General features: G+C 39.8%; 1 protein-coding gene, 1 long non-coding RNA gene and 1 pseudogene across 2 annotated transcripts; all 3 read right to left on the bottom strand.

The window, feature by feature from the left end:
- Positions 1–26,115: 26,115 nt before the first annotated feature.
- Positions 26,116–30,716, bottom strand: LOC104117066 (uncharacterized; annotated as a pseudogene).
- A 1,436-nt stretch (positions 30,717–32,152) lies between these two features.
- Positions 32,153–52,351, bottom strand: LOC138895162 (uncharacterized). Its single transcript, XR_011409382.1, has 2 exons — positions 52,184–52,351; positions 32,153–32,251 (listed from the first exon to the last, which is right to left on the bottom strand). It is a non-coding gene; the product is annotated as an uncharacterized lncRNA (long non-coding RNA).
- A 17,714-nt stretch (positions 52,352–70,065) lies between these two features.
- On the bottom strand, positions 70,066–71,059 carry LOC138896044 (uncharacterized). Its single transcript, XM_070180819.1, has 3 exons — positions 70,745–71,059; positions 70,366–70,691; positions 70,066–70,243 (listed from the first exon to the last, which is right to left on the bottom strand). Exons 1-3 carry the CDS (start codon positions 71,057–71,059, stop codon positions 70,066–70,068), a joined length of 819 nt encoding a protein of 272 aa, XP_070036920.1.
- Between the last annotated feature and the right edge of the window lie 1,030 nt (positions 71,060–72,089).

Raw genomic sequence — 72,089 nt, 5'->3', positions numbered from 1 at the left:
ATCAAATGTATATATATCGGTATCAAGGATGTTAAACTTACGGGGTGTAACAATATCTTCCCCGTCAAATAATACTTCTTCATCAAGGAAATACGTAGTAAGAGATTCGTAATCCCCATTCACTAGATTCTCGGCCAGGTGGTCGGCTAAATCTTACTCTTTGATAGCCTTCTGAGTTATGTACACAATGTCAAATTCACTGTGGAGAATTTGCCATTTAGCTAGCTTTCCGGTAGGCATTGGCTTCTGAAAGATGTACTTGAGCGGGCCGAGCTGAGATATCATATGCAAAGTGTATGCCGACATGTAGTGCCTTAGCTTCTGAGCAATCCAAGTCAGAGCACAACAAGTGCGCTCTATCAGGGTATACTTGGCCTCACATGGTGTGAACTTCTTGCATAAGTAGTAGATGGCCTGCTCCTTTCTCCCAGTTTCATCATGTTGGCCAACAGATAGCCAAAGGCATTGTCCAAGACTGACAAATAGAGCACCAATATTTTCCCTGGTTTGGGGGGAACCAACACTGGCGGGTTTGTAAGATACTCTTTGATTTCGTCGAAGGCTTTCTCACACTCCTTCGTCCATTTCGTGGCAACAACCTTCTTTAGCAGCTTGAAAATAGGTTCACAGATTACCGCAGAATGGGCTATGAAACGACTGATGTAATTCAATCTTCCTAGGAAACTCATGAAATCTTTCTTGCTCTTTGGTGGTGGTAATTCCTAGATGGCCTTGATTTTTGATGAATCTAGTTCTATCCCCTTCCTGCTTACGATGAAACCTAATAGTTTCCTAGCGGGGATTCCGAACGCACACTTTGCTGGGTTCAAATTCAAACTATACCTTCGCATGCGTTCAAACAAATTTCCTCAAGTCGTCCAAGTGCTTTGAACTCTTTCGAGACTCTATGATGACATTATCCACATACACTTCAATCTCCTATAATAGGTGGCACCGACGTTCTTGAGACCGAACGGCATAACTCTATAATAGTAGACTCCCCAAGGTGTGGTGAAAGTTGTCTTCTCTGCGTCTTCCTCGTGCATTAAGATTTGGTGGTATCCAACGAAGCAATCCACAAACGGCTGCAATTCATGATTCGCGCAATTATTGATAAGGATGTGGATATTTGGCAGAGGGAAATCATCTTTTGGACTAGCTTTGTTGAGATCTCGGTAGTCCATACATATTCTGATCTTTCTGTCCTTCTTGGGAACTGGGACGATTTTTGCCAACCAGCTTGGATAGTTGGTGACCCTTACTAAGTTTGCTTCTATATATTTGGTCACTTATTCCTTTATCCTCAGACTTAAATCAAGTTTTAACTTCCTAGGCTTTTGCTTGACCAGTGATCTGGTAGGGTCAGTGGGTATTCGATGCGAGACAATGTTGGTGCTTACTCCTGGCATGTCATCATAGGACCATGAGAACACGTCGACGTACTCTCGGAGGGGCTCAATCATCTTTTCCTTCTGCTCAGCTCCTAGGTGAATGTTGATTCTGGTTTTTTTACATCTTCTTCATTTCCAAGATTGACTATTTCTGTTTCTTCGAGATTGGGCTTCTTCTGACTCTCCAGTTGTTCGATCTCCTACGGGAGATTGTCTGGCATAATACTCTTGTCATATTCCTCATTATCCTGGTCGTTGCGCTCAGTTGTTTTGTTACATGTCATAATCATGAAACACGGGTTTTTATCGGTTTGATTACTGAAAAGAAAACATAAGTATAAATAAAGCGGTAAACCAAAGCTGTGATATTTAAGAAAATGATTCTTTTATTTCATCAAACGGGGAACGTCTTAAGCATTCACAAGAGACAAATGACAAAAAGGTACTGACATGGTACATGCCTCAATTGACCGTTCTCTTTCAAAAAAAAAACTTTTACAGTTCTATACTACCAAGACTCTCGGCGAACTAAAGATGGACTGGTTGTCCAATTCTGCAGCTCTTTCCCTGGTTCGGCATCCTTGATAGTCGGTGTCTTGATGTTATTTCCTTCACAATATTCTTCAATCATATTCATGAACAGCTTTCCCATCCCGTCGATGATATCATATTCGGGTGTTGAACTCTGTCCCGGACTTGCAACATGCTTTGGCACAAAAACTTTTTCCTCGGAACTAACGGTGCGAGTTTTCCCTTCCGGAGGCTGATATCCTATGCCGACCCTTCCTTTCTGCCCATTGTGTTCAATTGGCTCTGTGATTCCATCTGACTTGCCTCCCAACCCTATTCCTGGCCTGTATCCATATTTCATCATCTCCCTCATAGCCATCTTGAATCTATACGGTGACTGCATTCCCAAATTTTGTTTAGTCTCCTCCATCTCAGTAGTCTGCATGATTTCCACAGCGTAGAAGGCAATCCGTCCAGCCATTCAATGAATGGGACGGCATATTCCAGATAGGCAGAGTGACCCCACTCTCCGTGAACCACGATCTCTTGGCATCCCCACTCGAATTTTATGCATTGGTGCAAAGTAGACGGCACGACCTTTGTCATATGTATCCATGGCCTGCCCAGCAGCAAATTGTAGGAATAGGAGATATCCATCACTTGGAATAACACCGGAAAATCGACCGGCTCGATTTGGAAAGCTAGATAAATTTCCCCATTAAAATCCTTTTGTGAACCATCAAAGGCTCTCACCCTTACGTGGCTTTCCTTGACCTCCCTCAAATGAATTTTCAACTCCCGCAGTGTGGAGAGCGGACTAATGTTGACTCCTGATCCTCCATCAACCAGCACCCGGGATACCACTTTGTCCCCGCATTTGAGAGTGATGTGAAGAGACTTGTTGTGACTTGCTCCTTCCACATGAAGTTCGTCTTTTCTGAAAGTAATCATGTTTGGTTCGACCATTTTTCCAATTGTCGCGGCCAACGCCTCACTAGTGGCGTTACTTGGTATACTTACCCCACTTAGTACTTTCGACAGAGCGTCTTTATGAGTGTCAGAGCTCATTAATAGATCCATGATAGATATCTATGTTGGAGTTTTCTTCAACTGCTCTTCCACATAATACTCTTTGCTTGACATTCTTTTCCAGAATTAAATTAGTTATGCTTATTAACTAGCAATAAATGTGGTAAAATATTTTCTAATCAATAATACCTATTTTTCAAAAATATAATAGATAATAATAATTAATATTGTTGATTTAATAACAGTTTGTTATTTAATATTATTAAATAAATGACACTTATTATTTTGGACTATTAAAATAACATTTATATTTTAATAAAAAAGTTTTATAATTAATTCAATTAATTAGTCATTAATTTATAACTATACTACCTTTATTACTTTAATTAGCCAAATTTAGTTTCATAATTCAATAAATAAAATATTATAGCAATTAATAATTAATTATAGTAATTAATAATACATTTGATAATGATGTTTTATTGTATTTTATTATGATTAATTAAGAATGATTAAATTGATTTAAAAAGGGGTTAAAAGCTCTAAAGGCTACAATTGCAATTAACCAATTAAACTCAATGTGACTATGTGTTAAAGGCCATTTAATTTGTTTTAGCCAAAAACACACATGCCCAAACACTTTGACCTGGTCCAGACACACATCCTCTATCCTATGTTGGCGATCGTGTCACCCCATATGAGCCAATTAACAAATGCCACATCACCCATCTTTTATACTCACAAAAGAAGCACAAATGAATCTGGACCGTTGATCCAACGTATCGACAACCCATAATTAATCTTTGTTTTTCTTTTATTTCGAAGCCCTTGCGAGATCTCATTCCAACCGTTGGATCACTAAGATCCAATGACCGTCCTTTTTTCTCATAATAAAACTTTTATTACTTTTATACTCTGAAATATCAGGGTCGTTGATAAAACGAGCTAACAGCCCAGATTCATTCATGCATCTTAAACCAACCAAACACCCCAAAACCCTCATTCATTCCCAACCCTACACGGCCGCCTCTCTCTCCCAAATCTCTGTCTTTTTTCTCATCCCAACTGACCCCGTCAGCCACAAATCCTAGCACAAATTTATGCAAGGTCACAAATTCAAACTCCAAATCATTCAATTTTTTCCCTACATCCGCGAATCGTGCAGATACTTCTGTTTTCATCACTAAAATTCAAAAGCCCTAATTTGAACCCTAGACTTAAATTGTGCTATTGAGAACCGTTTGTTATCCCACCGCTCTTTTAATTCTATGGCATGCATTACCATGTATTTGACTTCAATATCATTATTCTTTGTCCAGAGGTGAAACGCAGTGACGTATGGACATTGGGCTTTTTTTATGGGTCTTCGCGTTCAACGACCATCTCTTCATGCCCAGGTAAATCCATGTTACTTTTCCCCTCCGTTCTTCACCAATTTCACCTCTATTGCTATAATCATCTATGCCATCATGAATTTCTATTATCGATTTGAAATCTAACCAGAACCTTAAGGTTTTATCGGCACTATAAAAGGGACATTCAGTGTCCTCACCAAATAGACATCTAATACGATCAGAAACACAAAAGGAAAGAACGAAAAGGATTAAAATTTGAGGTTTTCTCGCTTGTCCAGTAATGCTCTTTGATTTTATCCATTTTCTTTCTCTTTCATTATCCAGCGTGAGTTCAACTACTGTTGGTCTTGAGTTTGGATCCATAAACGGTTGTTGGATGTTCCCTACTTGGTTTGCTTCTCCATAGAAGGTCAGTACATACTGACCCCCCCCTCCCCCCCTTTACATTGGAATAATCGTTTGGTTCTGTATTTTCCTATTTTATTCTCTAATTGTTTGTGCTAGATATTAAAATTGTGTTTATCATGACTTGTCTTTCTATGATGTTCTCACTGTTAAGTTAGGGATTTCTTCATCTAGTTATGTTGTATTGTTATCAAGCCATGCTGTCAAATTCTATTCTTATCATCTGATTAATAAAAATGCTTCTATGCCGAGTAATGTTCTTATGGCCAGGCCTCTATGATTAGTTAAGGTAATCTCTATGTTGAGTTTGTGTATAGATATCCTCTGTTAGTAAAGTAACAATCATATATTCTTTATCATGTTAGCTGAACGAGTTGAATCATGTTCTTGAACATTTCTTTGTGTTTCTGTACCTCCATATTAACTTGATCCTTCTACTTGTGATATTGTACTGTTCCTACAAATGTTTTCCCTGAAGCCTATGTTTTTGACATGATAACTACCTGATAATTTTGTAGTTAATAACTTGCGCATTCTGCATATTCAATGGTCCATATATGGCTATTATTCTTAGACCCTGTTAAAGCTTCATTGATCTAGATCCTATATTGATGATGTTATATGTATTCTTTTCTGCTAACCAAGTAGTTGAGATAAAATTAGGTTGCTAAAAATTTTCTTGAGAACATTGTTAATACTTGCCAACACTAAGCCATTTGATACTTGTAATATTCTGCTGTTTTGATTAAGTTCTTACCTTTCATGCTATCTTGTTAGACTCTAAAAAGAAGCATGCTCATGTCATTATAGTAGAATGATCTCTATGTGCCCTCTGTGATAACTTGAAACCATGCAATGAACCTTGTTAATGTATTAGGAAAATTGCATTCATGACTGAACATAGTTTGATTAGGATAAAACTCTATAGTGAGTACTGACACTTTCCATCTGGTGACTGTTTGAGCTCTGTGAGACTTCTGTTGTTATGTTATAAACCTTTTACATCTGAGTCCACACCTGCCATTATTAATTTGGTTAAGTTCACAGAAAAACACATAATTTTAGTTTAAAGATTGTATGCTTGCAATTATGTGTCACAATTCTGACCTTACTGTGGTGATACACTGTTTTGAGTTTATGAATATTGTTTGTCAAAAGGCTTGTCTCTGATGCTTAGAATGATCTCTTCTTATGACTCCAACTATTAGGCTTAGCCATGACTTCTCACAATCCTGATTCCTATATGTTTTTCATGTTAACCTGTATACAAACCATGTATTGAGATTTGTTGAGATACTATACTAGTTTACATGCTCAACTGTTAGCCCAATATGTCATGTCTGTCTTGATAAGTTAAAGTGAATGTCACTCACCAGTTAGGCTTGGTCTTAACTATACTGAAGCCTTATCTTTTAAGTGCTCGTGCACTGTTCTTTTACCCTTAACCTATATAAAAGAACTTTGAGCATCAAACCTCTAGTGTCACTCACCAGTTAGGACCGGTTACCGGTTTCAAAATACCGGTTTTATCGGTTCCGTGCATGGCCGGTGAAAATTTGAACGGAACGGTTCCGGGCCTAAGGGGCCGGACCGGACCATTTTTTTTTTGTATTTTAATTTTTGTATAACTATCATAATTTATATTACGATAAATTAAAAATATAAAATATAAAAATAATCTTATAAAAAGAGTGTTAGAATAAATTTTAATGGCTTTAAAAGCCTTATATTTCAATATTTCATTAAGAATTTAAGATAATACATTAAAGACGGAAAAGAATTTAACTTATAATTTGCAAATTCTTTTTTTAATTCAAACTTGCAAATTAAAGTTTACATTTTACAATAACTAAATTAAAGAAAAAATAGTAAATTCAAATTTGAATTATTAAATATTAATCAAGAATTTCAAAGGTTTTGCATTGCCTTAGTAAGTTCTTCATAATCAATATAAACTTCTTGGCCATCTTCTGTAATGTTAAATTCAGATGGATTACCATGTGTTAATATATCTCCATGTTCCTCGTCTTCTGGTCTATCAACATCTTCTCGCCCCTGATTTCTTCGTTCCGATCTAATCCAATCTCTGAAACAAATAAATACTTCCAAAGTATTGCTTCCCAATGAATGGCGGGTGTGATCTAGTTGTTGTCTGGATTGACTAAATGCACTCTCTGATACAACAGTTGAAATTGGCACATTTAGCACGTCCCGAGCCATAGCGGAAAGAACAGAAAATTGCTTTTCATTCTCATGCCACAATCCCAACGGTGAAAATTCCTTTGTGCGAAGCTCTGTTTGCTTTTGCAAGTAGAATTAAAGTTCATCAATGTTCCTCCTACTGGTTTGAGTGAAAGTAAATGTAGACCAAATATTATAACCATCAAGGCCTTCATCTTCATCCATAGTAGCAGATGCAGTGCAAGTAGTACAATGCATAGTGGGATTAACATTACCTGCATTAATAGCAGCATCATCAATTATATTTGCATAATAATTATATAATTATTATAAATAATTATTTAGCTTGTTCATACAACAATATATATCTAGGGTTTCAGTTGGTCCAATCTTCATATAAGCATATAAAGCATTGATTAATTTGTGACAATTAGACATCTTAATAGAATGATTTAAAACAACACCAATTAAGTAAATAGGAGGAATTGGAAAGAAATATTTTTTAAATTTGCTTGCATTTTTTCAACAGCATCCTTATATTTTTTTTTCTTCTTAAATTCAGAGAGTAGAAATGAAATTTCAGCTATATGTACTAAAACCATAGTAACAGTAGAGTAATATGCTCCAGAAAACTCAACAGTAGCTGTATAAAATTTATGTAAAAATATAACAACATCATTAATGGCCTCCCAAGTATTAGTTGTTAACATACGGTTTGGATCGGTACAATGCGCATTAGCAACTTCAGTTATCGGCAATCTATATTTGTAGCAACATTTTTAAAAATAAGTATGTATAATTCCTAGTAACAATTTCATCTAGCATGAATCTAGGGTTAAGGTTATGTTTGGTACACTTAGTCTTAAATTCCCTAATTCTAGATTGTCTATTATTTTCTTGAATAACACCAACTTCTCTTCTAACATGAGTAATCTCAGACGAAAATAAATCAAGGCCACTTTTAACAATTAAATTATAAACATGACATGCACACCTAACATGAAAAATTTCGTCAAGTGGTGGTTTCAAATGTAGTCTTAATATTGAAATAGCGGCATTATTAAGCATTATCAAAAGATATACACAATAATTTTTTATTAATATTGTAAAATGCAACAACTTCGCAAATAGTAGTACTTATAAAAATACCAGTATGACTTTGATCTTCATCATATTTAAAAGCGATATTACATTTTTGCATACAATAATTATTATCTATCCAATGACATATAATTGTCAAATAATCATTTTCATTAACAGCATGGCCAATATCATAAGTTAAAGAAACTCTACAAGGAAGGTGGTCAAACAAATAACGTATGTATGTCTGATATTGTCCATGAAGTCTAAAGATATCAGATCTACAAGTACTTCTAGGTATATTTTTAAATAAAGTATTATAAATCCTTTAAATATACATAATAAAATATGAGAAGAAGCAAAAGAAAAAGGTAGACAACCCAAAGCAATTATTTTTGCTAACTCCTCACAAACCTTCATTTTATCATATTTCATAAGTCCCCCACTACTAGGGTTTAGAGTTCCTTGATTTTTATCTAAATCAGAGCCCCATTCTATAGGATGAGTAATTATCATATGTCTACTAAGTGTCCCAGTCCCCCCTCCCTCCCCTCCCCCCCAAAAAAAACTTCCTCCACTCTTATGTTTAAAATCATATTTACAAATTTTGCATCTAACTCTATAAGAATTCTCTATTTCCTCAAACTATTTCCAAACTTTACTTCTCCTAGTCCGATTACTAGTCGGGGCCACAAGTGGTCTACTAGTAGTGTCACGACCACCACCCCTGCTACAAACTCCAACACTACTAGGTGTAAGTGGTGTCTCATCTTCAATTTCTAATTCATTATCTTCTATACTGAAATCTTTCTATAATTGTTCATAAGCTATATTATTATCTGGTGATGTTTCAGAAATATGTGTAAAGTCATTTTAATTACTACTAGAAGTTGAAATAGTACCTCCTTTTCTATTTTCCCGATTACCCCGATTAGCAACCTTATTACAAACTCTTTTTGCAGCATTAAACATATTGTAAAAATGTAACTACTAATAAAAATTAAATGTGCAAATAAAATATTAAATAAGAGAAAGAGTTGGAAGGAGCGCACCGAATTTCGCAATAAATTAAATACTTGATGATTTTTGAAGTCTTGAAATTGAATTTCGCAACTCCGATGTTACCACGAAGAAACGTCAATTGTTCAAAGTTCAAACTTCAAATAATACCATAAATAAAATTTCAAAAAAAATGAGAGCCAAATAGTTGATTGCAATTTAGGTGAAGAATGAGAGAATGACAATTGAGAATTTGGATTAGAGAATTGAGAGATGAGTGGAGAAATGAATGGGGGAGAGGTATATTTATAGTTTTTAAAAGGGCTAAATTAGTAAGTATGAAAAGTGTTATTTTTGAAAAACAATGCCAAAAAGGGCTATTCTTGCAAAATAGTTGTTGGGCAACGGTCAAAATGGCATGGTCAAAATGGCAGCTGACCGTTGCCAACTATATTAAAAAAAAAGTTGATTTATAGTCATTGAACCGGGCCGGACCGGTCAGGTTAACTGGTTCGAATTTGACTTGACAGTACCGGTTTTGACCGGTCTGGTTAACCGGTACCTCTATCCTACCCGGCACAATCCGTTCCTCATCCCAACCCAGCCCTGCCCGGCTCCCTACCTACTGGTCCGGTCCGGACTATAATCGGTCTGGGCCGGTCCGGAACCAGGTCAACTTGGCCCGTTTGACACCTATACTTGAACTCCTCTCTGCATAGTACTATCCTGTTAACATTTCTAAACCTAGAGACATGAGTAATGAAGCATGCCTAGTACTTGCATATTTGTGATCTTGTGTGATTATGTCCCAATAGTGACTTAGGCCTACTGTAGTGTCCTCTTCTCATACCCTATGCTTGATATAGATTCTCTTATGTCAATACTGTGCACTTAGCTATTTTTGTGCTTTGATAATGAATTACATTATCCCCATTTGTTCAGATCTAGTGAATTTTTGTGTGTTTGAACCTTTAAAAGATTTACCGTGACCTCTACATCTGCTATTTTTTTAGGAAGACTAGGAGTAGGTGGTTAATGGAATTTGGGTGTGAAACTTGGTTTGTGGATGAGGTACCTTTCCTTGACACAAGCACTGCTCAGGGTCCGTGAGACCCTCGTGAACTCTGAAGTGTCAGGGGTTCACAAGGGTATTTTATCCATAAATAAGGATTTACCTGAAGCCTTTAATCATTAACTCCTATTAATATTCATAGGATTAACACAAAGGAAATCTGTTTCATCATATTCTTTATCTTTTTATTATTATTTTGTCATAATTTCTATCTTATATCTACATTATACATACACTAATGATCCTTTTTATTTTTGTGTGCCTATTTCGACTTGGTCCTACTAAGTTCCATTGGGAATTCAGGCCCAAAGTCCAGTCTAGCCCGCTCCTCTTCCGTGGATAGAAGCCTGCCGCATAGTACAAATCGCCAAGAGTTCATCCTCTCGCCCTCATTTATTTTTTTAACTTTGTTCGATGTTGTTTGTTATCTTGTATACATGAATGACTAACTTCATTACTGGATATCTTTGATATTTTGATCTTCTTTAGGGAAGTAGGCAAACTAAGACCCATAGGTAAAAGAATCAAAAACAAGAAATTCTGCACTTTAAACCTTTTAACATTTGGTCACTTATTAATTTCAAATTTATTTTTATTAACAAAATGAAAAACTTTATCTTGTTATCACTAACAACTCTCAATAAGTTTTGACTTGGACATATTTAAAAGCAAAACAAAATCTCTTTGATAAAACAGAACTGCAAAAACCGATTGCGAAAGCTGCTTTTCAAAGAATAAAATCAGACATAGCTGATGAACTAATGGACTTCAACAAGTTTCGAAATATAAGCTTCTTGCTGAAATTAATTTTCGAATAAGGTATAATTATTCCAACTTAAGGTGTATTTTTAAATAGCCTCCTTACTTTATTAAGCTCTACATAAATAATTATCTTTCTAAAATACACACTCAACTTTCATTCAAACAAAGAATTCTTTACAAGGTTTTTAAAGCATATCTAGTTTTTCAACTTATAAGCATACACATTTAAAAAGCATTTTCCCATATTATAAAATCCCAAAATTCATGACTCCTTTTAGAAATACATTTATTTATCTTTAATAATATAGTGAACTTTTATAGACTTTAAGCAATAGCTAAGCAGAATATGGACCCTTCTTTCCTCAAACCCTAGCATAATCCTAAAGAGCTACCTCAGGTAGATTCTTATAACGACCCGACCGGTCATTTTGTGTAATTGCGTCCCGTTACCCCTTTTATGCTTCACACATATGTGTTTATAGTTTTATGACTTGCAAGATTGATTAGTTTCATTTCGGGAAGCTTTCGGAATGATTCATACCTTTTGATTCTTGACTTAGAAGCCAAAGTTAGAAATATTGACCAAAACTATGACTTTTGTGAAAACGACCCCAGAACGTCGTTTTGATGGCTTTTATAGCTTTGTATCATAATTTTGGACATGGGAGTATGCCCGAAATTGATTCTAGAGGTTCGTAGGTTGATTTATGTTGTTTCGCAAACATTTGACAATTTGAAGTTGAAACGTTTGACTGACTTTTAGCTATCAAGCTCGGAATTTGATTTTGGGACTTGGAATAGGCCTGTTGTGCTATTTAAAACTTGCAATTTGGTATCCATTTTGAGTTATTTGGTTTCGTGGTTATGCATCATAGTTCTCATTATTGAGTTATTGGTATTAAAGTTGTGAATGATGTATTATAATGAGGCAAAGTTGTTAATTTTTGAGATATCTTTCTTGTTGAGGATTTTACATTCATTGTTATTGTTGATATTCTTGTATACGTTGTGGTGGAGCGATGGGCTATTGTTGTGAAAATATTATTATTGTCGATTGTTGGCAAATTGTGACATATGGGCACTTGTGGTGCGAGTCGTTATTGTGATGTGATATTGACGCATATGTGGCGGTATAAGTCTAGGGGTTAATGTGCATGCGGCGGCATAAGGTAAGACTTGTATGCTTGTTGTTTGTAAGGAAATTACGAGAAGCCATGCGGCATCATAAAGTGGGCTAAAGTGCGTTTAGCTATTTCGGGAAAGCCTTTTTTCAAAAACTATTTAAATGTAAGGCTCACGCGGCAGTATAAGGAAAGATTGTGATTGAGATTGTGAATTGTGAACATGAGGCGTTGTTGTAACGACCCGACCGGTTGTTTCGAGCATTTACACTTTGCTCGGTAGTTTGGGGGCATGAGTAGTTCCGTTTGATGTATTATGACTTATGTGAATCCTCGGTTTTGGTTTTCAGGTTATTCAGAATCAATTTGGAAGAATGAATTTCATGGTTTAAGCTTTAAGTTGGAAGAGTTGACCAAGTTTGACTTTTGTGAATTTGACCCTGAAATAGAGTTTTGATGGTTTCGTTAGGTCCGGATGATGATTTTGGACTCGGGCGTATGCCCGGATTTACATTTGGATGTCCGTAGAAGAATTTGACAGTAATTGGCGAAAGTTAGAAAATTGAAGGCTTGAAAAGTTCATAAGTTTGACCGAGAGTTGACTTTGAGGATATCAGATTCGGATTGTGGTTTCGGGAATTTGAATAGTTTCATTATGTCATTTGCGACTTGTGTGCAAAAATTGAGTTCATTCTGAGTTGATTTGATATGTTTCGGCGCCAGTTTTGAAAGTTAAAAAGTTCAAAGTTCATTAAGTTTGATTTGAGGTGCGATTCGCCATTTCAATGTTGTTAGGCATGATTTGAGGCCTTGAGTATGTCCATATTATGTTATGGGACTTGTTGGTATGTTCGGTCGTGGTCCCAAGGGGCTCGGGTGCGTTTCGCACGAGGTTAGGATTTGTTTGGATCATTTTTGACTAAAGTTGTTGGTGGCAGATCTGGTGTGATCGCACCTGGGGTTGCGCAGGTGCGATGGTCGCAAAAGTGACAGAGGAGTCGCATAACCGAGGTGCGAGCTGGTGAGAAAGACCGCAGAAGCGGAAGTAAGGGCGCATCTGTGCGTCCGCAGAAGCGTGAGACTAGCCGCAGAAGCGGGAGTTGTTTGTCGCACATGCTTGTGCGCAGAAGCGGGGAAAGCTCCATAGGTGCGGAAGTCTGGTCTTCAGAGGGCTTCGCAGAAGCGAGAATTTTCCGCAGAAGCGGAGGTCGCAGATGCGACAATGTGACCGCATATGCGGAAATGCTTGGCAGAAGCTATATATCGAGGTTTTGATTTTTTTGGTCATAATTTGAGATATGGGACTCAGATTAAGGCGATTTTGGAGGCAAATTGCATCACAAGGAATGAGGTAAGTGTTCTACACTCCGTTTTAATTATATTTCGTGATTTCATCTTCATTTTTGGTAATTGGATTATGGGCTTTAAAGAGAAAATTGGGGATTTTAGCCTAAAGTTTAATAGAGTGAGTTTTTGAGTTTTGAATGTCGACTCGGAGTCGTATTTGAGTAAAACTAGTATGGTTAGACTCTTAATTGAAAGGGTTGTCGGATTTTGTGTGTTTCATCGGGTTTCGAGGCGCGGGCCTGGGTTGGGCTTTTGGGTCAATTTTGGGTTTTTGATTATGATTCGACCTTATTATTTGGAATTGTTTCCTTGGCCTTATTTGATGTATTTGAGTTTCTTTTAGCTAGTTTCGAGCCATCGGAAAGTCGGTAGGAGTGGTATGGCATTTTGGAGTATCGCAGGGCTTGCTCGGTATTGGAATTGGCTTGTGAATTATAACTCTGTTATTTCTGTGGTGCTGTGTAGTCACTTGAACTTATCTGTAATCAGGAAATTTGTACGTACTAGAGTTATTGAGCTGTGATCCATTTAGAAACCATGTCTAGGCTACATGTTTATTCTGTTGGGACCCACTGAGGTCATTATTGTTGTTGAGGTATTTGCTTACATTGCAATTTCATACTCAGTCATGTTCATTCATTTCATATCATATCCCAGTCCCTTTTACTATATATTGACACATCATATCATCATTTTGGGCTAGTTTCATGGCATTGTGGGCCCGAGAGACTAGAGAGATACTATAGCACGTGAGTTATCTGTGCGGATCCAGATATTGATACTCTAGCACATGAGTTATCTGTGCAACACATGAGTTGTCCGTGCGGATCCATATATTGATACTATAGCACGTGAGTTATCCGTGCAGCACGTGAGTTGTCCGTGCTGATTATAGAGCTTGGACTGAAGGAACCCCTCCGGAGTCTGCACACACCCCCAATGAGCGCATGTACCTATTAAGTGCGAGTGCGAGTGTGAGTGCCGAGTGATTGGGAAGACTGAGTGGATTGATACTCTGAGAGTATGCATATGGTTGTTCACTATGTTGTACTGCATTGGCATGCACACTTGACATACAAGCATAGAGATGCATTTTTCCTCATGTTGTACGGTATCACGTCATTCATGACTTCTCATACACATCGACATGTAGGCATAGAGATGTACTTTTCCTCATGACATTTGATAATGAAACTTTTACCTATTGAAAAGTTTCGGAAGGAAAATCACAATTTTACAAACTTACTCATATTTTGGTGCTTTCGGTAAAAGATTTAGGTTTCCACTGATATACTTGAAAAGCATGCCTATTTGTTTGGAATTGTGGACGAGCCGCACATTAGATATCTGAGTTATTTCTTGTACCACTTTTTTATTATATTGTTATAAGTCGTTGTTGGCTATTGGTGTTGGGCTTTGACTGGTGTACCCACTCGTCACTACTTTCAACCTAAGGTTAGGTTTGTTACTTATTGAGTATATGTGGTCGGTTGTACTCATATTACACTTTTGCACCTTGCGTGTAGATTTTTGACTTTGATGTTGCTGCGTACGACGGGATATGGATCTGAAGATGTATCTATGTTCCAGCCATTGCTGCCTCTTATTCATGGTAGCTTGAGAATTTTTAATCTGTTCTAGTATATTTCAAACTGATGACGTAGTTTTATTTCACACCAGTTTTGTAATTTCTAATCTTAGAAGCTCATGATTTGTACTACCAGTCCTTGGGAAGTTCTTGTATAAAAGAGGTTGTAATTTTATTTCTTTTCATAATAAATCTCATCTGAATTGGTTAGTTGTACATTGGCTTACCTGACGGGTTGAGTTAGGTGCTATCACGACTAGGTGGATTTTGGGTCGTGACAGTTGGTATCTGAGCTCTAGGTTCATAGGTTCTACAAGTCATGAGCAAGTGTCTAGTAGAGTCTTGCGGATCAGTATGATGACGTCCATACCTATTCGAGAGGCTACATGGCATTTAGGATAAATTTTCCTATCTTTCTTTCCTTATCGTGCGGAATTGATTCAACTTAAAACATAATTCTTTGAATTTCTTCCACGCATTCATGTGCGCATGTGAGCGCTCGGTATCAGATGTGCATTGTTGGCTTGTGATTCCATGGATGAGGTGTGAGATTTGATTTCTGTGTGCTGATGAGGGGCCAGTCTGGAGGACTTGAGGACGGGGTTTGACCGTAGCTTGAGCACGGGGACTTCGGTTGTGTGAACACGTTCTTTTGGACTTATATGTCCGAAAGTGTCCCTATTAGTGGAAATTGTGGCTCGATGAGTGGCTGGATGGTTATACGATAAGTATGATGTGATTACGGGATATGTTTCGATGGTTTGATTGTGACGAGAAGAGTTTGCCTGGGATGTAAAAAGGACTATGTGGGTGCTAGATTGTTGTCTTGATGTGACGCATAGCCTCAAGTTATGAGTTTGTTGAAAGATTTTTTTGTGTTGATTAATTGTGGAGCGAAGTAGATTTTCAAGTCTTCTTGTGAGTTCATACTCAGGAAGATTAAGCGATTGCGTAGTAGTTGTGGCTGTGAAAGGGTATAAAGAGATGTCAGTTTGAGGCTAAGCAGGTGGGTTATCTCCTGCGAAGTAATCTACGGAGATGTGAGCCTTATAATATTGTGTGGGGAGTTTCTTTTCTACTAGCGGGGTATATGTGTTGAGATTTGAATTTTGAATTTGGTTTAGAAAGTTGACCTGATCGTCACGTGGATGAATGCGAGATTTGCATATGATTGGAGGTACTAGATGGTTGTGTTACATGAGGTTATGAAGGATTGAGTTGAACCTCAGTGCGGGGCTATGGCGGTAATAGAGTATGGGTATTATGAGTTAACGAGTGTTTTGGTTTATGGCTTTAAGTCAAGTGGAGGAGTCTTCTATCGACGATTTGATTGCGTTGTTACGCGTTGTATTGATTTTGGTCTGAAGCATACTCGAGGATCGGATATGACTTGTAGAAGTTGAGATTGAGGATGACTCGAGTAAAGGAATTTCTGGATACGGGTTATGTTACACCTTATGGGGATATGGAAATCATGGAATGATTGAGTTGTTATTCGCAAAAGATGCAGCGCACGTGGAGTAGGAAATTGCTCGGTTGCTTGAAGGTGTGGATTACTTATTTGGGTGTTGTTATACTAATGGGGCACAGGCCGTTCAGCCCGTTGATCGATGCAATTGAGATTTGAGCGGAGTGGATTACTCTCGAAAAGGGTCGAAGGGATTCAAGATTTATATGTAGCAATTGAGGATTTGCGGATTGGTATATGGCTAGAAACTGAGATTTACATTGGATGGTGTCGGAACTCGCGGTATTTCTATATCATTATGGATTCTACATTCCACTATTAGGAAGGTGAATGAAACGACTTTGGATTCACAAGAGATATTTACAGAGTGGGTGTCTTGGTTGTGGTACTTTTGGGGTGCTTGAGAGGTAATACAACGACTTATGGGCCTTAGCGTGAGGTTTTATGCTAGGATCTCTTGTGGTGAGTGTTGGGTGAGCATCGTGGTATTCTAACAAGGAGGAGTGTCAGCTTGAGAGCAATTTAGGAAGGACTCAGTTCTGATGACTGGGTTATGGGCATATGGATATCAAAGTGTTCTCAATGGTTTCTACCACGGTTCGAGGTGTAAATTCCTGTTGGCGCAGGGAGCGTGTTGCGTGTTGTGAGTTTCTCCTGGATGAGATCAATGGAAGTTTCCTGGCTAATTGAGTATGAATTTCTGCTGGACTCAGAGTTGATTATGAGATTCTCGTACTTTTCATATGATGGCATGATAACGATGGTGTGTTGTGTAGGATCGAGATTTGTATGTGCAATGGCGCGATTCAGGTTTGAAAGGGAGGTCATGAATTCTTAGGCAGCATGGACGGTTTCCCAGGTTTAGATGAATGCTATAACTATTTGGTATTGCCCGAGGAGAGTGTACATTTCAGAAGGTGCATTGTGTTTTGACGTACAGATGCTTCATTGATATTGCGGTACTCGCCTGGTTGATCGGCTGCTGATATTCAGATTTTGTTATATGGCACGGAAGAATTTTAGAAACATTCCTCGTGGGATGGTCGTGTATGAGAGATGTGTTAGACATTCAGGCGGTGAAGTTGGGATAATATATGGTGATTCGTGGGTTCAACGGATTTGTAGACCAGTAGTTTTTAGAAGCGGATTGATTCGTGGTTGTGGACTATGAAAACGTGGCCAAAGCTAGACATATGATAGTATATGTTGTGGTTAGGTTATTGTGGACTTTCGGAGAATTATTTATCTATTTGTGGATGACCAGAGTTGATTTGGGGCCCATTGGTAGGCCCAACGAAGATGTGTATTCTACACCGGGTTGGATTAGTTGACTCTATACTGCTATTGTTGGGGGATATGTCATTTGGTTAGAGTGGAGCTTATTCGTGCCCTAATATGATCTATGTGTTACTCCTCTACGCTACGGGGGTTGTGATTTTTTGGTTATAAGCACACATGGCGCGATTTTGTTTGGGCCTTATAGCAGAATTTTAGCGAGATGAGTATTTAGGTGTGGCATGAGTGATTGCGCATTGGTTATGTTCTTTCGAGTTTGTGTGGCATTGTGTCATTTGCTTCTCCGTGTGTATGGTCATGCACCTTGGGTATTTGATGTCGAATTGCGTGTAGTTGTTGATTTTGAGAATGGTGGCTTGAGGTATTCCATATGGACCCGTGTCTGGATGGAGTCACGCATTGTAGCTGAGTTATGTCAGGATATGATCCTTTGTGTTAGATTCATGTGTCTTTGTTTTACTATGTAAGATGGGTTTGTAACATTGCGGTTGTAGTGGTACTTGTTGAACTTGCGGGATAATTCTCTTGTTTGAGTAATTTTCCATGATTGAGTACATTTGGGTTGTTTTTTATTGGTGCATGGATTGCGTGGGTTGTGATTTTAGGTTGTATTGATGTGGCATGTCACTAGAGTGGTTGCGTGGTGAGATGAGGTCATCGGACCTAGTATGAGTGCTATCGAATTTGTTTGTGGTATATTTGGAAGGATAATGTCGTTGATCGGCTTAGAATTTGCTATAGTTCATGTCGAATGAGAGGGAGCTCCATGACTTGTTGATCTGATAAATGATTTTTAATTTCTGCGTGTTTCTTTCATCATTGGCAGTGTACGAAGGTTTTAGAACGAGGTTTTGTTTGATATGATGTTCATTTCCGTTATTGGGTGTGTTTTAAGCAGTTGTTGTGGTCAAAAGTTATTGTTGTGAGCATCTGAGTTACGTGGTACATCATGTGATTACATCTTGGGTTATGGTTATGGCTCGATACAACTTATTCACACTTATACAGTGTGTAGGTGCGAGATTCAGATCTAATAAGAAATTTCGGATGTTGGAGAGTGGATTTTGTGGTTTAAGGGCTAAGGTTGAAGTAATGAACTTCAGTATAATGTGTTGTCGGGCCTATATGGAATAGGGTGATGTGGGATCACGCCCTGGTATGTGCATGGTAGGGTTACACGACGGGTTGATGGCTTGGGAACAACTCTTGGCACGTTCGAGGACGAACGTATGTTTAAGTGGGGGAGGATGTAACGACCCGACTGGTCGTTTCGAGCTTTTACACATCACTCGGTAGTTTGAGGAAATGAGTAGCTCCGTATGATGTATTATGACTTATGTGAATCGTCGGTTTTGATTTTCAGGTTATTCAGAATTGATTTGGAAGAATGAATTTTATTGTTTAAGCTTTAAGTTGGAAGAGTTGACCAAGTTTGACTTTTGTGAATTTGACCCCGGAACGGTGTTTTGATGGTTCCGTTAGGTCCGGATGGTGATTTTGGACTCGGGCGTATGCCCGGATTTACATTTGGATGTCCATAGAAGAATTTGGCACTAATTGGCGAAAGTTAGAAATTTGAAGGCTTGGAAAGTTCATAAGTTTGACTGAGAGCTGAGTTTGAGGATATCGGATTCGGATTCTAGTTCCGGGAAATTGAATAACTTCGTTATGTCATTTGGGACTTGTGTGCAAAATTTGAGTTCATTCCGGGTTGATTTGATATGTTTCGTTGCGAGTTTTTGAAGTTGAAAAGTTCAAAGTTCATTAAGTTCGATTTGAGGTGCGTTTCGTCGTTTCGATATGTTATGTGTGATTTGGGGCCTCGGGTAGGTCCGTATTATGTTATGGGACTTGTTGGTATGTTCGGACGTGGTCCCGAGGGGCTCGGGTGAGTTTCGGACGATGTTTGGATTTGTTTGGATCATTTTTGGCTAAAGTTGGTGGTGGCAGATCTAGTGTGATCGCACCTGCAGCTGGGTTGCGCAGGTGCGATGGTCGCAGAAGCGACAGAGGAGTCACGGAAGTGAGGTGTGAGCTGGGGAAGAAGACCGCAGAAGTGGAAGTAAGGGCGCATCTGCGCGTTCGCAGAAGCGTGAGACTCGCCGCAGAAGCGGGAGTTATTTGTCACACTTGCGTGTGCGCAGAAGCGGGGAAAGCTCCGCAGGTGTGGAAGTCTAGTCTTCGGAGGGCTTCGTAGAAGCGAGAATTTTCCGCAGAAGCGGAGGTCGCCGATGCGACAATGTGACCGCATATGCGGAAATGCTGGGCAGAAGCTATATATCGAGGTTTTGGTACTTTTGTTCATATTTTGGGATGTGGGACTCGGATTGAGGTGATTTTGGAGGCAAATTTCAACACAAGGATTGGGGTAAGTGTTCTACACACGGTGTTAATTATATTTTGTGATTTCATCTTCATTTGTGGTAATTGGATTATGGGCTTTAAAGATAAAATTGGGGATTTTAGCATAAAGTTTCATAGAGTGAATTTTTGAGTTTTGAATGTCGACTCGGAGTCGTATTTGAGTGAAACTAGTATGGTTGAACTCATAATTAAATCGGTTGTCGGATTTTGTGAGTTACATCGGGTTTCAAGGCGCGGGCCCGGGTTGGGCCTTTGGGTCGATTTAGGATTTTTGATTAAGATTCGACCTTTATCATTTGAAATTATTTCCTTGGGCTTTATTTGATGTATTTGAGTTGCTTTTGTCTAGTTTCGAGCCATCCAGAGGTCGGTACGCGCGTGATGGCATTTTGGAGCATCGATGGGCTTGCTCGGAATTGAAATTGTCTTGTTCGAGGTAAGTAACACTTATAAACTTAGTGCTGAGGGTATGAAACCCCGAATTTCGTGTTTTGTGTTTGCTGTTGAGGTGCCACACATGCTAGGTGATGGGCGTGTGGATGTGCACCATGTGAATTATAACTCCGTTATTTATGTGGTGTTGTGTAGTTACTTGAACTTATTTGTAATCACGAAATCTCTACGTACTAGAGTTATTGAGCTGTGATCCATTTAGAAACTATGTCTAGGCTACATGTTTATTCTGTTGGGACCCACTGAGGTCATTATTGCTGTTGAGTAATTTGCTTGCATTGCAATTTCATACTGAGCCATGTTCATTCATTTCTTATCATATCTCAGTCTTTGTTGCTATATATTGACACATCATATCATCATTTTGGGCTAGTTTCATGGATTGTGGGCCCGAGAGACCAGAGAGATTGATGACTGAGTGAAGCCGAGGGCCTGATTGTAAGATATTTATACTATAGCATGTGAGTTGTCTGTGCAACACGTGAGTTGTCCGTGTGGATCCAGATATTGATACTATAGCACGTGAGTTGTCTGTGTAGCAAGTGAGTTGTCCGTGCGGATTATAGTGCTTGGGCTGAAGGAGCCCCTCCGGAGTCTACACACACCCCCAGTTATTGAGTGCGAGTGCGAGTGCCGAGTGATTGGGAGGACTGGCTGGATTGATACTCTGAGAGTATGCATATGGTTGTTCACTATGTTGTAATGCATTGGCATGCACACTTGACATACAAGCATAGAGACGCATTTTTTCTCATGTTGTTCGGTATCACCTCATTCATGACTTCTCATACACATTGACATGTAGGCATAGAGATGTACTTTTCCTCATTCCATTTGATAATGAAACTTTTACCTGTTGAAAAGTTTCGGAAGGAAAATCACAATTTTACAAACTTACTCATATTTTGGTGCTTTCGGTAAAAGATTTGGGTTTTCACTGATATACCTGAAAATCATGCCTATTTTTTTGGAATTGTGGACGATCTGAACATTATATTTCTGAGTTATTTCATGTACCACTTTTTATTATATTGTTATGAGCTGTTGTTGGCTATTGGTGTCGGGCTTTGACTTATGTACCCGCTCGTCACTACTTTCAACCTAAGGTTATGTTTGTTACTTATTGAGTATATGGGGTCGGTTGTACTAATACTACACGTATGCACCTTGCATGCATATTTTTGACGTTGATGTTGCTGCGTACGACGGGAGCTCGATCTGAAGATATAACTGCGTTCCAGCTGTTGCTGCCTCTTGTTCATGGTAGCTTGAGAATTTTTAATCTGTTCATGTATATTTCAAACAGATGACGTATTTATATTTCACACCAGTTTTGTAAATTCAAATCATAGAAGCTCATGATTTGTACTACAAGTCATTGGGAAGTTCTTGTATAAAAGCGGTTGTAATTTCATTTCTATTCATAATAAATCTCATTCGAATTTGTTAGTTGTAAATTGGCTTACCTGACGGGTTGAGTTAGGTGCCATCACGACTAGGTGGATTATGGGTCGTGACAGGTGCATCGTTGTAATTTTGTTTTTTATCTCATGTTGCAAAGCGTTATTTGGTTGGAACACTTCTTATTGTTTTGTTCTTTCTTGTTTCATCAGTTATTGTCCATATATGAACATTGTGGTTCTTTTCAATTGCTTCCCTTATGTTATCTCTATGCCTACAATCCTTTCATTAATCTATGTTATTAACTTGTTTCATATTACTTATTGCTCCGCTTTTCCGTTACTTCTTCTTATTATATTTTTATTCTGTTTATTATATCCTAGTAGTTGTCTTGACCTCGCATCATCACTACTCTACCGAGGTTAGGCTTGATACTTACTGGGTACTGTTGTGGTGTACTCATACTAGGCTTCTGCACATCATTTTGTGTAGATCCAGACACTTCTGCTCGTGCTGAACGTTAGTGATCGACTATTAGCTGCTTTCCGAAGACTTCAAGGTATACTTGCTCGGCGTCCGCAACCCTCGAAGTCACCTTCCCTTAACTTTACTTCCTTTTATATTTTCATTCAGATAGTGATATAGTAGATATTCTAGTATTAGACTTGCTGTAGTATTTCTGTTAATTATTTCTTTCAAGCTATTATCAAATATTAAGTTTACCTAGTCGTAGAGACTAGGTGCCATCACGACATCCTACAGAGAGAAATTGGGGTTGTGACAAGTTGGTACCAGAGCTCTAGGTTCATAGGTGTTACAAGTCATAAGCAGGTTTAGTAGTGTCTTGCGGATCGGTACGGAGACGTCTGTACTTATCTTTGAGAAGCTACAAAACTATTAGGAAAACGTCACTTCTTTGATTCCTTATCGTGTGAATTGGTTGACTTCAAATACTGAATCTTTGACTTTCTATTTTCTCACAGATGGTGAGGACATGCACAACTGGATCCGACGATCAGACACCCGCACCCCCTGCTAGAGCATCGAGAGGCCGGGGTCGGGGCAGAGGCCGAGCTGCGATGGATGAGCCACCAGTATCTCTAGTTGTGGGGCAGGCACCCGAGACGCCTGTTGCCACCCCTGCACTTCAGGAGACCCTCACACAGTTCTTGAGAATGTTTGGTACTCTAGCTCAAGTGGGGTTGATTGCACTTTCACCAGTCACATATTAGGCAGGGGGAGGAGCTCAAACTCTCGTGGCTCGTACTCTAGAGCAGCGGGTCCATGTTGACCAGGTCCCAGAGGTTATACCAGTATAGCCTGTTGTTCCAGTTCAGCATTCGATTAGGGCAACAACATCTAAGGAGGAGCAGCTTATACTAGAGTGGTTCGAGAAGTATCACCCTCCTACTTTTAGTGGTTTGGCTTCAAAGGATGCACATGATTTTCTAGAGGAGTGTCACAATATTCTCTTCACCATGGGTATTGTGGAGACGAGCGGGGTTGCTTTCACTACTTTCCAGCTATCAGGAGCAGCATATTAGTGGTGGCGGGTGTACGAGGAGGGTAGCCCATCTTATGCATCTTCACTTATATGGGCTCGGTATTCAGAGTTGTTCTTGAGAGAGTTTGTTCCCCAAACCCTTAGGGATGCATGGCGGGCGAAGTATGAGCCGCTGTGCCATCATAGCAGCCACGCCCACTGAGATCTTGCTTTGAGTGTGGTGATACCCACCACATAGTTAGAGACTGCCCCAGACTTATGAGGGGTGCACCTCCACAGACTACTCGGGCTCCACAGATTCAGTCAGGTCCACGGACTTCTCACGCCATGATTGCTTCCCTAGTTGCCGCTCCACCCGCACACACATCTAGGGGTGAGGGATGGGCGGGTAGAGGTCGCCCTTAAGGGGGAGGCTAGACTAGATTCTCTGTTTTTCCTGGTAGGACGGAGGCAGTCTCTTCGGACGCAGTCATTACAGGTATGGTTCTGGTTTTCCATAGAGATGCATCACTCTTATTTAATTCGGGACCCACTTATTCATATGTGTCATCTTACTTTTCTCTGTATTTTTATATATCTCATGATTCTTTGAGCTCTCATGTTTCTGTTTCCACGCTTGTGGGAGATTCTATTATTGTGGATCGTGTGTATCAGTCGTGTTTAGTTTTTATTGGTGGTTTTGAGACCAGAGTTGATCTATTGTTACTTAGTATGGTAGACTTTGATGATATCTTGAGTATGGAGTGGTTGTCGCCCTATCATCATATTCTAGATTGTAACGGCAAGACTGTGGCTTTGGCTATGCCAGGTTTGCCATAGTTAGAGTGGAGGGGTGCATTGGATTATGTTCCTAGCAGAGTTGTGTCATTTCTAAAAGTTTAGCGGATGGTTGAGAAGGTGTGTGATGTTTATCTAACCTTTGTGAGAGATGTCAGTGTTGATACTCCTACCATTGAGTCAATTCCGGTAGTGAGAGACTTCGCAAATGTATTTCCAGCGGATCTTCCGGGCATGCCGCCCGATAGGGATATCGATTTTAGTATTGAATTATTGTCGGGTACTCAGCCCATTTCTATTCCACTATACCGTATGGCCCCGGCAGAGTTAAAGGAGTTAAAGGAGCAGTTGCAAAAGTTGCTTGATAAGGTTTTCATTCGGCCCAGTGTGTCGCCATGGGGTGCTCTGGTCTTGTTTGTGAAGAAGAATGATGGTTCTATGCACATGTGTATTGATATTCGACAGTTGAAGAAGGTTACAGTGAAGAACAGGTATCCATTGCCACGTATTTATGACTTATTTGATCAGCTACAGGGTGCTAGAGTGTTCTCAAAGATTGATTTGCGGTCAGGATATCATCACCCAAAGATTCGAGATCCGGCTATTCTAAATACTTTCTTTAGGACTAGGTATGGTCAATACGAGTTCCTTGTGATGTCATTTGGGCTGACCAATGCCCCAGCAGCATTTATGTACCTGATGAATAGTGTATTTCAACCATATCTTGATTCATCCGTCATTATATTTATTGACGACATCTTGGTGTACTCCCGCAGCTGGGAAGATCATGAGTAGCAACTGAGGATCGTGCTTCAGACCTTGAGAGAAAAGAAGTTGTATGCAAAATTCTCAAAGTGTGAATTCTAGCCTGATTCGTTAACGTTTTTGGGTCATGTGGTATCGGGTGAGGGGATCAAGGTAGACCCGATGAGGATTGAAGCAGTTTAGAGTTGTCCCAGACCGTCCTCAGCTACTAAGATTCGGAGTTTCCTTGGTTTGGCCAGGTATTATCGCCATTTCGTAGAGGGTTTCTCATCTATTGCTGCACCTATGACTAGATTGACCCAGAAGGGTGCTCCTTTCAGATGGCCTGAGGAGTGCGAGGCGAGCTTTCAAAAGCCCAAGACTGTTTTGACTACAACTCTAGTGTTGGTGTTGCCTACAGAATCAAGGTCTTATACTGTGTACTGTGATGTGTCACATGTTGGTCTTGGCGTGATGTTGATGCAAGATGGTAGGGTGATTGCCTACGTGCCACGACAGTTGAAGACCCATGAGAAGAATTATCCACTCCACGAATTGGAATTGGCAGCTACTACGCATGCCTTGAAGATTTGGTGGCACTATTTGTACGGTGTTCCCTTTGAGGCCTTTACCGACCACCGGAGTTTACAGCATATGTTCAAACAGAAAGATCTTAACTTGTATTAGCGGAGATGGTTAGAGTTGCTTAAAGACTATGTTATCATCATTCTATATCATCTAGAGAAGGCCAATATGGTAGTCGATTACTACAAAAAAACAACATTTAATGACGGACAAAATGCGTCGCTAAAGAGCCTTTTTCCGTCGCTAAGCCGAATTAGCGACGGAATTGCGACTGATTTCCCTCTTTTGCTGATTTGCTCGTTACTAAGCTCTTAGCGACGGAAAAATGAAATTCGTCGCAAAATTAGTGACGTTCTAGCGACAAATACTATCCGTTGCTTGATTTAGCGACAAAATTTCCATCGCCATATTAGCAAATTGTGTCGCTAAATTCATAATGCATTTCGTCGTTGGTATACTTTTGCGATGGAAAGTCGGTCGCTAATCCGTCGCCAAATATTTTGAGTCATTTCATTTTGCTTTTGGAGACAAAAATCATCAATTCCAATCTGTCGCTATATTATTTTATATATTTATTTCTGTTACGAAAAATATCTATCGCAATATTTTTCCCTTTTAGATCTTTTTTATTTATTATTTTAAATTTTCTCTACTCATGCATTTTGAATGTAAATTATTAGATATCCTTAATAATGGCTAAAGTTCATATAAATAAACATACTTCAAGGTCCAAAATGATATCAAAATGCATATAGCTATTACAATTAAGTTCTAATTATCCCTAACACCAACAATCAAGTTCAAACAAAAATGCTACCAAATACGAGGTTTAGGGGTTGAGGTCATCATCTAAAATCGATGAACCCCATGAACATTAGCAGTAGTAGGAGTATGAACTATTGGTACCACATCTGATGGGTGGTCAGTAGAAGTAGGCTGATGTGAGGGTGAAGAAATCATTTCACGCACCCGCTCAGTCAATACCGGAAGCATGTGATCAGTTAGCACAAGAACTATGCGCCCTGTTAGTTCAGGAATCAAATGCATCACTAACTCATCCAGATTCCCTATTGATGCTGATTGAGAACTCGAAGGTGGTATTGATGATGAAGATCTGATCCAGAAGAGCCACGAAGATTCGGCCCATAATAGCATTTTGCTTGAGATCCTAGACTATATACTCCTCTTCTTTTCCCCTCCCGCGGTTTCATAATATGCTTTAATTTGATCAATATCAGACTGAGTTTGTGTTTGTTCCCGTAATATTTCCTGATATCTTTCCTGTAAAAGAGGTGTAACAAGTAGTGAAATTAAAACAGTCAAGAATGTTGAGCATTTAATTAACCAACAGAGAGGATGCAACTTTTCATACTTGCTGCTATATGCAAGGACAAAACTATGGGAGGACAAAAGTCCCAACAAAATATTATATGATACTATAATTATAATCTAATCTTTATCTACAACATCCTAATAATGGAAAATTAAGCTAGAACCTTCCAAGTTCATGTTTTTTTTCCTATTTGCAGGCTTATTCCGATTATCCACAGTCTCGTCCTTGGTATAGATATCTTCTTCTGCCATGGCATAACAAAGAAGAAAAACAATGCTTTCTTGATTTGGTTTTTGTCACTCCAATAATTATCAGAAACAAGTCGTTAAAATCAATTTAGAGGGAGCCAAAATATTGAGCTAATGGCTCCACCCTTTGTTTTTCTTAGATAAAATATCTCAGAACTCTAAACCACTATATTCTAAAGTTCATTCACATAACCAAAGATACGTTATTGTTGGCAGCATTAGATGCAATTTGGTTTTGGATGTACCAAATTCATTAGCTATACCAACAAACAATGCAAAAGCCACTTACAGAACACTAATTTTGGAATCCACCTCAAGGAAGAAGTACCATTTCAAATTGGATAGTAGTTGCCAGAAAAGATAAAAAAAATATTGAAATTTTCATTTTAAATGCCACAAAGTAAACACGTTGATAGAGAGAAACTTCACCATCTCTTTTTACATTGTAGTAAATAAGATTATAAAATATTGGACTTACATGCACGATTCGAGCTATCTCATCAAGAAAAGATTTTCCATCATGCCCATGTGTATGGACATACAAATGTATCTCACTTGGTGTTGGGTCTCGACCCTTTTCAACAGCCTATACAAAATATAATGTATTTTTCTTCTTTAGAGATGTTTCTATGCAGTAACAAAAGTTAAAAATTTTTGATAGCTAATAAATGATGGAGAAACAACAATTTAAACTCTAAAATAAGTAACAGTCGCAGCAGTAAGAAGTAGTAGTAATTAGTTTTCTTCCTTTGCATCTAAATAACATTGGCAACAGTTATAGTCTATACTCTAAAATAACAGTCAAGTAAGATTAATAATTCATTCTTCCCTTCAAAGAGTGATTTTCTTTGGAAATGACATTGAAGATTTTTCGAACATGGGGATGACTATTGTATTAGCAACACCAGAATGAAGCTTAATAAAATTCTACCTAAGGAACATGAGAAAGAAGCACAAAGGGACCTCAAACTATTTGATAGAAAGACATCAACTGTAAATAAACTCAGGTTATTATTAAGTTGGTACTCTAAAGCAGTTTGTTCAGGAATACATTAACAGTAGTAGTAATTTAGAATATATAATAGCAATCAGTTATTAGAATAAGCAGAAAGATAGCTAGTGATAAGGTAGTATGGGCGAAGTGATAGATCTACAAATTCTTCTTAGTTTTTTCCACACAGATTTACAAGTGAAAGCTCCTATATTCTCTGGTATCCAATAAGGAATATCGTCTTTCACTTCGTTAATCCAAGTCAAAATGTACTTGTAAGATGGAACCATGTAATGTACCACATACCAGTGATTAGTTGTACTTGCATACTATCGGTTATTAGATAGCACATAAATGATATACTTACAAGTCTCTTGTGATACTCCCCAATGGAGATAGAGCCGCCTGTGTGAGTCCCAGTGGAGACTCCACTCCTACCGCCATAATGATTCTTTGCATTTATTTCTGACTTTTCAACACACTCGGGATTTTTCCAAAGTTGATCCCAACTTTCCCACACTTCTTCTGGAACACCTCTTGGCCTAACCTTTTTAGTTTTCATTTTCCAAATGAAATCTTTGTACCTTATTGATGCCTTACTCTCCCATTGGCTCCTCACTGCACAATCAATGGAAGAGTCCCAATAGAATTTCTTCTAAAATAATTCATAAAGTAATAACATTAATATCTTATTTATAACAGTTAATACACTTTCTAAATTCATTATACCATGAGAAGTTATACCTTGAATTCTCCCCAATAATTTTTTTTTATCTCGTGAGAGACAGTTTTCCAATTGATTCCATTGGGATCAAGTTCTTGCTTGAAAGTATTAAATATATTCTTGGAGCAGAATCTACTAAGTTCTAACCCCAAAAAATTTGAAGACAATAGTTGAAGGCCTAAATCAAAAATACTATATAAAAAATTAATAGTAAAAACATGGACTAACCCTGTAGGAGCAAGAGTAACAAGTGTCCGCTGCCCACGACTACTGGTGCACTCATCTTCGCCGATTGTGTCGCTTTGAGTAGATATGTCATCACCTATTGGGTTACTCTGATCAGGTGTATTAGGAGATGATTCATAATGGATGGTTGGGGTACTACCATGACCTGAAATTTGAACGGGTGTCGTATTGCTAGGAGCTAATATTTGTACTTGGTTTATGTGATCTCGCCCACCTGAAGAACTCGTACCACCTTGTTGAGGACTAATTATGGGAACGGGAACAAAAGGCATATTTGCACGAATAGAAGAATTACCCCTACCCCTAACCGAGGACTTGCCTCCACGAGCTATCCTATCTCTGCCTCTCCCTCGAGTCATATCTACAAATAAAATACATGTAAGCAAATTAGAGTCATAAATTGGTATAAGTCAAGAATTAAATTCCTGCAAATAGAAAATATTGGTATCATGGCTAATTTTCCAAGATCTTAAACCAGTATAAAACAACGATTATTTTTTACTACTGGCTGTGAAACAAATCTCGCACATATTAAACTTTGCACCTTTAATTGTTGATTAAAATTTTAAATCTTTAACCACCTTGAATTACAAATTCGAGCTTTTTCCTTGATGTCAAACAATACTAGTACCGAAGTTGACAAAAAGGGTATAACACTTTCCACAAATGATGTATCAAAGAAGAAAGATTAGCTTATGCTAGATGGCACATCGAGTTCAGCCAAGAGAACCCAACCAAAGCAAAGTAGTAAATCGTTCTCACGCAGGAAGACCAGAAAAATTTACAGTAATCTTACAGTGTGATGTGGACATCAGATCTTGCCACACACTAGCATAGTATTTACCCTCTTTATGTGGAAGAAGAAACATAAAGTTGTGTACCACTAAAGATTTTCAAACATTTTGTTAATCAATGCTGCTAACTTGAAAGGAAATAGGGTAAATATATTTTTAAGCACATAAAAAATAAGATAAATTTGCTTGGTCCCTGCAAGAAATGGAACAACCAATTAGACATGAAAGGTCCAATGGAATGAGCACCATAACAATGCTGTAAATGAACATGAAGGTAGGTGTAGAGAAACATCAGCTGAGCATCACATTCTTCAACAATAGACTGACTGGCTACTCACCTGGAACTGGTCGCACAGAGAGATCTCTAGATAAATATAGAGAAACATACACAGAGAGAGAGGGAGAGATAGAAGTAGAGAGAGTTTACCTAAACTTTATTTAACTACTCGTACAAGCGGCGGCGATGTTAATTAAGAAGAAACTGAGCTTCACATATCATCACAAGCGGTGAAAGCATCCTATGAAACAAAAAACATAAATTAAATTTCTAATACAAAATTTATATAAAGCTGTGTGAAGAAATTTTTTGTACATCTGGACAAAAAATTAAGAAGACAAGCAAGAGAAGATTAATTAGGCCACCAAAAGAATCTGTTAGTTTCATATATTAACAAAATATCTCTTAGGAAAACATACTTGATAATATATACAAATTAGTGGCTTATCTATTTTGGTACCCAAAATTAGTACTAAGCATAAGAAAGAGAAGAAGAAACAAAGCCATCTACAAACCTTTGATTCACGTTGGCTACTAATTTTTCCTCTTGTTCTTGAAATACCTTACCCAGTTTATCCCCCAACTGATTTTGCTCTCTTGTGTGTGTTCTTTAGTTTTAGAAGAGACCAAGTATTTTAGCACATCTGTGCCCTAGGAAAAAACATAAGTGGTCATCAGCGACAGATTAGCTACAGATACAGATATAACTTTATTTTTCTATATTTTTTAAAAAACTAGCGACGGAAGTTTCTGTATCAAGGAGTTTTAAAATATTTTGATAAATAAATTAAGTCAAGAGATGGATTTTCCATTGCGAAATACGTCGCTGTGATTAAACAAATTTTGTCACTCACCTTTTGTCGCTAAATCCATAGGTAAATTGAGGGCGCCAATATTTAACACCAATAATTACCGACAAATTTTTGCTTTCGTCGCAATATTAGATACTAACTATTTTTTGGTTGTTTTTACAACGAAACTATTATTCTGTAGCCAAATCGTCGTTAATCAGCGACGAAACAAACATTGTCGCTAAAATCCATCGCTAATCACTATTTTTTTTGTAGTGGATGCCTTGAGCCGAAAGACGAAGAGTTTGGGTAGTTTAGTATATCTATCAGCAATAGAGAGGCTACTATCTTTGGATATTCAGGCCTTGGCCAACCAGTTTATTAGATTGGATGTTTTAGAGCCCAGTCGAGTTCTTGCTTGCGTGGATTCTCAATCTTCCCTATATGATCGTATAAGAGAGCGTCAACATGACGACCCCCATTTGCTTTACCTTAAGGACACAATACAATATGGTGTGTTGCAGATCCAGGGCCGGTTATGTGTGCCCAATGTGGATGGATTGAGTGCGCGGTAATCCATTCATCCAGCTGCCGCTAAGATGTATCAAGATTTGAGGCAGCACTATTAGTGGAGTAAAATAAAGAAAGACATAGTGGAGTACGTAGCTCGGTGCTTAAACTATCAGCAGCTGAAGTATGAACATCAGAGGATGGGCGGTTTGCTTCAGAGACTTGAGATTCCCGAGTGGAAATGGGAGCTTGTTACCATGGACTTCGTTGTTGGACTCCTACAGACTGAGAGGAAATTTGATGCGGTATGGGTGATTGTGGTCAGGTTGACTACCTATTCTTTAGAGCAGCTGGCTCAGATCTATATCCGCAAGATTGTTTGACTTGATGGTGGGCCGGTATCCATAGGGGTGGACATAATACCGGTCGAACCAAAAAAATCGGCCGAACCGTGAATTTCGTTGAGATCAGATTTCTAGAATGAAGTGAAGTGATAGGAAGAGAAGACTGCTGGCGGGAAATCCCTATTCATGCAATTTTTGAATATTAAAAACCAAAATTTAATATTCTACACGTGCCAAGTAGAAGAGATATGAAAAGGGAATGTAAGGACAGTGCTTTATATATATATATATATATATATATATATATATATATATATATATATATAATCTCATGAATGGACACTTTGGCATAAAAGATTAATATATTATGAAAGAGATACCTAAATACAAACGATAATTGATCAGAACCAGAATGTAATTGCAAAGGCTATTTATGCTATTATATAATATATACAAAAGCTATCTGGGTCAAGACAAGAATTTATATTAAAATAACAAAAGAAAGAAAACCCTCAACGGGCCCCCCAAAAAAGAAGAAAAAAATGCGACAAAAACTAAGACCTGTTATAAAATAAAAACTGTAAAGTAAAAATAAGTATAGAGAGAAACTGATATATTATTCAAACTTCAAACTTATGTACATAATGAACTGAAAACTCCTCTATTTATAGAAGAATGGAAGCAGCTGCGAGGCTTTTCAGGAAGCACCTGCAAGGCTTTTCTTTAGCTGCTTGTAAGCTGCCTGCATGAGCTGCTTGTAACCTGCCTGTATAATAAGAAGCTGCTGCAAATCATTTCATTGAGCTGCTTGCAACATGCCTGCATCAACTACTTGTAGATAAACTTCAACAGAGTACTAAATGGATAATCTTCTTCAGGAAGATTATCTATAGCGGGGTAATAAATAGACATCCACAATATAATTATTTTCATAACACTCCTCCTTAGATGTTCATTAAAAGGTATTGTGCCTCGTTAAAACCTTACTAGAAAAAATCCCATGGAAAAAATCCTAGTGAAGGAAAAAGAGTACACATATTTAGTAATACGCATTTCTAGATGCCTCATTAAAGACCTTACAAGGAAAACCCTATGGGAAAAAGCTTAGTAAGGAAAAAAGAGTACAACGCGTATATCATCCCCCGTGATGAAAACCTTATTTCAAATATTTGAGTCTCCGCATTCCAATCTTGTATACCATCTTCTCAAAAGTTGAAGTTAGTAAAGATTTAATGAACAAATCTATTGGATTGTCACTTGAACGGATTTGTTGCACATCGATGTCACTATTTTTCTGAAGATCATGTGTGTAGAATAATTTTGGTGAAATATGCTTCGTTCTATCTCCTTTTATAAATCCCCCATTTAATTGGGCTATGCATACAACATTGTCTTCGTATAAAATTATGGATCTTTTTTCACACTCCAAACCACATTTTTCTTGAATAAAATGAATCACCGATCTCAACCATACGCATTCCTTACTTGCTTCATGAATAGCTATTATCTCAGCATGATTTGAAGAAGTAGCAATAATTGACTGCTTTGTGGAGTGCCATGATATGACAGTACCTCCACATGTAAACACGTACCCGGTTTGAGATCGAGCTTTATGGGGATCAGATAAATAACCTGCATCTGCATAACCAACAAGATCTGCACTACCTTTGTTAGCATAAAACAAACCCATATCAACAGTTCCCTTTAAATATCGCAAAATATGCTTAATCCCATTCCAATGTCTCCGAGTAGGAGAAGAGCTATATCTTGCTAGTAAATTAACAGAAAATGGTATGTCATGCCTTGTAGAATTAGCAAGATACATAAGTGCACCAATTGCACTGAGATAGGGTGCTTCAGGACCAAAAAGTTTCTCATCCTCTTCTAGAGGTCGGAACGGGTCCTTATTCACTTCAAGTGATCGAACAACCATTGGAGTACTCAATAGGTGCTCTTTGTCCATGTAAAAACGTTTTAAGACCCTTTCTGTATAGGCAGATTGATGCATAAAGATCTCATCTGCTAAATGTTCAATTTGCAGTCCAAGACAAAGTTTTGTCTTTCCAAGATCTTTCATCTCAAATTCTTTCTTAAAATATTCAATTGCCTTTTGGAGGTCTTCTGAAGTTCCAACAAGATTTATGTCATCAACATAAACAACAAGTATAATAAATTTTGATGTCGTTTTCTTTATAAAAATACATGGACTAATAACATTATTTATGTAACCCTCTTTCACCAAATATTCACTAAGGCGATTATACCACATGTGCCTAAATTGCTTTAAATCGTACAAAGATATTTGTAATCTGATTGAATACATTTCCCGAGATTTCAAATATGCTTCATGCATTTTAAATCCTTCAGGGATTTTCATGTAAATCTCATTATCAAGTGACCCGTACAGATAAGCTATAACCACATCCATCATATATATTTCAAGCCTTTCACGTAAGGCTAAACTGATGAGATATCGAAATGTTATGGCATCCATAATGGGTGAATATGTTTCTTCATAATCAACTCCAGGTCGTTGTGAGAATCCTTGTGCGACAAGGCGAGCCTTGTATCTTTCAACTTTATTTTGTTCATTCCTTTTTCGCACAAAAACCTATTTATGACCAACTGGTTTTATACCAGCAGGTGTTTGGACTACTGGTCCAAAGACCTCTCTTTTAGCAAGTGCGTTCAATTCTGATTGTATTGCCCCTTGCCTTTTTGGCCAATCAGATCTTTGTTGATATTCTTCGACAGATCGGGGTTCAAAATTCTCACTATCTTGCATAATGTTAAGTGCAACATTATAAGAAAAAATTATATCCTCCCCCTGATTGAATTGCCTCTTGCCCTTTTGGCCAATCAGATCTCAGAACTAATCAGATCTTGGGTCTCTTTAGGAGATCCCTTTATTTTATCATTTTGATCATTTGTCGATTTTCTTTTTTGAGGATTTCGATCCTTAGACAAAGGCCTACCATGCTTCAGGCGTACTTTAGGTTCACTAGTTCTTATACTAGTAGATGGTCCTGCTGGGACATCAATTCGTATAGGCACATTCTCTGTAGGGATATGTGACATAGTTATCATTTTCAAATCAGTAAACGCATCTGGCATTTGATTTGCTATATTTTGTAAATGGATGATCTTCTGGACCTCCTGGTTACATATAGGGGTACGTGGATCAAAATGAGATAATGATGAAACTTTTCACACGATTTCTCTTTTGATTTCCTTTTTCTCTCTCCCTAATTATGGAAAATTTGTTTCATTAAATCGACAATCTGCAAATCGAGCAGTAAATAAATCTCCCGTCAATAGTTTAAGATAGCGAATAATAGAAGGTGATTCAAACCCAACATATATTCCTAACCTTCTGTGCGGGCCCATCTTACTTCGATGTGGTGGTGCTACTGGCACATATACAACACATCCAAAAATTCGTAGATGGGCAATATTTGGTTCATGATTAAAAACTAATTGTGACGGAGAATATTTATTATAATGTGTCGGTCTGGGACGGATAAGTGATGCTGCATTCAAGATAGCATGGCCCCAAACAGTAGTGGGCAATTTTATTTTCATAAGTATTGATCTTGCTATCAATTGCAGGCATTTAATCAATGACTCTGCAAGGCCGTTTTGAGTATGAACATAAGCTACATGATGTTCAACTTTTATCCCAACTGATAGACAATAATCATCAAAAGCTTGAGATGAGAATTCTCCAGCATTATCAAGGCGACTAGCCTTTATAGGATAATATGGGAATTATGTCCTTAATCGAATTATTTGGGCTAATAGCTTTGCAAACGCCAGTTGCGAGATGATAGTAGGCACACATGAGACCATATTGAAGATGGATCTATTAGGACCATAGAATATCTAAACAACCCACTTGGTGGGTGAATAGGTCCACATATATCCCCTTGTATATGTTCTAAAAAGGCAAGGGATGCAATGCCAATCTTTATTGGTGATTGTCTAGTGATCATTTTGCCTTGATAATAAGCATCACAAGAAAATTCATTATTGGTAAGAATCTTCAGGTTCTTTAATGGATGCCCAATCGAATTTTCAATAATTCGTCCCATCATTATTGATCCAAGATGGCACAAACAACCATGCCAAAGCACATAAATATTTGAATCAGTAAACTTCTGGTTTATGATAGAGTGTGCTTCAACTGTACTAATCTTTGAATAGTATAAGCCAGAAGATAAAGTTGGTAACTTTTCTACAATGCACTTCTGGCCCGAAACATTCTTTGTAATACAAAGATATTCCATATTCATTTCATCTATCATCTCAACATGATACCCATTTCGGCGGATATCTATAAACTCAACAAGTTTTTTCGGGACTTGGAGGAGAATAATGCATTGTCTATTATAAGTTTTGTTCCCTTAGACAGAAATATAGTAGCTTTTATGGAGCCTTCAATCAAACTTATATTACCAGAAATTGTAGAAATATTTTCTTTTTCCTTATGCAAATAAGAAAAGCATTTCTGATCTTTGAATACGACATGAGTTGTTCTACTATCAATTACACAAATATATTCATGATTGGTCTTTGATCCAAACATAATTTGAGGATTATCCATATTCTTCATAATGACATAAACAAAATTGTCACGATCCAAAATCTCACCTGTCGTGATGGCGCCTATCTCAATACAAGGCAAGCCGACAATCTCAATAAACTTCCATATCTTTTATGTTTAAAAACAAAGTGATTAAATTCAGCGGAAGAAAATTCACAAATACATATATAAACACTCCCAAAACCCGGTGTCACTAAGTACATGAGCATCTAAATGAATACAAAGTCTGACTGGTAAAAATCAATGTCTGAAATATAGAACAGTACAATAAGTAAACATTAAGGGAATCAAGTCTGCGGTCTTCAAAAAGCTACCTTGATAGTCTCAAACGGAAAGAACTCTGAATTCTAACAGCTATCGTATTCGGGAGCACCTGGATCTGCACACGAGGTGAAGAGTGTAGTATGAGTACAACTAATTTAATAAATAACAAGACTAACCTCTGGGCTGAAAGCAATGACGAGCTCCGCAGGTACAATCCAGTATAAATAATGGTACAAAACGTAGACATGCTTTCAAATTTAACAGTTAAACTCAGTACAAGTGAAATAGATCAATACTGCATGATACGAAGAATATGACATCTCAGTAAAAAAAAAAGACCTCATGTAAATACTGGTCACAAATTATTCGGTCACTCGGTACAGTTTATGGCCAATCCAGCTAGGGGTATTCCAACCCGTATATATATACACATCAACTAACAGTCAGTAACTCAGTACAGTATAAGGACAATCAAGCCCTGGGGTAATTTATCCCCAAATGCAAATGAGACGGACAAGAACCATATCCAGGTAAATTCATTACAATATAAATAAGTAAGGCAAGTCCATGCCCCGGGAAAATCCATCCCGAATATATATATATATATATATATAATATATATAATCATATATATAATCATTGTAAGTAAGGCAAGTCCATGCCCTGGGAAGTCCATCCCGAATATATATAATCATATATATAATCATTGTAAGTAAGGCAAGTCCATGCCCTGGGAAGTCCATCCCGAATATATATAATCATCTACGCTCATTGGGGGTGTGTACAGATTCCGGAGGGGCTCCTTCAGCCGAAGCGCTATAAGTCGACCGCGCTCACTGGGGGGGTATGCAGACTCTCAGAGGGGCTCCTTCAGCCCAAGCGTGATGTAAAGCCAATATGTCCTACTGCAGGCAGGCAGTCCCGATCCGTATAATAATAAAGCCTATAAGGCCTACTACAGGCGGGCAGCCCCGATCCAGAACAATGGACGAATACGACTGAGTATGAAATGTATATTTTTGAAACAATTAATTCAACAGCAATACGACCCCATGGGTCCCAAAATATCGGCACGTAGCCTACACATGATCTTTAATAGGAGCCTCGGCTCAATTTCTCTAACATGTTCAGGTAATAACATGATTCTTTAATCTTTACAATTGCACAGGATTTATTCAAGACGCAATTTATATGGTGCACATCCACATGCTCGTTACCTATCATGAGTGTCACCTCCAAACAATTTATATCATACCAAATTCGGGGATTCATACCCTCAGAACCAAGTTTATAAGTGTTACTTACCTCAAACCGTGTAATTCTTTACTCTGATATGCCCTTGCCTCGCAAATCGGCCTCCGAATGCCTCGAATCTAGTCACAAATGATTCGTTACAGTCAATAAAATTCATTGGAATTAATTCGATAAGAAAATGCTAATTTTCCATAAAAATCTAAAATTTAGCTAAAAAATCGCACGTGGAGCCCACGTCTAAGAACCCGACAAAAGTTACAAAATCCGTAAACCCATTCAATTACAAGTTCAACCATACTAGTTTCACTCAAATTCGACTCTGAATCGGTGTTCAACTCCCAAAAATTCGTTTTATGAAATTTCTACAATTTTCTCCAAATTTCCATCTAAAAATACTGATTACACGATGAAAACAATGATATATTCATGTATGTTAACCAAATCTGAGTTAGAATCACTTACCCCGATAAATTTCTTGAAAACCCCACGAAAAATTGTCTCAAACCGAGATCCCAAAGTCCAAAAATAAAATAATAACCTAAACCTAGGTTATATAGCACATTCTCTGAACTCACCATGTGCGGTCCACACAATTCCAAGCGCGACCGTGCATCCCAGCTCCTGCGGTCGCACCTTTTGGTGATTACACTACCACAACTTAGTATTTTGGACATACCTTTCTCTAAAGATGTCAAAATGATGACTTCTATACCTTTTTAGAAACTAGACACGAAGGGCTACAACTTTCATTTGTGAATCATTTCAAAATTCATTGTAGATCAAAAGATATAAGCTTCCGAAGTCGGACCGGCGAATCTGCAGAACTTCCTGGAGTGCGGCCGCGGACAGAGTTGTGCGGTCCACGCCCCTCCTTTGAGGTCCACACTTTTCTGTTTCGGTCCGCACTCTTATGTGCGGTCCGAAATACTCTGCCAAACTCCCAAATTGGGCGAGGTCATCTTAACTCGATATTGACCATGGCCAAACTCCCAAATTTCTTAACTTTATTAATCTCTCAACCAATGATCCAAATATACACCCAAGCCCCTCGGGACATCAACCAAATGTACCAACACATTCCATAACATAACACGGACCTACTCGAGGCCTCAAATCACATAAAATAACATCCAAACGTCGAATCGCACCTAATCAAAATCTATGAACTTTGAAATTTTAAATTTCTACAAACGACTCCGGAACCTATCAAATCACGTCCGATTGACCTCAAATTTTGCACACAAGTCATAAATGACATAACGGAGCTATTCAAATTTTCAGAATTAGATTTTGACCTCGATATCAAAAAGTCAACCCCCCGGTCAAACTTTCCAAAAATTCAACTTTCTCCATTTCAAGCCTAATTCCTCTACCGACCTCCAAATAATTTTTCGGACACAATCCTAAGTCCAAAATCACCATACGGAGTTATTGGAATAATCAGAATTCGAATCTGAGGTTATTTACACATAAGTCCACATCCGGTCAACTTTTCTATCTTAAATTTTTAATTATGAGACTAAGTGTCTCATTTCAGTCCGAATTCCTTCCGGACCCGAACCAACTAACCCGATAAGTCATATATCAATTGTAAGGCATAAATTGCGTAGTAAATGGGGGAACAGGGCTGTAATACTCCAAACGACCGGCCGGGTCGTTACATTCTCCCCCACTTAAATATACGTTCGTCCTCGAACATGCCAAGAGTTATTCCAAGTCATCAAATCACTATTCCATCTTACCACGTGCGTATCTGGGGGTGATCCCACGTCACCCTATTACATATAGGCATGGCAACACAATACAACTGAAAATCCTTAATTTAGCTTTAGCCCAAAAACCTTGGAATTCAATTCCCAACCTTCGGAATTTCTTTTCAACACACGAATCTTACATTTACACACTGTATGAGTCTGAACAAGCTGCATCGAGCTATAACTATAATCACAGATATAATCATCCAGCATATTACATAACTCGCCCGCTCGTAGCACTATTCCTGATCACAGTAACTACTCCAAACCATCCAAGTACTAGCATTAAACCCCATATCGAACAAAACCTCATCCCAACACATTCGTACGCTGTTAATAATAAAAGAAACACACAGAAATCTCATGACCCCTTATCAGATCAACAAGTCATGGAGCTCTCTCGCCCTAACTATAACCATAATCCTCTCCTAAGCCGACTTTCAATATTAACCTCTCGAATATACCATAATCAAGCCTGATAGTACCCATTCTAGGTCCAATGACCCTATATTGTAAAACACAACTGTCCCCCAGACACGCCACATCAATATAACTCAAGCCACAACTGCACAATCTGTGTACCCAAATATGGGAGATGTCTCAAAGAAGATAACCGTATTGCAAGTTCAACAAGAACCACTACAACTGTAATGCTATAAGCTCATTATATATAGTAGAACCAAGACACACAAATTTAGTAACAGTAACCAGCTCTTCTAGAGCTCACATTAACATCACTCGCACAGACAACTCACGTGCTATAGTATCAATATCTGGACCCGTACGGACACCTCACGTGCCAATAATATAAATATCTGGACCTGCACGGACAACTCACGTGCCAAAAATATAATCCTCCTGGCATGGTCACATGCCTCTAATCCAAGCATATTATACATGAGCAATCAAATAAGTACACATGAACCATCGTAACTGATCACAACTCCAGCACTCGCATAACTATCACATCCTTCATGCACGTTCATCCCACTAGGAATAATTCCATAATTCCTCGGTGCCACATATCAATAACTCATATATCAGTAGCCTATTACCTAGGTGAGTATCACAATACCGATGACATCTGAAAGTTAGAACACAATGCGCCTTTCAAAATGCACACCCTTCTCAGGGATTACCGCGCAGTTATAACATTCATCTAAATATCTGAAACTCACCATGCTGTCTAACATTCGTTACCCCCTCTTCAAGACTGAACTGTCACCTTGTACATGTAAATTCTAATTCCGCACAACACACCACATCTATTATGCCATCACATGACAAGCACAAGAATCCTATTACTAACTCTGAGTCACCAGCAAATTACATACCCGGTTAGTTAGAAACCTTCCTCTTACTTCCTTCCAGGAGGAAATCATAATACACAATGCGTTTCCCACACCAGCAGAAAATATCCGGTTCAAACCATGGTAGAAACCATCAAGAACACTTTGAAATCCATCTGCACATAATCAAGCTATTAGAACTAAATTTCTCTAACTTGACCAAACCATGTAGGTCACCAAAACCCAAAAATATTGCCACCAAAACATCTGTAGAGTCTCACCACATCATAATTACTCCTATAAATACCACAACCAAAACACTCACTCTGAAAATAACTTATTTTAGTCTAAGGCCGTTTCATTCACCTTCCTGATACCGAAATATAAAAATCCATAATGCTACACAAAAATGCCATAAGTCTCGACACCATCCAACTTAAATCTCATAGTTAGCCATAAACAAATCTGCCAAAAATTCTCAATTGTTACATATTAATCCCGAATCCATTAGAACTTTCTCGAGAGTCGCCCCCTTTTGTTCTAATTCACATTACACCTCCCAAATGGGCCAAAAGACATGTGCCCCATTAGCACATCAACACTCAAAGAAGTAACCATGCCTTAACACCACCAGTCAAATTCATACTTCGTGCGCACTACGTTCTTTAGAATAACAATTTAAGCATTCCATCATTTCCGTATTTCTATAAAGTGCCATATATCCCGCATTCAGGAATTTCCTTACTCGAGTCATCCTCGATCTCCATCTCTACAAGTCATAACTGATCCACAAGTATGTTTCCGACAAACTAAAATTTTAACACATAACTATGAAATCAAATTGTCAATAGCAGGCTCCCCCACTTAGCTTTAAGCTGCAATTATATAAACTTAGAACCCGCAAGGATTTCTCCTTTTCAATTACCATAATCTCGCACCGTTAACCCGCCAGACTTCTCAAAGTCTTTTGTTAAGATTTTCATGAACATTCTGAATCACCAGCCACAGTCACACACTCGACCTCTTACCGGGTAGCAAGTTATATTCCTCGCAGAAGCTTCATCAACATCACGCTACCGCTAATTGCTCACAAGAGATAACCCACCTGTGGAATTCCTTACCGATGTCGCATTGGGTACAACGACTACGTAATCCGTAAATTCTCCTGAGCTCATGCTCGCCCACCATTTGTATAGTCTGCACTTTCCCTGTTGACATCAACTGAAAGTTCAACAATACCTTCCGAACTCAAGTCATATTGCGCCTGAAACGATAATCAAATCTTCACATCCCTCTTCATTTCAAACAAACTCCTTTCTGCCATATTCAATCTTTCTCTGTACAGTAACCATCACTCCAAATAAAGTCTATAGGCCAAATCACATTCTATCACGATTCCAAACCGTTCTACAATTTCTCAAAGTGCGCGACTACCCTACCACATAATCCATATGCTAATCTGCCACTCTTACTTTGGTTAAACAATCTCCTTTAAGAAACTTTCCAACCTCTACTTCTCCTACTTGACCTGCTAGTACTTTAACCACCGCGAAACATTTCCCGTCATGTCTTCCCTCATAATATTCCCCCCAACTGTTGCATCAAATCAAAATGCGTATCTGTAGTACATGAACTAATAAATTGTTACCGACTCTAAGCCTTTTCGAAGATCATCTTCCTCGAGCCATCAACATTAGAAATGCCCATTTGCAACCACAATTACTACACAATCACTTACTCTTCTTAAGTCCAAACTCATTGACAAGACATGAGAATTTAATTTGTCCTGCAATTTAACAACGTGAAAGATCCTTCGATACACTCACAATTCGAGACTATCCGTCAAATCAAGTACCCAATAGCAAACTCTTGAGTCATAAGCAAACTTTATTCGTCACATTTAACCCATCCGACACATGCCACATTCACATCATACTCTTCATATAGTCACTTCCACCGCTCATCGAGCCACAAATTCCACTCATAGGGACATTACCGGACATATGAGTCAAAATGTACATGTTACAATTGAAGCTACCGAGCCTAAGCTGCGGTCTAAACTTGGCCTCAAGTCCTCCAGACTGGCCCATCACCAAAATACAAAATCCACATCTCAAACATCGACCATAGAATCACAAGCCGGCGATGCACAACTAATACCGAGCGCTCATGTGCGCATACGAATGCGTGAAAGGAATTCAAAGAGTTATGTTTCAAGCTGAATCAATTCTGCACGATAGAATACAAGAAAGTGAAATTTTCCTAAGGGTTCGGCAGCCTCTCTAAGATAAGTACAGACGTCTCCGTACCGATCCGCAAGACTCTACTAAACTTGCTCATGAGTTGTGAGACCTATGTCACCTAAAGCTCTGATACCAACTTATCACAACCCAAAATCTCATCTGTCGTGATAGCGCCTATCTCAATACTAGGCAAGCCGACAATCTCAATAAACTCCCATATCTTTTATGTTTAAATCAAAGTGATTAAATTCAGCGGAAGAAAATTCACAAATACATATATAAACACTCTTAAACCCGGTGTCACTGAGTACATGAGCATCTAAATGAATACAAAGTCTGACTGGAAAAAATCACTGTCTGAAATATAGAACAGTACAATAATTAAACATGAAGGGAATCAAGTATGCGGTCTTCAAGCAGCTACCTTGATAGTTTCCAACGGAAAGAACCTCGAATTCTAACAGTCTTCATATCCGGGAGCACCTAGATCTGCACACGAAGTGCAGAGTGTAGTATGAGTACAACTAACTCAATAAGTAACAAGACTAACCTCTGGGCTGAAAGCAATGACGAGCTCCGCAAGTACAGTCCAGTATAAATAATGGTACAAAACGTAGACATACTTTCAAATTTAACAGTTAAACTCAGTACAAGTGAAATAGATCAATACTGCATGATATGAAGAATATGACATCTCAGTAAAAAAAAAAGACCTCATGTAAATACTGGTCACAAATTATTCGGTCACTCGGTATAGTTTATGGCCAATCCAGCCCAGAGGTGTTCCAACCCGTATATATATACACATCGACTGACAGTCAGTCACCCAGTACCGTATAAGGCCAATCCGGCCCTGGGGTAATTTATCCCCAAATGCAAATGAGATGGACAGGATCCATGTCCAATTAAATTCATTACAATATAAATAAGTAAGGCAAGTCTATGCCCTGGGAAAATCCATCCCGAATATATATATAATCATCGTAAGTAAGGCAAGTCCATGTCCTTGGAAGTCCATCCTGAATATATATAATCATCTACGCTCATTGGGGGTGTGTACAGACTTCGGAGGGGCTTCTTCAGCCCAAGCGCTATAAGTCGACCGCGCTCACTGGGGGTGTGCAGACTCTCGGAGGGGCTCCTTCAGCCCAAGCGTGATATAAAGCCAATATGGCCTACTGTAGGTAGGCAGTCCCGATCCGTATAATAATAAAGCCTATAAGGCCTGCTGCAGGCGGGCAACCCCGATCCATAAAATAGTAAAGCCAATAAGGCCTGCTGCAAGCGGGCAGCCCCGATCCAGAACAATAACAATGTATAAAGCCATTCTGGTCTTCTTCAGGCGGGCAACCCTGATCTAATTAATAATAACATATATAAAGCCAATATGGCCTGCTGCGGCGCGCAACTCGATCCCATAAATATCCTCACAATGGATGAATACGACTAAGTGTGAAATGTATATTTTTGAAACAATTAATTCAATAGCAATACGACCCCATGGGTCCCAAAATATCGGCACGTAGCCTACACATGATCTTTAATAGGAGCCTCGCCTCAATTTCTCTAACATGTTCAGGTAATAACATGATTCTTTAATCTTTACAACTGCACAGGATTTATTCAAGACATAATTTGTATGGTGCACGTCCACATGCTCATCACCTATCGTGAGTGTCACCTCTAAACAATTTATATCATACCAAATTCGGGGATTCATACCCTCAGAACCAGGTTTATAAGTGTTACATATCTCAAACCGTGTAATTCTTTACTCTGCTATGCCCTTGCCTCGCAAATCGGCCTCCGAATGCCTCGAATCTAGTCACAATTAATTCGTTACAGTCAATAAAATTTATTGGAATTAATTCCATAAGAAAATGCTAATTTTTCATAAAATTCCAAAATTTAGCTCAAAATTTGCCTGTGGGGCCCACGTCTTGGAACCCGACCAAAGTTACAAAATCCATCAATCCATTCAATTACGAGTTCAACCATGCCAATTTCACTCAAATCCGGCTCCGAATCGGTGTTCAAATCCCAAAAATTCGTTTTATGAAATTTTTACAATTTTCCCCAAATTGCCATATCAAAATATTGATTGCACGATGAAAACAATAATATATTCATGTATGTTAACCAAATCTGAGTTAAAATCACTTAAGCCGATGAATTTCTTGAAAAACCCACGAAAACTCGTCTGAAACCGAGCTCCCAAAGTCCAAAAATAAAATAATAACCTAAACCTCGATTATATAGCACATTCTATGAACTCACCATGTGCGGTCCGCACAATTCCAAGTGTGGCCGCACATCCCATCTCCTGCGGTCGTACAAAAATGGTGCGGCTGCACCTTTTGGTGACTACACTGCCAAGAGTTAGTATTTTAGCCATAACTTTCTCTACAGATGTCAAAATGATGACTTCTTTACCTTATTGGATGGATACTAAACACGAAGGGGTACAACTTTCGCTTTTGAATTATCTCTAAATTCCTTTTAGATCAAAAGATATAAGCTTCCGATGTCGGACTGACGAATCTGCAGAACTTCCTGGAGTGCGGCCACGGACAGAATTGTGCGGTTCGCGCCCCTCCTCTGAGGTCCGCACGTTTCTTCTTCGGTCCGCACTTTTATGTGCGGTCCGCACCTCTCCTTCGGGTCGTTACAAAAATAAATATGATAGTAAACATCATTATCAAAGCATAATGTTTATTTATGTACAACAATTACATAACCATACTATCTACTACAAACAACAAATATTAAAATATTTACATCTCTACAGATTCATCATCGATCACATGACTTATTTCTCCTTCCGGGAGTGTAATGTAATCAGCTACATCCAAATGCATGAAGTCTAAATTATCTTCGAAAATAAAATTTATTTCACCATTTTTCTCTATCTTCTTCAGGGAGGCTTGATACAGCTCAACCAGGTGCTTTGGCATACGACATGTACGTGACCAGTGCCCTTTTCCTCCGCATCTATAGCATATATTTTCTGGCTTTGTTGCTTGCACCGCTTCATGCTTTTGTTCCTTCTTTTTCCACTGCAGGTGGTAAGGAGGGTTCTTTGGTGCATTATTATTACCATGATTAGAGTTTCTTCCCCGACCATGACCATGACCACGACTGGGGCCACGTCCTCTTCCACGCTTAGCTTGGTGGAAGTTCATCTCATTCACTTCAGGGAATGGACAAGAACCAGTAGGTCGGCTTTCATGGTTTTTCATTAATAGCCCATTATGTTGCTCGGCTACAAGAAGATGTGAGATAAGTTCAGAATACTTTTTGAATCCCATCTCTCGATATTGCTGCTGCAGGAGCATCTTCGAGGCATGAAAAGTGGTGAAAGTTTTTTCCAACATATCATGATCAGTAATATTATAACCACATAGTTTCAATTGAAAAATAATTCTAAACGTAGCAAAATTATACTCACTGATAGATTTAAAATCTTGTAGCCTTAGATGAGTCCAATCATAACGTGTATGTGGAAGAACGACCATCTTCAGGTGGTCATATCTATCTTTCAAATTATTCCACAATATGACTGGATCTTTAATAGTGAGATATTCCATTTTCAAGCCTTCATCAAGGTGATGGCGTAGGAATATCATTGTTTTGGCACGGTCTTGATTTGATGCTTGATTTTTGTCCATGATGATGTCTGCCAGACCCATCGCATCAAGATGAATTTAAGCATCAAGCACCCAAGACATGTAGCTTTTGCCCGATATATCGAGGGCTACAAACTCAAGTTTAGAAAGATTTGACATTATTTAGAAAAGGAAAGTTCGTACCTCTGATACTTTCAAAGTATTTGCTTGAGATGGCAGAGTCTCGTGCTGATAATGTGTTATAAAATAAAAACTGTAAAGTAAAGACAAGTATAGAGAGACCAATATATTATTCAAACTTTAAACTTATGTACATAATGAACTGAAAACTCCTCTATTTATAGAAGAAAGGAAGCAGTTGCGAGGCTTTTCAGGAAGCAGCTGCAAGGCTTTTCTTTAGCTGCTTGTAAGCGTTCTGCATGAGCTACTTGCAACCTGCCTGTTTAATAAGAAGCTGCAGCAAATCATTTCATTGAGCTGCTTGCAACCTGCCTGCATCAGCTGCTTGTAGATAAACTTCAATAAAGTACTAAATTGATAATCTTCTTCAGGATGATTATCTATAGCGGAGTAATAAATGGACATCCACAATATAATTATTTTCATAACAAGACCAAAGTATTTCTCCACCTACCCAATAGAGATGGGTGCAGACAAACTTTTCCTATCTATCTGAGGTCCAAACAAGAAAAGCATTATAAGATTCCCCCTTTTCATCAAAATCATAACAATAAGATAATACTAGGATGGAGAATCCTATCTTTTATGGTATCACTCTCCCCAGAAAAGCAACCAACATGTTTCAGGAACTTGCACTATTAATCAAAATCTTGAATCGTTAATAACCGAAAAACTAATCCAGAAATAACCAAACCGAACCTTGAAAAAATCGCACCGAACCGTAAATACTTTGGTTTGATTTGGTTTTTATTATTACAAAACCGAAAAACTGAACCGTACTTTCATAATAACCGACCGAACCGACCGGTGCCCACCCCTAGGTATCCATCTTCTCTGACTGGGATACGCAGTTCATATTGCATTTCTGGAGAGCTGTACAGCGTGAGCTAGGCACACGAATTGAGTTGAGTACAATATTTCACCTCCAGACAGACGGACAGTCCAAGCGCACCATTCATATATTGGAGGATATGCTTCATGCCTTTGTTATGGATTTTGGGGGTGCTTGGGGTCAGTTCTTGCCACTTGCGGAGTTTTCCTACAACAACAGCTACCAATCGAGTATTCAGATGATTCCTTATAAGTCCATTCATGGGAGACAATGTCGTTCTCTAGTTGGTCAATTTGAGTCGGGAGAGGCTAAGTTATTAGGCACAGATTTGGTTCGAGATGCCTTGGAGAAGGTCAAGTTGATCTAGGAGCTTCGTATATCCCAATCTAGATAGAAGAGTTATGCAGATTGGAAACGTCATGATGTTGCATTCATGGTTAGAGAGCGAGTCTTGCTCCGGGTTTCACCCATGAAGGGTGTGATGAGGTTCGGGAAGAAGGTCAAGTTGAGACCTAGGTATATCGGACCTTCTCAAATCCTTGAGAGGATCAGTGAGGTGGCCTACAAACTTGCATTTCCACCTAGTTTATGTGCAGTTCATCCGGTGTTGCATGTTTCTATGCTCTGGAAGTATTATGGTGATCCGTCTCATGTTTTAGACTTCAGCACAGTCCAATTGGACAAGGATTTGAATTATATTAAGGAGTTGGTGGCTATCTTGGATAGACAGGTCTGGAAGTTGATATCAAAGAACATTGCTTCAGTGAAGGTTCAGTGGAGGGATCATAAGGTCAAGGAGGTGACCTGGGAGACCGAGCATGGCATGCCGAGTCGTTATCCTCATCTATTCATCACTTCAGGCATGTCCTTATGCACGTTCACGGATGTTTATTTTAAGAGCGGGAGAATGTAACGACTCGACCGTTCGTTTTGTGTAATTTCACCCCGTTACCCCTTTTTATGCTTCACACATGTGTGTTTATAGTTTTATGACTTTCAGGGTTGATTAGTTTTGTTGCGGGAAGCTTTCCAGCTGATTCGGCCCCTTTGATTCTCAACTAAGAAGCCTAAGTTAGAAATGTTAACCAAAACTTTGACTTTTGTGAAAATGACCCCGGAACAATGTTTTGATAGCTCCGATATCTTCGTATTGTGATTTTGGACTTGGGAATATTCCCGGAATTAATTTCAAAAGTACGTAGGTTGATTTGTGTTATTTTACTGAAATTTGACAATTTGAAGTTGAAAGGTTTGACTGTAGGTTGAATTTTAGCTATTAAGTTTGGAATTGGATTTTGGGAGTCTGAATAGGTTCGTTATACTATTTAGGATTTATTGTTCGATTGGAGTTAATTCGATAGGATTTAGACGTCTTGTTGCAATTCTAGAAGTTTTTGAAATTTACTTCGAAACTTATGTGTTTTATTGTTCGATTCGTAGTTTTAGATGTTAATTTTGTATTTTGATCGCGCGGGCGAGTTCGTATGATATTTTTAGACTTGTGTATTTTTTTGGTTTGGAGCCCCGTGGGCTTGGATAAGTTTTGGACATGTTTCGAAATGGATTGAATTGAGATTGAACTGTTGGTGTTGCTGGTGCCCAGTTATCGCAATTGCGAGCTCCAGCTTCGCAATTGAAAAGCTTTTTTCGAGGGTGGAATTGGTCTCGTTGAGTTAAGTATCTTACCTAAATTTGTGTGGGGGAACTACCCCTTAGGATTTGGGATTGATTGTATCATTTCTGTTATGTGAAAGTCGTGTACACAAGGTGATGAGTGGGTACACGAGTCGCATGTGATAATTGACTGGTTTTGGCTACTTAGACTCTTTCCATGCTTTAATTGAAATGTCATATCATGTTATAAATTCTCATAGTCAATTTGTTGTTACTTGTGTTAGTCTATCCTTACATGCCTTAAATAACTTTGTTAACACCTGTTCTACATCCTACTTGATGATTTGCTCTTATGCTTAGGTTGAACTTGGTACCTTTTTTATTGTTACATGTTGTCTCTCTCATTGTTGATTATCAATGTTTGAAGTCATCGTGCATGTTATCTCTTTCATTGTCGATTATCATTATTTGAGGTCATTGTTACAAGTTATCTCATTGTTGATTATCATTGTGAGTTATTTGTATTTGGTTTCGTGGTTACGCATTATATTTCTCATTGTTGAGTTATTGGTGTTGAAGTTGTGAAATTCGTATCAGAACTTATGAACCTTTCACCTCTTTAGATGGAAATCAACCGCAATGTCCCTGATATTAACATGGTCATGGGTGCACCGCACAAGCTCATGCAGTGGTGGAGAAACATTCGACGGAAGCACTAGAACGAGATGAGAACACACCTGAGAGAACTGATTGCCTTGGTGAACATCCGAGCCGACAAAGTCCTTACTAGGTTGCTGATTGAGTTTTGGGACCCAGCTAAGGTGCTCTTCATGTTTGTTGATTGTGAGTTGACGCCAACATAGGGAGAGATTACTAGCTTCACGGGGTTACCATTCGGCAGGCAAAAACCAATACTGCCAGTTTTCATGCCTGACCACAAGTTCCTCCTTACATTGGGTCTGACAAGCAATAGGAACTTAAGAAACGTCGAAGATGGATAGGTGAGTTTGGACCAGATAATTGACATATTCGGACACTGGGAGTGCTATGCGTGGCATCTTGAAGAATTCCAATGCAATCGAGTAACATGGGAGAGCCTCCGCCCTTTCACCTTTTCTTTAGCAGTGTTGGGACTGCTGGCTTTCCCAACAGAAAAGAACGAATCAACACCAACCTGCTGCCCCTGATTTTGGAAATCTTTCGGGGGAATCTGCAAGTCACCCTCATTCCTATGATACTGGCAGAGACATTCTGAGTACTGTCAACATGCTCAAGAGGATATGATTGTTTCAAAGGCTGCAACTTGTGATATGGGCCACAGAACACTTCTTTCAGAGCGAGGCAACCGTTGACTACTTTTTTTGGCATCAGTAACATGATCCACAACCATAATGAAAGGATGAGGCTATGGACTACATTGCATGGCCAGGATAAGTGGTGGGAAATGTTGATCCATCTTAATGGAGAACTTATAAATTAGAAACTTTCATGGTTGAGCAGCATGGAAATATCGAGAAGTCTGGGGAAGTAACTCATTGAGTGTAGGATTGGAAGGTATTCAATTGTATGCACCTCTGAGGGTTGTAAGGAAATTTGGTATGATTCAAGACATGCCTCTCTGGTTAAGAACAACTTTGTATGAAGATGATTACAACGAAACAATTTCGATCCCGAGGTTGAGGAGGCTCCAAGATGAATGGAACGACTTGATCACAATGAAAATGGGGGAAAATCCCTGGTGCACGCCTGAGTACTTTCTATGGATCAACGAAGAGGACGAGCTAACCAGGCCCAGCAGAGAAGGTCTAACCAGATTGGAGGATTCAATAGTAGCTCTGCAGATATATCACAAGATCTTTCCCTACTATCTCGTCACCACTGCCATGCGTCGACAAGTAGTCCTCGGGTTGGTTGACCACATGCTGCTACCGCCGAATAACAATGATCAGGTGATTGAATACATATAGATTGACTCAGAAATAGAACTAGAGGAAGACACCGAGGAGGAACCAGAGTACATCAATGACGAGGATGAGGAGGAGGTTGAAGAGGACCTTGAGGAGAAGCCGGAAGAAGAAACCTTGGGAGGTGACTCTGGGGACTATTAACGTGCATGTGGAAAAACGACCATCTTCAGGTGGTCATATCTATCTTTCAAATTATTCTACAATATGACTGGATCTTTAATAGTGAGATATTCCATTTTCAAGCCTTTATCAAGGTGATGGCATAGGAATATCATTGCTTAGGCACGGTCTTGGTTTGATGCTTGATTTTTGTCCATCATGGTGTCTGCTAGACCCATCGCATCAAGATGAATTTCAACATCAAGCACCCAAGACATGTAGCTTTTGCCCGATATATCGAGGGCTACAAACTCAAGTTTAGAAAGATTTGACATTATTTAGAAAAGGAAAGTTCGTACCTTTGATACTTTCAAAGTATTTGCTCGAGATGGCAGAGTCTCGTGCTGATAACGTGTTATAAAATAAAAACTGTAAAGTAAAGACAAGTATAGAGAGAAACTGATATATTATTCAGACTTTAAACTTATGTACATAATGAACTGAAAACTCCTCTATTTATAGAAGAAAGGAAGCAACTGCAAGGCTTTTCTTTAGCTGCTTGTAAGCTGTCTGCATGAGCTACTTGCAACCTGCCTGTTTAATAAGAAGCTGCTGCAAACATTTCATTGAGCTGCTTGCAACCTGCCTACATCAGCTGCTTGTAGATAAACTTCAACAAAGTACTAAATTGATAATCTTCTTCAGGAAGATTATCTATAGCGGAGTAATAAATGGACATCCACAATATAATTATTTTCATAACAAGACCAAAGTATTTCTCCACCCACCCAATAGAGATGGGTGCAGACAAACGTTTCCTATCTATCTGAGGTCCAAACAAGCAAAGCATTATAAGATTCCCCTTTTTTGTCAAAATAATAACAATAAGAAAATACTAGGATGGAGAATCCTATCTTTTATGGCATCACTCTCCCTGGAAAAGCAACCAACATGTTTCAGGAACTTGCACTATTAATCAAAATCTTGAACCGTTAATAACCGAAAAACTAATCCAGAAATAACCAAACCGAACCTTGAAAAAACCGCACCGAACCGTAAATACTTTGGTTTGATTTGTTTGTTAATATTACAAAACCGAAAACCGAAAAATCGAACCGTACTTTCATAATAACCGACCGAACCGACCGGTGCCCACCCTTAGGTATCCATCTTCTCTGAACGGGATACGTAGTCCATATTGCATTTCTGGAGAGCTGTACAGCGTGAGCTAGGCACACAGATTGAGTTGAGTACAACATTTCATCCCCAGATGGACGGACAGTCCGAGCGCACCATTCATATATTGGAGGATATGCTTCATGCCTTTGTTATGGATTTTGGGGGTGCTTGGGGTCAGTTCTTGCCACTTGTGGAGTTTTCCTACAACAACAGCTACCAATCGAGTATTCAGATGATTCCTTATAAGTCCATACATGGGAGACAATGTCGTTCTCCAGTTGGTTGGTTTGAGTCGGGAGAGGCTAAGTTATTAGGCACAGATTTGGTTCGAGATGCCTTGGAGAAGGTCAAGTTGATTTAGGAGCTTGGTATATCCCAATCTAGATAGAAGAGTTATGCAGATCAGAAACTTCGTGATGTTGCATTCATGGTTAGAGAGCAAGTCTTGCTCCGGGTTTCACTCATGAAGGGTGTGATGAGGTTCGGGAAGAAGGTCAAGTTGAGACCTAGGTATATCGGACCTTCGGTGATCCTTGAGAGGATCAGTGAGGTGGCCTACAAACTTGTATTTCCACCTAGTTTATCTGCGGTTCATCCGGTGTTCCATGTTTCTATGCTCTGGAGGTATTATGGTGATCCGTCTCATGTGTTTAGACTTCAGCACAGTCCAATTAGACAAGGATTTGAATTATATTGAGAAGCTGGTGGCTATCTTGGACAGACAGGTCTGGAAGTTGAGATCAAAGAACATTGCTTCAGTGAAGGTTCAGTGGAGGGATCATATGGTCAAGGAGGTGACCTTGGAGACCGAGCACGGCATGCGGAGCCGTTATCCTCATCTATTCATCACTTCAGGCATGCCCTTATGCACGTTCGAGGATGTGTGTTTTAAGAGCGGGAGAATGTAACGACCCGACCGTTCGTTTTGTGTAATTTCACCCTGTTACCCCTTTTTATGCTTCACATATGTGTGTTTATAGTTTTATGACTTGCAGGATTTATTAATTTTGTTCCGGGAAGCTTTCCGGTTGATTCAGACCCTTTGATTCTCAACTTAGAATCCTAAGTTAGAAATGTTAACCAAAACTTTGACTTTTGTGAAAATGACCCCGGAACAATGTTTTGATGGCTCCGATAGTTTCGTATCGTGATTTTGGACTTGGGCATATGCCCATAATTGATTTCGAAAGTATGTAGGTTGATTTGTGTTGTTTTGCCGAAATTTGACAATTTGAAGTTGAAAAGTTTGACTGTAGGTTGAATTTTAGCTATTAAGTTTGGAATTTGATTTTGGGAGTCTGAATAGGTTCGTTATGCTATTTAGGATTTATTGTTCGATTGGAGTTGATTCAATAGGATTTAGACGTCTTGTTGCAATTCTAGAAGTTTTTGAAATTTACTTCGAAACTTATGTGTTTTATTGTTCGATTCGTAGTTTTAGATGATAATTTTGTGTTTTGATCGCACGAGCGAGTTCGTATTATATTTTTAGACTTGTGTATTTTTTTGGTTTGGAGCCCCGAGGGCTTGGATGAGTTTTGGACATGTTTCGAAATGGATTGAATTGAGAATGAACTGTTGGTGTTGCTGGTGCCCAGTTATCGCAATTGCGAGCTCCAGCTTCGCAATTGAAAACTATTTTCGAGGGTGGAATTGGTCTCGTTGAGGTAAGTATCTTACCTAACTTTGTATGGGTGAACTACCCCTTAGGATTTGGGATTGATTGTATCATTTCTGTTATGTGAAAGTCGTGTACACAAGGTGATGAGTGGGTACACGGGTCGTATGTGATAATTGACCGGTTTAGGATACTTAGACTCTTTCCATGCTTTAATTGAAATGTCATATCATGTTATAAATTCTCATAGTCAATCTGTTGTTACTTGTGTTAGTCTATCCTTACATGCCTTAAATGACTTTGTTATCACCTGTTCTACATCCTACTTGATGATTTGCTCTTATGCTTAGGTTGAACTTGGTACCGTTTTTATTGTTACATGTTGTCTCTCTCATTGTTGATTATCATTGTTTGAAGTCATCATGCATGTCATCTCTTTCATTGTCGATTATCACTATTTGAGGTCATTGTTACAAGTTATCTCATTTTTGATTATCATTGTGAGTTATTTGTATTTGGTTTCGTGGTTACACATTATATTTCTCATTGTTGAGTAATTTGTGTTGAAGTTGTGAAATTCGTATCACAGCTTACGAACCTTTCACCTCTTTAGATAGAAATCAACCGCAATGTCTCCGAGCTTAACATGGTAATGGGTGCACCGCACAAGCTCATGCAGTGGTGGAGAAACATTCGACGGAAGCACGGGAACGAGATGAGAACACACCTGAGAGTACTGATCGCCTTGATGAACATCCGAGCCGAAAAAGTCCTTACTAGGTTGCTGATTGAGTTTTGGGACCCAGCTAAGGTGCTCTTCAACTTTGTTGATTATGAGTTGACGCCAACATAGGGAGAGATTACTAGCTTCACGGGGTTACCATTCGCCGGGAAAAAACCAATACTTTTAGTTTTCATGCCTGACCACAAGTTCCTCCTTGCATTGGGTCGGACAAGCAATAGGAACTTGAGAAACGTCGAAGATGGATAGGTGAGTTTGGACCAGATAATTGACATATTTGGACACTGGGAGAGCTATGAGTGGCATCTTGAAGAATTCCAGTGCAATCGAGTAGCATGGGAGAGCCTCCGCCCTTTCACCTTATCTTTAGCACTGTTGGGACTGCTGGTTTTCCCACACAGAAAAGAACGAATCAACACCAACCTGCTGCCCCTGATTTTGGAAACCTTCCGGGGGAATCTGCAAGTCACCCTCATTCCTATGATACTGGCAGAGACATTCTGAGCACTGTCAACATGCTCAAGAGGATATGATTGTTTCAGAGGCTGCAACTTGCTACTCCAGATATGGGCCACATAACACTTCTTTCAGAGTGAGGCAACCATTGACTACTTTTTTGGCATCAGTAACATGATCCACAACCATAATGAAAGGATGAGGCTTTGGACTACATCGCATGGCCAGGATAAGTGGTGGGAAATGTTGATCCATCTTAATGGAGAATTCATAAATTGGAAACTTTCATGGTTGAGCAGCATGTAAATATCGAGTAGTCTGGGGAAGTACCTCATTGAGTGTAGGATTGGAAAGTATTCAATTGTACGCACCTCTGAGGGTTGTAAGGAAATTTGGTATGATTCAAGACATGCCTCTCTGGTTAAGAACAACTTTGTATGAAGATGATTACAACGAAACAATTTCGATCCCGAGGGCGAGAAGGCTCCAAGATGAATGGAACGACTTGATCATAATGGAAATGGGGAAAAATCCCTGGTGCACGCCTAAGTAATTTCTATGGATCAACGAAGAGGACGAGCTAACTAGGCCTTGTAGAGAAGGTCTAACCAGATTGGAGGATTCAACAGCAGCTCTGCAGATATATCACAAGATCTTTCCCTACTATCTCGTCACCACTGCCATGTGTCGACAAGTAGTCCTCGGGTTGGTCGACCGCATGCTGCCACCGCCGGATGACAATGATCAGGTGATTGAATACATATAGATTGACTCAGAAACAGAACTAGAGGAAGATACCGAGGAGGAACTAGAGTACATCAATGACGAGGATGAGGAGGAGGTTGAAGAGGACCTTGAGGAGAAGCCGAAAGAAGAAACCTTGGGAGGTGACTCCAGGGACTATTATTGAGTTGCTGGTTGATTTCTTTTTCTTGTACCTTTTCATTCCCTAAGGACAGATCTATTAGCCCACATAATTGTTTTTGAACCTTTGAACCATGTGGTAACAATTGTCCCCATCAATGAAAATCAAAGTTAGCTCCGGATCTGAATGTGTCAAAATTTGATTGTTTGTCAAACGCTCGCGATATAGGCCTAACTCCAGGAAAGAGAGGTCCTTATGTACCTTAGGAAACGCACTTATCTGAATACGTGAACTAACTTCTCTATGTTCTTGTATTTGTGCAATCCCTAAAACTGACTTCTACTTCTCTTTATATTTCTCGCTTTATTGCTTTATCCCCGAAACAGAGGTTGATTTGTGTTGATAACTAAAACTGGTTGAGCCATGGTACAATCTGTGATCCAAGGGAAAGATGGCTGCAACCGATGACCCGGCCAAAAATGCTCTAGTAGTAGCCGACAACCCAGGGGGATCGGGGTGAAAGGACGATGCCTGAAATGACGAACACATTGCCATAATGGAACAGGAAATGGAGTCACTGAGAGGAGAAGTTTCACAGATCGGGGAGCTGCACACTTGGCAATGACGACGCTTCCACAACAACCCCTCTTCCCTTCCCTAGATTCAATCCCTGACCATTTCCCTCTAATTACCTGACAAAAAACCAAATCCCCAACTGTTATCACCACAAATCCCACAACTCATGTTATACCACCAGTAACCACCGCAAATCCACCAAACCCTCCTATACATTCACCCTTTGTTCCAAACTATGTCCAATTACAACAAAATCCACCAGATACCACCAATGTGGTTCACACCCCTCCCCATGACAACGTCACTTTTACTAATAACCATACACAATATATACGTGCGGCATACACCGCCACACACGAGCGGTATGTTCCACATATATATGCCACTTCGGATCCCACATTTACCACGCTCATCACGATTAGAGTGCCTAATGAGATAGATCAATATGCCGAGATTGAGAAAAAAGCAAAATATAAGGAAAATGAGTAAGTGTCGGAATAGCTGCGAGTATTGAGGAAACAAATGAAGAATCTCTAGATTGCTCGAGGGAGCGAGAGCCTGGTTTATGAGGACATATGAATACATCCCGATATTGATATGCCCGCGGGGTACAAGCCTCCAAAGTTTGACATTTTCGATTGAACATGCGACCCTCATGCTCATTTAAGGGCATACTATGACAAGTTGGTTGGAGTGGGGAGAAACGAAAAGCTAAGAATGAAACTAATTATAAGGAGTCTGACTGGGGAAGTGCTTACTTGGTATACCAAACAAGACCCCTGGAATTGGAGGGAGGGGAAGGACATGGTGGAATATTTATGAATCGCTTAAGATTTAACACTAAAATCACTCCGGACAGATTCGCTTTAGTGAATCTACAGAAGAAACCCTCTTAATAATTTCAAGAATATGCTCGCCGCTGGAGATCAGAAGCTGCTAGGACTCAACCTCTGTTGGATGATAATGATCTCACTAAGTACTTTATCCGTTCTCAAGAGGGAATTTATTTTGAAAAGATGATGGGTATGATGGGTTAGAAATTTCTCGAGCTAGTTAAAATAGGAGACTTCTTGGAGGAAGGTATCAAGTCAGGAATGATACAGTCAATGGCCGCGCTACAAGCTGCTAGCAAGGCTATACAATCTAGTTCCATCGGTAATGGTAAGAAAAATAAAGAGGAAGTAACGACGATCGTCCCCTATTATCAGTCAAGTCCTCCTCGTCCAACCAACTCCTACCCCATAAACACTCATCCTTTACATCAACCCACTTATACCCCAGTATATAACACCCAACTATACTGCCATGATCAACTCCACTACAACCCGCCCCGAGCCAATGTACATCCAAACTCACCACGACCATATGCTCTAGTTCAAACCAACACACACCAAAACATACCTACCTATGCACCCAGGCCATGCCCAAACATTGAAGAAAGAAACCCATAAACTTCACTCGAATTATCGAGCCTTTAGCCCAATTGTTTGAAATGTTAAGAAGTGCCGGATTAATTTAACTGGTGGAAGGGAGAATCCCCCACCAACCCTCCAAATATTTTGATGCAACCAAGCATTGTGCCTACCCTTTAGGTGTTCCCAGATATGACACTGAGGATTATTATAGATTGAGGAATGAGATCGAACTATTCCTCAATAGTGGAGCTATCCAATGCACCCTAGTTCACTTCGCACTTTTGGAGAGCAGTAAAGAGCGAGTTGGGTACCCGGGATGAGCTCAGCACAACCTTTTATCCGCAAACCGACGGGTAGTCAGAGCGGACGGTTCAGATCTTGGAGGATATGCTCAGAGCATGTGTGATTTACTCTGGAGGCCAGTGGGATCGATTCTTGCCTTTGGCCAAGTTTTCTTATAATAACAATTATCAGTCCGGCATTGAGATGGATCCATTTGAGGCTTTGTATGGTCGGCGATGTCATTCACCCATAGGATGGTTTGAGCCCGGCGATGCTAGGTTATATGGTACTGATTTAGTAAAGGATGCCTTGGATAAAGTGAAGTTGATTCAGAAGAGAATTTGCAAAGCACAGTCCAGACAGAAGAGTTACGCATATCAGAAGGCTTATGATTTATCATTTATGGTAGGCTAGAAGGTTCTCTTGAAGGTCTCGCCAAAGAAGTGAATTATGAGGTTCGGGAAGAAGGGCAAGTTGAACCCACAGTTTATAGGTCTATTTGAGATGTTGAGGCGAGTTGGGGAGGTTGCTTATGAGCTTGCTTTGCCTCCTAGTCTATCAGGAGTTCATCTGGTTTTCCATGTATCTATGCTCCGGAAGTATCATGCCGATAGGTTGCATGTGTTAGACTACATCGCAGTTCAGCTAGATGAGAGCCTGGGTTATAAGGAGGAGCCAGTTTCCATTGTTGACAGAAAGGTTTTCTTGTTAAGGTCTAAGAATATTTCTGCGGTAAAGTTTCAGTGGAGGGGTCAACCAGTCGAGAAGGTGACTTGGGTGACCGAGGAGGACATGCCGACTCCAAGTATGATTCTAGACCCGTTCGAGGACGAACGTTTGTTTAAGAGGTGAAGAATGTAATGACCTGACCGGCCGTTTTGCTTTCTAGATCCCCGTTCCCCTAATTAAGATACCGCGTATGTGTGTTTACTGTTTTATGACTTGCGGGGATGGCTAGTTCGGGGTTGGAAGGGTTCGGGTTGAAATCGGAACACTTAGTTCCTTTATAATGGCTTACAATGGTTAAGTTTAACTTGAGTCAATGTTTTAAGTAAACGACCTTAGAACCGGGATTTGACGGTCCCAATAAATTGATGATTTTGGACTTGGGCGTATGTTCGGATTTGGTTTCGGATGACCGGGGAACGTTTCAGCACTTAATATTGAAAGTTGGCGCATTCTAAGCATGTGAATAGTTCCATATGGTAATTTATGACTTGCACGCAAAATTTGCTGTCATTCAGAGTAGTTTAAGTATAATTCGGCACTTTCGGAGTAAGTTGAACGAACTTGAAGTTCATAAGTTGATTTGATTTAGTTTGGGGTGCGATTCTTAGTTTTATGTTGTTTTACGTGTTCCGAGGATTCGAGCGAGTCCGTTTTATATTTACTAACTTGTTGGTATGTTTGGACGGAGTCTCGGGTGCTATTCGGACGATGTGCGAAACATGTTTGAACTTGGAAGAATGGCTGAAGCAGTAGGGTTCTAGTGCGTTCGAACCTGCAGAGAATTGGCCGTAGGTGCGAGCTCGCAGAAGTGAGCCAATGACTGCAGAAGCGGCCTCGCCTGGGCTAGCAAGTGGTCACTTAAGCAGAGAAGGTATTGCACTTGCGAACTCGTAGGTGCGAGGAATGCGAATGCAGAAGCGGAAAGATGCCAGCCAGCTTGGGTTCGCTGGTGCGACCCATGTTTTCGCAGAAGCGAGGCTTCGTATGTATAAGAGAAAATGGCTGGCCTGGGCAAGGTTCGGACCTGCGACGATTTGTCTGCAGAAGCAGATATGCAGGTGCGGCTGTTTTATCGCAGGTGCGAAAATCGCTGGGGCAGTGAGGTGCATTTATATCATACTTAGGTGGGTTTTTATCTCATTTTCACTTGGAGTGGTCGATTGAGGAGCTCTTGGAGAGGGATTTTTCGCCTATCATCATGAGGTAAGTAATTACTACTTAATGTGAGTTTAATACGCGGATTTTGGGTAGATTCTTAACATGTAAATTGTAGAAATTGTGGGTTAGTTTAAAAAACTAGGTTGTGATAAAAATGGGATTAAACCACTAACATGATTATGGAACTGGGTAGAAATTACCTATTTGAGTTTGTGAGGTTATGGGTAACATTCATCTTCGAAAATTTCCGGAATCCGGGCATGTGGGCCCGAGGGTGAATTTTAGGAATCTTCTAATTTGGGTCGGGTAATTACTCTAGGGGATAAATTATGAACTTTTGAGCATATATTAATTAATTTATATAATATTTGGCTAGTTTTGGATTGTTAGGCACCGACTTGAGGCTTAAGAGTGAATTTGTGGGCCGGAAGGCGAGCTTTGTGATAAGCTAAGTCTCTTTCCTAACCTTGTAAGAGGGAATTTACCCCATATGTATTTTAAATTACTATTTGCTTCTAATTGTGGGTGCTATGTACGCATGAAGTGACGAGAGTCCGTGCGTAGCTACAAATCATACTTATGTCTGGGTAGTTTTAGGACCCTATCATAAAGTTACTTGTATTATTTAAACTTTACTTATTAATTTAAGTGCTTAAATTATATTGAAACTTGATAAAGGATTCGTAAAGACCGAAATTCACTTACTTTATGTTTTTGGCGAGTTACTTAACCGTTGATAGAAATTGTACCTCTTTGTGTAACAGTCTTGTGATAACTGTTAGATCAGGTGTTCGTAGAGTATTCTCTCTTCTTGTGGAGTGGGCCGAATGCCTCAGCAATATAATAGATGCATCTATGGTTCGTGTCGGTCGACCCTCGATAGTATACACATTATTTTGGATCGGGCCGTACGACCTCAGCATAAATCGTACGTGATTATGCTCTGAGTCCGATTACACTTGATATTATTTTTATAACTTGAGAAATTATAATTTACTTGATGGCCCGTAATTGTTGAAGTTAGTATGTGTCAGTGGAGATTTTAAATTGACTTTTAGTTAAAGAATCACTTATTTACTGTTTGTTATTGCGATATTATTATTATTGATGTATTCCATGTCTATTTAGAATTTCTGTATTTTATTTATTAGCCCATAGTAAGTGTCGATGTCTACCCCTCGTCACTACGTCTTTGAGGTTAGACTGGATACTTACTAGGTGCATGTTGTTTATGTACTCACGCTACACTTCTCCACTAATCCTCCAGCATCCGAGGCAGGTGCATTTGGCAGTCATTCAGGCGCGCACCCCCGTTACCCTGAGGTATAGTAGTGAGCTGCTCTCTGAGTCCGTTCTGCAGCACCCGCAGTATCTCTTTTTGTATTTACTTTCTGTCTATCTTATTTCAGATAGTAGCATAGGTGTTTTTGTATATTCTACTAGTTGTTCATACACTTGTGATACTGGGTTTTGGGAACATTATAGTAGACACTTTATGGTTTGAGTAACTATTTCACTGTATTTACTCTCTCATTAGTTTATGTTTTACCTTGTTATAATTTCTCGCTATTCATTTACTTAATAAATAAAAATCAACTACTTTGAAATTATTAAAAAGGAACAAATACATGACTAGTTCATCGTTGGCTTGCCTAGCGGCGATGTTGGGTGCCATCACAGCCTATAGGGGAAATTGGGTCGTGACAACTTGCTATCAGAGCACTAGGTTCATGTAGATCTCAAAAGTCATGAGCAGGACCAACAAAGTCTTGCAGATCCGTGCAGAGACATCCGTACTTATCTTCGAGAGGCTATATTGTGTTAGGAAACTACTCTTTCTTCATCTCCTATCGTGTAGTTGATGATGTGCTAAGTATCTTTCTCTTATTTTTTTACAGATGGTGAGACTGTGGAAGAGCTGCTCCTCCTATTGCTAGAGGCTGAGGAAGAGGCCGAGGGAGGGCTCCAGCTCGTGCTAGAGGACGAGGGCGTCCTAGAGTTGCCCCAGTTGTGCCACCAGTGGATCCAGTAGAGGATCCTGTTACTGAGGAGTAGGACGAGGTGCCTGCAACAGAGCCGGCCCCAGCGTATTTCATGTCCGCAGTAGGATTCCAAGAGGTCATAGGCCATATGTTGCGGTTCATTGATTCTATGACGCAGGCTAGTTTAATTCGAGCAGACCCAGCCATATCTCAAGAGGGAGAGGGAGCACAGACCCCTACCTCTCAGGCTCCAGGGCATGCAACTGCCATATATCAGACCCCTGGTGTACTACCCATGGGCAGAGCTCAGCCAGTTGCAGCGGCTATACCAGAGCCCAGACCAGCCGCGGCCGGCGATCCACAGAAGCTATTGGATAGATGGACCAGGTTACATACTCCTGCCTTTGGAGGTGAGCGACATGAGGACCCCAGGACTTTATTGGTCATTGCAGGGACAAAGTGCACAACATGAGGAAATTGGAGTCCCATAGGGTGGACTTTACCACCTTTCAGCTGGAGGGCAGGGCCCGTAGATGGTGGCAGTCCTATCTTCTCAACAGACCAGTAGGTTCTCCTCCCTTGACTTGGGACTAGTTCACACGTCTATTTCTGGAGAGATATATTCCACCCTCTTAGAGGGAGGAGTTGCGGGGTCAATTCGAGCGGCTCCAGCAGGATCAGATATTTGTGACCGACTATGAGGTGAGATTCTCTGAGTTGTCTTGCCATGCACTTATGATACTCTCCATCGATGCAGAGAGAGTGTAGAGGTTTATTGTGTATTTGCACTATGGTATCTAGGTTACTATAGCCCAAGAGGTTGAGATATAGACTCCTTACGAGCAGGTTGTGGAGATAGCTCAGAAGATCAAGGGTATTCGTCAGCAGGGCCGAAAGCAGACGCTGAGGGACAAGCAGTTTCGATATTCTGGAGGGTTTAGTAGTGCTTCGCCTTGGGGCAGAGGTCAGTTTGTGAGGCGTTAGTCTAGCAGGCCCACATATCCAGCACCGCCGCCTTCTCGGGGTGCTCCAGTGTGGCCCTATTTCAGCGCCATTCTCCTACCATCCACCGGCCATTCAAGGTTCCTCCAGTGGGTGTTCAGGTCCACATAGTCAGACTCATGGTCATTCATCTTCCGCACCGAGAGGTTGTTTCAAGCGCGGGGTTTCTGGTCATGTGAGGAGATTCTTCCCCAGGCTTCGTAGCAAGGAAGTACAACAGGGTCATCAACCTATGATTATAGCACCAGCTGTCTTACTTACCGTCCGGCTGCCCAGAGGCAGAGGGCAGGTAGGTATGGGCTATCCTAGAGGTGGAGGTTAGCCAGGTGGCACTCCGACTAGGTTCTATGCCTTTCCAGCCAGACCAGATGAGTAGCCTCAAATGTTGTGATCACATGCATTATTTATGTTTGTAGTAGTGATGCTTCAGTAGTATTAGACCTAGGGTCTACGTATTCATATGTTTTATCTGTATTTGCTCATTTTTTGGGTATTCGTCGCGAGTCCTTGGGTACTCCTGTATATGTGTCCATGCCAGTAGGCGATTCTATTATTGTGGATCGGATTTACCGATCCTGTATCGTGTCTTTCTGTGGTTATGAGAATAGAGCGAAACTTTTGTTGCTCGATATGACTGACTTTGACATTATCCTGGGCATGGATTGGTTGTCTCTGTTCTATGCCATCCTTGATTGTCATGCCAAGACTGTTACGTTGGAGATACTAGAGTTGCCTAGATTGGAATAGAAGGGTTCATCTGTCTGTGCATCTAGTCGGGTTATCTCTTTTCTAAAGGCTCTACACATGGTCGAGAAGGGTTGTTTGGCTTATATAACTTATATTCAGGATACTGCTGCAGAGACTCCGACGATTGATTTAGTGCCCGTGGTCCAGGAGTTCTCCGATGTGTTTCCTTCTGATCTACCAAGCATGCCACTAGATCGTGATATTGATTTTTGTATTGATTTGGCGCCAGGTACCCAGCTTATCTCTACTCCACCGTAATGCATAACTCCGAAAGAGTTGAATTAGTTAAGAGAACAGCTTGAGGAGATGTTAGAAAAGGGGTTCGTCAGACCGAGTGTCTCGCCTTGGGGTGCACCGGTGTTGTTTGTGAAGAAGAAAGATGGGACTATGCGGATGTGCATTGATTACCTCTAGTTGAACAAAGTTACCATTAAGAACAAGTACTCGTTACCGCGTATTGATGATTTATTTGACCAGTTGCAGGGTGCCAGGGTGTTCTCTAAGATTGACTTGAGATCGGGATATCATCAATTGAAGATTCTTGATTCGGATGTTCTGAAGACGGCTTTCCGGACTAGATATGGCCACTATGAGTTTCTAGTGATGTCCTTCAGCTTGACCAACGCCCCAACGATATTTATTGATTTGATTAACCGGGTGTTCAGGCCATATATTGACTCGTTTATCATTGTCTTTATTGATGAAATATTGATCTACTCGCGGAGCATCGAAGAGCACGAGTAACACTTGAGAGTTGTGATCCAGACCTTGCGGGAACAGAAGCTATATGCTAAGTTCTCCAAGTGCGAGTTCTGGTTAGATTCTGTGGCATTATTGGGGCATGTGGTATTAGGCAACGGTATTAAGGTAGATCACATGAAGATCAAGGAAGTTCATAGTTGGCCTCGTTCTACCCGATTGAGATCAGAAGTTTCTTGGGGTTAGCAGGTTATTATCGTCAATTTGTCGAAGGCTTCTCAGCTATTACAACACCTTTGACCAGATTGACCCAGAAGGGTGCTCCATTCCGATGGTCCGATGATTACGTGGCGAGCGTTTAGAAGCTCAAGACCGCATTGACTACAACACCTGTGTTAGTGTTGCCTTCTTGTTCAGGGATGTGTACTGTGTATTGCGATGCTTCACGAGTTGGCCTGGGTTGTGTATTGATGCAGTAGGGGTGAGTTATTGCATATGCTTCACGTTAGCTGAAGCCCCACGAGAAGAATTAGCACATACATGATTTGGAGTTGGCCGCGATAGTTCATGCTCTCAAGATCTGGAGGCATTATCTTTATGGGTTGTCCTGTGTGGTTTAAACCGATCATCGCAGCTTACAGCATTTGTTCAAGCAGAGGAATCTCAATTTGAGGCAGCGCAGGTGTCTTGAGTTACTAAAGAACTATGATATTACCATCCTTTATCATCCGGGCAAGGCGAATATGGTTGCGGATGCCTTGAGCAGAAAGGCTGAGAGTATGGGTAGTTTGGCATTCATTTCAGCGGAGGAGAGGCCATTGGCTTTGGACATTCAATCATTGGCTAACAGACTTGTGATGTTGGACAATTTCTGAGCCCAGTCGAGTTCTTGCATGTGTCGTCGCTCGGTCTTCATTATTAGAGCAGATCAAGGCTCGTCAGTACGACGATCCACACTTGTTGGTTCTTTGGGAGACAGTATTGGAGGGTGGTGCCAAGGAGTTTACTATCTGTGAGGATGGTGTTCTGTGACTCCAGGGTCGTCTATGTGTTCCTAATGTTGATGGATTGATGGAGAAGATTCTAGAGGAGGCACACAATTCTCGGTATTCTATTCATCCATGTGCTACAAAGATGTATTGCGACCTGAGGCAGCATTATTGGTGGTGGCGGATGAAAAAGGACATAGTTAAGTATGTAGCGAGGTGCCTAAATTGCCAACAGGTTATGTATGAGCACCAGAGGCCATGTGGCCTACTTCAGGCTATGGTTATACCTAAGTGGAAATGGGAGCACATTACTATGGACTTCGTAGTTGGGTTGCCGTGAATTTTGAGGAAGTTTGATGCAGTTTGGGTCATTGTCGATAGGTTGACCAAGTCGGCACACTTTATTCCGGTTGTGACTACGTATTCTTCAGAGAGATTGGCCCAGATTTACATTCAGGAGATTGTTCGGTTGTATGGTGTGCCTGCTTCCATCATTTCAGATAGAGGCCCTCGGTTCACTTCACACTTCTAGAAAGTAGTACACAGCGAGTTGGGTACCCGAGTAGAGCTCAGCACAACCTTTCATCCGCAGACTGTGGGGCAGTCGAAGCGGACAATTCAGATCTTGGAGGATATGCTCAGAGCATGTGTGATTGACTTCGGAGGGCAGTGGGATCGATTCTTGCCTTTGGTCGAGTTTTCTTATAATAACAATTATCAGTACAATATTTAGATGGCTCCATTTGAGGCTTTGTATAGTCGGTTTATAGGTCCATTTGAGATGTTGAGGCGAGTTGGGGACGTTGCTTATGAGCTTTCTTTGCCTCCTAGTCTATCGGGAGTTCATCCGGTTTTCCATAGGTCTATGCTCCGAAAGTATCATGCCGACATGTCCCATATGTTAGACTACAACATAGTTCAGCTAGATGAGAGCCTGGGTTATGAGGAGGAGCTAGTTGCCATTGTTGATAGGCAGGTTTGCCAGTTGAGGTCTAAGAAGATTTCTACGGTAATGGTTCAGTTTAGGGGTCAACCAGTTGAGGAGGCAACTTGGGAGATCGAGGAGGACATGTGGAGAAGATATCCACACCTATCCAGCACTCCAGGTATGATTCTAGACTCGTTTGAGGATGAAAAATAATTTAAGAGGTGGAGAATGTAATGACCCGACCAGTCATTTTGCTTTCTAGATCCCCGTTCCCATAATTAAGACTCGTGCTTTTACTATTTTATGACTTGCGGGGATGGATAGTTCGGATTGAAATCAGAATACTTAATTCCTTAATAATGGCTTAAAATGGTTAAGTTTGACTTGAGTCAACATTTTGAGTAAATGACCCCGGAACTAGGATTTGACGGTTCCAATAGGTTCGTAAGATGATTTTAGACTTGGGCATATGTTCAGATTGGGTTTCGGATGACCCAGGAGCGTTTCGGCGCTTATTATTGGACGTTGGTGCATTCCAAGCCTGTGAATAGTTCCGTATGGTGATTTATGACTTGCACGCAAAATTTGGTGTCATTTCGAGTAGTTTAAGTATGATTCAGCACTTTCGGAGTAAGTTGGAAGAAATTGAAGTTCATAAGTTAATTCGATTTGGTTTGGGGTGCGATTATTAGTTTTTATGTTGTTTTACACGTTCCGAGAGTTCGAGCGAGTCCATTTTATGTTTACGAACTTGTTGGTATGTTTGGACGGGGCCTCGGGTGCTATTCGGATGATGTGTGAAACATGTTTGAGCTTGGAAGAATGGCTAAAGCAACTGGGGTTCTGGTGCGTTCATACCTACGAAGAATTGGCCGCAGGTGTGAGCTCGCAGAAGCGAGCCAATGACCGCAGAAGAGGCCTGGCCTGGGCTGGCCAGTGGTCGTAGAAGCGGAGAGGATATCGCGCCTACGAACTCGCAGGTGCGAGGAATGCGATCGAAGAACCGAAAAGATGCCAGCCAGCTTGGGTTCGCTGGTGCGACCCACGTTTCCACAGAAGCGAGGCTTTGTATGTAGAAGAGAAAATGGTTGGCCTGTGCAAGGCTCGCACCTGCGATGATTTGTCCGCAGAAGCAGAGATGTAGGTGCGGCTGTTTTGTCGCAGGTGCGAAAATCGCTGGGGCAGTGAGACCTTATGATTGAAAAGTTAGAAAGCTTCAACTCGGAGACTTGGTGAACTTGACGACATCGACTTGAACACTTGAAAAACTTTGATGATTTGGCGGACTTTGCAGAATTTAACTTGAAAAGTGGTGGATTTTTAAATTTCAACTCGAAATATTAGCAGGCTTAAAGACTTCAACATGAAGTTTTGGAGATCTTAAATAATTCAACTTGAAGACCGGTGAATTTGAAGACTTCAATTTGAAGACCGACGGACTTGGAGACTTGGAGGGCTTAAATATTTCAATTTGAAAAGCGGCAAACTTGAAGACCGGCGGACTTAAAGATTTGATGAACATGAAGCCACAGTGAATCTTCGGGATTTAATGCAAATATACTCAGTAACCTTCTAAAAGATTATAATCGTCCATCGAAGATACCAATTTACTATAGAGGCTTTCCCCCTTTAAATCAAATGGGATCCAAAGTTCAATAGAAGAATGATATATCAACTCGACTTTCAAGTGCTGATTGAATGAATTACATTCAATCATATAATGATTGGGGCACTATGTATTTTTTTAACTTATACGACTGAACTTAGAATGAAACTCTAAGCTGCCTACGTACCTGTGAAGAGGATCAAGTCATACTGTAGTTCAGAATGGGTGAGTTTTTATTTATGTCCTAACTTTTTCCTAGCCATCTCTTTCGAGGTTTTCAACCTAGCGGACTTTTTTTATATCCTAACTTTTACCTCGGCTACCTCTTTCGAGTTTTTCAACCTAACATATCTTTTGTTTGGTGGACCGTACACAATTTAGACTTGTGCGGGCCAGGAGTGACATGCAGTTTATGCTCTTGTGTTAAGGAGCTTTGCAACTTCAAGGATAATACTTTTTAAAAAATTTGCCATTGATAGGGCCGATTCTCATGCCATATGCATCAACCAACTTGTAAGCCCCACTTGAATAAGCTTCTTGCACGACATATGGCCCATCCTATTTTGATGTAAACTTCCTTTAAGTTTATGGGAAGTAATAATGGGTCTTCGTATGGAAAGGACTTGATCTCCTACTTGAAAGGATCCTGGGTGAACTCTTTTATTGAAGGCACGAGACAATCGAGCTTGATAACATTCAAGACTATGTTGAGCTTCCAAACTATTCTCATCATGAGCCTCCAACTCTGCTAATCAAAGTCGAGCATTTTCTTCATCAGTGATCCCTTTTTGAATAGCTAATCGTAATGAAAGTATTTGACGATCGAGTGGAAAAAATGTCTTTGACTCCATAGACGAGTAAATAAGGGGTCGCTTGTGTTGGCGTGCGGTGAGTTGTTCTATATGCCCAAAGAACTTCTTCCATACGGTCATACCACATTTAGATTTGGAGACAACTTCTTTAACAAGTTGCACATAATTTTGTTGAATGCCTCAGCTAGACCATTGGCGGCAGCATTGTACATCAAAGAGGTACGTCGCTTGAAGCCAAAGAGATCACAAATCTTGTTCATCAACCTATTGTCGAATGGTTTGCCAATATCCATTATTTTGTAATGATGAATGCCAAAAAAATAGATTATGTTTACTCGGATGAAACTTGCAACATTTTCCTTCTTTAATTCCTTAAGAGCTACAGCTTCAGCCCATTTTGAGAAGTAGTCAGTTGCAACCAAGAGGTATAGTTGCCCACCAGAGGAATTTGGCAGCGGTCCTCCAACATCAGATCCCCAAGCATCAAAAGGCCAGGATGCAATAGCCAGGGGCAACACTTCGGGAGGCTGGTGAATGAAATTTGCATAGAATTGGCAAGCCTTACATCTTCGAGCGCAGTCCAAGAAATCTTTTACCATCATTGGCCAATAATATCCCATCCTTTTTATATGAAAGTGGATCTTTGGTCCAGACTGGTGTGACCCACATACCCAATAATGTGCTTCTTGCAAAGCTTGGAGTGCTTCGTATTGTTCTTAGCATCGCAAGAGTACTCCCTCAAATGATCTTCTGTATGGGGTATCTTTGTAGTAAAGGAAGCGAGGTGCACGACGGCGGATTTAAGTCCTTCTCCTCCGATTTTCTGAAAGTATCTCAAAGCTCAAGTATCGATAATGAGTTATCGTCATTCTTCCTTCTCATCATCAGAAACAGCAACAAGATGATCGAGTTCATTTTCTTTACTTTCACCCTCATTTGGCGGTAGTACTACCCATTTTTGGCAGGCAGTAACTTGCGCTTGATCAGATAGGGTTAAAGATGAAGCTAGGGTAGCTAAAGTATCAGTATTCTTGTTTTCTTTCCTAGGCACATTTTGAATAGTCACATCACCGACCTACCCCATTAACTTTTTAGCATAATCATGATATGGGCGTAGTCGGGTTTCTTGACCTCGTAACTATAAAAAGGTTAGTTGATCACTAACTGAGAGTCACCAAGGACTTGCAATTGCAACTTCTTCATTTGGACAGTCATTTCAAGCCCGAGTATTAATGCTTGATACTCAGCAACATTTTTGGAGCAGAGTTGCGTCAGCGTAAAAGAGTAAGGCAGAACCTCACCTTGAGAAATGACGAATACTATGCCAGCATCAGCTCCTCCGCGATATGTAGCACCATCAAAGTACATCCTCCATGGAGATTGAACTTCAATGACCATTGTGTCTTCATCGGTTAGTTCATTAGTTAGCTCCCAATCATCAGGTACATGGTGATCTGCCAAGAAGTCGGCTAACACTTGTCCTTTTATAGACTTTTGAGGGATGTACACAATTTAAATTGTTAAAACTGGAGGTACCACCTTACTAGTCGATCACTAAGAACAGGTTTTGACATCACTTTGAACTTGATGGGATTTTCTCTAGAAACAAAATGAACGACATGATCTTGAAAGTAGTGCTTCAACTTTTGGATTGAGAAGACTAGCGTCATACATAACGTTTTGATTGGCGGATAATTCAGCTCATTTGTTGTCATCATCTTGCTTAAGGAGTAAAGGGAGTTTTCTTTCCCTTCACTATTTTCTTGGGCCAACAACGCTCCAACATACCTTTCTTGTGCTGAAATATATAGTATCAGCGACTCTCCAGGTATAGGGGATGCCAAAACTGGAGGCTTCATCACGTATGTATTAATACTTTAAAAGGCATTGCTACAAGCTTGGTCCCATTTGAAAGGAACGTCTTTCTTCATGAGGTGACTAAATGGTTGACACCTCCCAGCTAGGTTTGAGATGAATCTCCTAAGGTATTCTAGCTTTCCTTGTAGACATTTCAATTTATGAATATCCCGAGGCTCAAACATTTTCAAAATGGTATCCACTATGGCTTGATAAATTTTAATTCCTCGATGTCGGACAATGAAACCCAAGAACTTTCCAGAAGTAACTCCAAAGGCACATTCATCCTAAGTTGGTACATCCGGAGCAACTCAAAGACCATTCTCAAGTCTTTCAAGTGGTCGCTCTTCTTTCTTGATTTTACCACCAAGTTGACAACATAACATTCGGTATTCTTGTGGAGAAGGTCATCAAGAATATTATGCATATCCCTTTGGTAAGTAGCACCAGCGTTCTTCAAGCCAAAAGGTATTACCTTGTAGCAATAAATACCCTATGGGGTACTGAATGCGGTAAGCTCTTCATCATTTGGCGCCATGCGAATTTGGTTATAGCCTGAAGAACCATCCATGAATGACATCACCTCGTACCCAGTTGTAGTGTCAATCACAAGCTCTGGAATAGGAAACGAAAGTTCATCCTTAGGGCATGCATTGTTGAGATCCCTAATGTCAACACACACTCAAATTTGCCCATCCTTCTTTCTCACGGGAACAATACTTGAAACCCATGTTGGTTATTTAAGTTCACGAATGAAGCCAGCTTCAATGAGTTTGTTAACTTCACTTTCAATCAAGGGAACCAAATCTGGTCTAAAGCGCCTTTGGGCTTGCTTAGCAGGACGAGCGCCATTTTTGACTGCAAGGTAATGGACTGCTACTTTAGGGTTCAATCCAGGCATCTCTTTGTAACTCCAAGCAAAGACATCCTTTAACTCCTTGATTAACTCGATATAAGTGCTTTCTTCATCGACTGCTAGTAAAGTACTTAGGTAAATGGGCCTTGGTTCTTCATCGGTGCCAAGGATAACTT

The sequence above is a fragment of the Nicotiana tomentosiformis genome, chromosome 7 (assembly GCF_000390325.3).
Source record: "Nicotiana tomentosiformis chromosome 7, ASM39032v3, whole genome shotgun sequence".
NCBI lineage: Eukaryota > Viridiplantae > Streptophyta > Magnoliopsida > Solanales > Solanaceae > Nicotiana > Nicotiana tomentosiformis.
Note: the sequence above shows the minus strand (reverse complement) of the source record. Positions and strands in the feature narration are given on the sequence as shown.

Bases quoted from the DNA above. Each gene is read 5' to 3' on its own strand.
- LOC138896044 (XM_070180819.1), bottom strand. From the start codon at position 71,059: ATGAAGCCTCCAGTTTTGGCATCCCCTATACCTGGAGAGTCGCTGATA. The intron at 70,692-70,744 runs GTAAGGTGGTAC...ATCCCTCAAAAG, and splicing joins CTGTTCTTAGTGATCGACTA to TCTATAAAAGGACAAGTGTT. The intron at 70,244-70,365 runs GTTAGTGATCAA...AAATGTGCCTAG, and splicing joins CAAGTCCTTGGTGACTCTCA to GAAAGAAAACAAGAATACTG.